This window comes from Momordica charantia (genome assembly GCF_013281855.1).
Source record: "Momordica charantia cultivar OHB3-1 chromosome 5 unlocalized genomic scaffold, Mcharantia_2.0 BLBB01000005.1, whole genome shotgun sequence".
NCBI classification, from domain to species: domain Eukaryota; kingdom Viridiplantae; phylum Streptophyta; class Magnoliopsida; order Cucurbitales; family Cucurbitaceae; genus Momordica; species Momordica charantia.
This window is the reverse complement of record NW_028275163.1, coordinates 11,148,038-11,220,126: the sequence shown is the minus strand read 5'-3', so window position 1 is coordinate 11,220,126 and position 72,089 is coordinate 11,148,038. Positions and strand designations below refer to the sequence as shown.

The window sequence follows — 72,089 nt, the reverse complement described above, 5'->3', positions numbered from 1 at the left end:
AGGAATATTGAGTTGGCGACTCGGGCCACTCTCACCCATACAGATCAAAGGACGAGCCCTCACGGGCAGGAGTCCATAACTCACTCAGGATTGAGAATGAGTTGCCTGGTCATTCTAAGAAATAGCAATCTATTAGTTAACGGTGTTACACCTAAAGATTGCCTATTTCGCGGTCCAGTCTTATACAAACTCATTGTACAGGATACCCCCACTCGCATGTCTCCACACGAACGACCTGGATCGAGTTGTCTGTAACTTTTACAGAGTGGGCCGTATCCATAGTGTTGCCAGGATAAGGTACCCAGCCTTATCCATATACTATAGACCCTTTAGGTTATTCACGGGATATTATCCATTCATATATCAGGGGTATATCAAATATATACCCCGTATATCAACTATATACCCAGTATATATACTGTCTTGATTACATTAAAAATAACCTTCGATGTTTAGTTTATTGGATTTTGGACAATACAAAGCTATGATTCAACAACAAATTTATTGAATAAAACTTTATTAAATAGACATTTGTTTTTACAAAATACAAACTACGAGTTTAGGGCAACACACCCAACATAAAACTCATGAGAATTTAGATTGGGTACTTGACTCAGGGTGCTCTTTTCATATGGCACCTACGAAATCTTGGTTTCGAACTTACAGAGAATATGATGATGGATCAGTTTATATGGGAAATAATGATGTATGTAAGGTTGTTGGTATAGGTACTGTTTCCTTGAAAATGAAAGATGGTTCACTAAAGTTACTTCAAAATGTAAGACATGTTCCTAATCTCAAAAGAAATCTTATCTCACTCGGAATGCTAGACTCAATTGGATGCGAATACAGCGGTCAGGGAGGCACTCTTGAGGTAAGAAAAAGATACAAAAATAGTACTAGTTAGAGAAAAGAAAAATGGGCTTTATGTAATCAAAGACATTGAATCATCAGGGGAGGCTCTACTTGTCACTGAAGGCAGTCTGACTATGGGAGATCCTTGGCACAAACGTCTTTCACACATTAGTGCAAAAGGTCTCCAAGAACTAGCTAAACAGGGCATACTATCAAAGGGGATAAGTGAAGAACTTAATTTCTGTGAACACTGTGTACTTGGGAAAGCTAAAAGACAAAGCTTCCAGAAAGGTGAACATGTCACTAAGGGGATACTTGATTATGTACATTCAGACTTATGGGGACCAGCTCAAACTCCATCTCTAAGTGGGTCAAGGTACTTTCTCACCATAACTGATGATTTCTCTAGAAAAACATGGATTTATTTCCTAAAAACTAAGGATCAAACACTAGAGAAATTCAAAGATTGGAGGAAACAAGTAGAAAATCAAACCTCAAGATCTATAAAATACCTCATAACTGATAATGGCCTTGAATATTGTGGGGAAGAATTTAATAGGTTCTGTAAAGAAAATGGTATAACCCATCATAAAACAGTTAGACATACTCCCCAACAGAATGGTGTGGCTGAGCAGCTAAATAGGACAATAACAGAGAGAATAAGATGCTTACCGTCAGAGGCAAATCTTCCAGAGAAATTTTGGGCAGAAGCAGGATCCTATGCAGTCTATACCATAAACAGAAGTCCTCACACTGCCAATGAGTTTATCACACCTGAAGAAAAATGGACAAAACACCCTCCAAAGTTAGATAATCTTAAAGTCTTTGGATGTATTTGATTAGTCCATGTAAATCAGGGAAAATCGAAACCTAGAGCAGTAAGATGCATGTTCGTTGGGTTTACAGAAGGAGTTAAAGGATATAGACTATGGCATCCTACCGATAGAAAATGCATAAATTGCAGAGATGTGGTTTTTAAGGAGCAAGATATGTTCATGTATCAAGAATTGTTGAATTCAGACACAAACAGATTTGATAAAGCAATAATTGAGGTGGAGACATCCAGTACATTAGAAAATGAAAGAAATCAAACAATTACTGATGCCACAGAAGAAGAACCAGAAATACAAGAAGAAATAGAAGAACCCGTTGATTTCGCAGATTATTCTCTTGCTAGGGACAGACAAAGAAGAAGGATAGTTCCACCTAAAAGATATGCAGAAACGAATGTCATTGCAGCAGCTTTAAATGTAGCTCATACACTAAATGATGATGAGCCTAAAAATTTCCAAGAGGCAATAAATGGCCCAAATGCAATCAACTGGATTGATGCCATGAACGAGGAAATGCAATCTCTTGAGGTTAATGAAACCTGGACTCTAGTACCATTACCAAAAGGATACAAACCAATAGTATCAAAATGGATATACAAATATAAAGAAGGGATTCCCGGAGTGCAACAACCGAGATATAAAGCAAGGTTGGTTGCAAAAGGATATACACAAAGAGAAGGCATAGATTACACAGAAGTTTTTTCTCCTGTGGTTAAGCATACATCCATAAGAATGCTTTTATCATTGGTGACTCAAGAAGAGTTAGAACTTGAACAACTAGATGTAAAAACTGCACTCCTACATGGGCACTTGACACAGACTATATTCATGAAGCAACCTGAAGGATACGTTGAAAAGGGCCAAAAAAAACAGGTATGTTTACTAAACAAAGCTATTTATGGATTAAAATAATCACCAAGGTGTTGGTACTACAGGTTTGATGAATTTGTAACAAAAATTGGTTTCAACCGAAGTGCATACGACAGTTGTTTTTATGTTAAATCAACCTCAAAACAAGAAGCAATCTTCCTTCTACTATATGTAGACGATATGTTGTTGGCTGGTAAAAGAAAGGAAGATTTGAAGTATGTTAAAGAAAGCCTAAAAACCGAATTTGATATGAAGGATTTAGGGGAAGCAAGAAAAATCTTAGGAATGGAGATAACTAGGAAGAAAAGAGAATGCCTTCTTATAATAAATCAGCGTCCTTATATCAGAAGAATCTTATCAAAATTTGGCATGAATGAGGTTAAAGCAGTAAAAATCCCTATAGCACAACATTTCAAACTGTCATCAGGAAACTACCCTGTAGAAAATGACTATGAGCATATCAAGTATATGAATTCTGTCCCATATTCCAATGTTGTAGGGAGCCTAATGTACCTAATGATATGCACAAGACCAGATTTGGCCTATTCATTTAGTATAATAAGCAGATACATGTCGAACCCTGGAAAAGACATTGGGAAGCAGCAAAATATGTCCTAAGATACCTCAAAGGGACTGAAAACCTAGGTCTTACTTATAAAAAGGCCACTGAACAAAAACTACAGCTCTATGGATACGTAGATTCAGATTATGCTGGATACCTAGATAAAAGAAGGTCACTTTTAGGCTACTTATTTCTAGTGGGTGAAAATGTGATCAGTTGGAAGGCTACATTACAATCCGTAGTAGCTCTTTCAACAACAGAAGCAGAGTTCATAGCACTTTTCAGAAGCAGTAAAAGAAGCATTATGGCTGAAGGGACTTTTAAAGAACTTTGGTTTTGATCAGTCAAAGGTAAAAATCTACTGTGATAACCAAAGTACTATTCACTTGTCCAAAAACCAACAATTTCACAGCTGAACAAAGCATATAGACATCAAGTATCATTTTGTCAGAGAACAAATTGACAACGGCATGATTGTAGTAAAAGTGCATACCTCTGATAATGCTGCTGATATGCTGCTGATATGCTAACAAAGGTAGTAAATCAAGCCAAATTTGAATATTGCCTGAAATTGGCCGACATGCAGCCATATGAAAAAGGTTAGATTGCAAATTAGTGTAGATGGTCTTTCTCTTACAGTTTGTTTTAAGGTGGAGAATTGTAAAATGCTTTATAGTAGTAAAACCAACCGTAAGTTGGGTAATCTCAAAACATTCTATTTTGTAAAAAGAAAGCATAAAGAGAGATCATCTATAAATACCTCTCTCTAGGATAGAATGGTTGTGGTTTGTATCTCTGTTTTTCACCCGCAAGATAATAGAGAAAGAAAGCTGCCTCATAGTGGATGTAAGCCAATTTGGCTAAACCACTCTAATTTGGTTTTGTGAGTGTGAGGTTCCTCGATCCCTAACAATGTTGGTAAAAATGTTTATAAGATATCTACAAAATTAATGACAAACTACTCGTAAAGCTATGAAATTTGATAATGAAAATAGTTTTAACTTTTAAAATAAAATAGAATTTCATATTATTAGTATTTATGTTAACAACAATCATATTTTGTACTTTTTTTTAGATAATATTTCGTAGACAATTTTTATAATTTATAACCTAATTAAGTTAATTGATAGTTCAATTATTAATTCAAACAAATTTTTTTCAATCAATATCCATGTTCCATGATTTCTTTCGAGATTTGCATGATCGATATTTTTCATATAAAAATTACTATTTTGTTCAATTATGTAACTAAGGACTATATTTCATTACAAATTATCAATAAGATATAATTAAACAATATTGAAATTTAACTTACTAATTCAAATAATTTCCATCAATTCTTTCATTTCCATTGATGTTGACATTTCTATTAGTAAGCTACTCATATTTTTACATAAGCTAGTTAAAACGGATCCATTATAGTCTAATTAAGTTACAATTAAAGTTTCACTTACTAATTCAAACAATCTTAATCCATTTTCACAATTTTAATGATTTTTCCCAAAATATCTATCGATATTGACATATCCATCGACATTACCTACAATTGAAAGTTGACATTTTTGTCGACATGAACATTTCAAATCTTGATTATAACTCCAACCTTTCTTATCATACTTCATATATTCAATATGTTTAGTTATGAGAACAAGGTTTTAAATATGACAAGTGAGTAAATAATTGCATTGAATGACAATACCAGCTTAACCTAAAATTCGAGCTTTCGTTTTTATTTGTCTCGGGGAAAAGTTCAGTTTCTCAATCTATATAAAAAAATAAAAATAAATAAAAAAACAGCATAACCTAAGATAGCTCTCCCATATGTAAAAATAGCACGGTTCAACAAGTTACTTCACGATCGACATCCTATGTTTATTTTAGGCAATAGAAGAAGCAAGTTATACAACCCACATAATCTATCACTATGAGGAGTGCAAATCAAATTTACAAGTCAATAAGGAAAATATTTTAATTCACCAATAAAACAAATGGATTCATACAATAGACAAGCAAATAGGTCCCCTCAATGCCTACGGCTAAACTGCAGACCTCTTTACTAGCTAGTTCTGCAAGATAATTATGAGGTATATTACAATATTGTGTTATAAGAAATTTGTAAGATATTTCAATATATTAGATAAATGACCAAAGATTTAAATTCATATATCACATTAATGTCAAATATCAATAAGAGAGAGTAAAGCAAATAAATAACCTCACCTCTAAATAGAAAGTAATTGTAGATTAAGAGTCTTGAGAGTCTCATGAATGGGCAAATTGAAGAGATCTGGTTGCAATAAGACTTTGTCAAGTTGGTGATTCATAGTATAAACAATTATTTAATACCCTAAACCATTAAAAAGTACATGTTCGAGTTGCATGTGATTTCATGAAAAAATGCAAAAACCCGATAAGTTGAAAATTACCTCAAATTGATTATAGCATTTATTAATCAACACAAATGAATTGTGGGTGAAGACTAACCGGTTCCCAATGCACATTTTCTAGACCCAATTTCTAAACTTAAAAAGGCACAAATTTTGTTGGGGAGGGACGATGCTCTTGGTTTTATGGATCTAAATTGAGGTGAATCTATAACCTGTTTCCACGTTGCATGGAGTCTGACTTTATAAGTGATTACTGTATGTATAGTTTCATGTGTATCAGGATTTTCTGCATCACCAATAAAAGAATTCAGCAACTTTGACAAGGCAGCAAGTATTAGTTCACAGCAAAAATACCAGTAAGTGGGAGAATAGCAGCACGTGCTGCCGATTGCTCTGCCTCCTTACTCCAACAACCAACGTGGATTGGCAAAATGAAATTGAGGCCATGTGTTGCTTTGTTCTGTAAACAGGTAACTCCAACTTCATTTGATTCGTATATTCGAACAAAATCCTTCACAAGGAACTAAAATGAACATAATTTGTATATTGGACAATAAAATGATAAAAAATTTAAATACTTCAACAAAAAAATATATATGTGTTTTCTTTTCAACATATCAATAATTAGTACATTAACAAAGTTAGTAGCACTTTGATATCATAATGTAGCTTAAATGAAGTTACAAAACAGTAAACAGACAATAAAATCATATGTAAATGCATCATTAAGATTATAAGGGCACAAACTTATTACCTTGATCCTATTGAATTATAAAGAAAATGATCACCTAAGTAAGTACATTATTAAGGACTCCCAAGAGGTTTTTGTTCAACGTAGGAAAAAAAAAACCACATATGCCAAATGAGAAAAATTCGAATCCAAGTCCAACAGCCCCAAATAAGTTTCAATCTAACTATATAAGTCATACCTCCCGATGAAGAAGAAGAAAGCCATCGTGCTTTGTTCTTTGTGATATGTACTCAAGGGCAATTCTTGCAGCATCCTGATCAGCTCCCCCTTCGATTAGGAAACGTATTTGGAGACGTGAAACGTACCCTATTGACATTCACAACTGACCTATACTTTGGTAGGTGTGAAGATCCTTTATTAAATGTCTGATAAACTGGTAATGGAATGATTGCTTTTAGAGCATATTCATTCAATTCGCTCTTGTATGTGAGATGTTGCTTATTTTCTACATTTTATTAACAAAACCAAGATCTAGTAAAGAACAAACTTATACATAATAGAATTGTATGGAACTCCATCCTTAAAACAAAATCACAAAATTACAAGTAAGTAGAATGAAACAGAAGAAGACTCTAAACCTACATGTGGAGGATATTAAAATTCCGTTAACCCTACATTAGAGAAATATCCAAACAAGACCAACTAGAAATTGCAAAACTCTCCAATTCACTAAACACTCAGTCTCTCACTCCCTCTCTCTCTCTTTTTAAACTATGATAGGCAACAACATCACAGACTTACGAGTCGAATCGGAGGGAATGGGAGATGAAACCGGCAGAGACGTTGATCTGTTTGCGGTAGGGAACGAAGAAGCGACATTTCAAAAATCAAAGGTGGAAAAAGAGGAACGGGAGATTTGGGAAAAGTCTAAAACGAGTGGTTTCAAAATCGAAGGGGAAGAGAGAGGGATGGAAGGAAAATCCTTTCTAATTTCTCCCTTCTTTTAGGTGTATTGTACCTGTAGGCTTCCATAGTTGGTCTGTCTTTGTTTCCTTATTCTGGATAACAGGATCTTTACGTACACCACCTGCTGTGAACTACGAGTTGATTATAGAAAATGGAAAAAAACAAGTTCCAAAAATATGATAAATTTGTTGTAAAATTGAGGAAAGAAACGAGACACCACGAGTATACGAATAACCAGACAAAAACGAAAATAGACAAATTATAAAATTGAAATCATAAATAAATAACATGTAAATTAAGAAATACCCAAATTGCCTAAGAAATTCCTTCAACTTTTCTATATATTTGAAAACCATGAATTGCCTACATTTGTAGGCAATTTAAATAACCATGATGTGTACTACTTGGACACTAAGCATGAATGAGAGGATGACAAATGGAAAACATAATCCACAAACATGTGGCCATGTGGCCTTTGAATGGGCATCTACAATATTAGTTTTATAATAAATTTGATTTTTTTTTGTTTCAAGGTAAAGGCACTCGATTTGAGGTAAATTCATTTTGTTCTGTTATGGAGAACAAAAACGACCCGAAACGGAACAAAGAGTTGAAGTATGCGATCATTGATTGGGAGAGACCGGCCCGTGACGTAACGGGCCGGCCCAAAGAATGACCTAACGTCGGGGCAGAGAACGAGGAAAGCGACTGGCGGAGAACTAACCGGGTCGAGAGGGCTCGGTCCCGACCCTGCTCGGTCTCGACCACTTCTCGGTCCCGACCCCTGCTAGGCCCATGGCCCAGCCCATGAATATCCCGCCTACGATCTACGATTCCTCGGGCACTGCAAAGCCGAATTAGGGTTTGTCTAGAAGGTTCTGGAATCATCTTCACGGCTATAAGTAGCAGTGAGATCCAACCATGAAGGGGAGGTGACTAATCCTTAGCTAATTATTTTCTCAACTCTCCCTCGCTAACTTAAGCATCGAAACCTGTGTGACTAAGGTCACACCAGTTTAGATCGATTTGATTTTGCAAGTATCGGTTCCCTTATCATCGAGTTAGGTGTGTGCGAGAAGAAGAACCGGAGGGTCAAAATCCATGCATCAACAATTGGCGTCGTCTGTGGGGACGATACAGTGAAGCAAGCTTCGTTGAAACGAAATCCCGATCCGAGCGAAATTCTGATCCGAGGCGTGTAGAGTGAAACGGCCGATCACTCGGGTGAGGTAAGACAGAGCCCTGATCATCACCTTAATCCGAACACCCTTGACAGGGGAGAACCAGCGTCGGGCCTGAATGAAGCGACAGACCTCTCGGGTGAGGCAAGGCCGAGCCCTGGTCATCGACTTAATCCGACCACCCTTGACAGGGGAGAACCAGTGACGAGCCTGAATTAAGCGACCGACCTCTCGGATGAGGTAACGCTGAGCCCTGGTCATTGACTTAATTCGACCACCCTTGACAAGGGGGAACCGGTTGAGGCGGTAGAATCTGTCCCTCTGACAGCCGAAGATTGACGGGCCAACATCGGAACCAGGTTGGGGGATGAGGAAAGAGAAAGCCTTATAAACTTCCTCAGAAGCAACGCCGACGTGTTCGCATGGTCGTCGGAGGACGTGCCGGGAATCGAGCGAGGAGTCATGGTACATCGACTCAATGTCGACGAGAGCTGTAAGCCAGTGAAACAGAAGCGTCACGCGTTCAACCAAGAAAGGAACGAGATTGTAGCTGAACATGTGGAGGAGCTACTAAAAGCAGGCTTCATTCGGGAAGTACATTATCCCCAGTAGATATCCAACGTAGTGCCACTGGTAAAGAAGCCAAACGACAAATGGAGAATGTGCATCGACTTCACGGACCTAAATAAGGCCTGTCCAAAGGATTCTTTTCCTTTGCCTCAAATAGATCAATTGGTTGATGCCACTGTAGAACATGAAAGATTGAGTTTCATGGATGTCCAACTCCCTTCAATATCCATTAACTTGGTTCCCTACCAACTCTGTTTTCTAAATCCAAAGTTGGATGCCAAGCGACTTTGATAAAACACCTTACCTCGTCTACAAACATACTCTCAAAAGATATCGACAATACACTACCTCGAGAGTAGGGGGCAATAGGTCATGATCGACTCAACGACGCAAACTTGGTAGAACCAGCCCGAGCCGAGCAGGCAGAGCAGGGCTCGGGTCCGACCCATCCGAGCACATCTCTGCTCGGATCCGACCACTGCTCGGCGCCGACCAGGTGCAATGAGGCACAAATCTACATTAATCGACATATTTTGAAAGTAGAATCTACATTAATCGACAAATTTGGAAAGAACAATTAAACAATCTCAACATGGCCAAACCAGAAGCGGGTCGATTGACCTAGCACAGTTACAACATGAGATGGAGTAAAAACGGCAGCGGGTATAAAACCAGTGGCTATGGCCAAAGGGTTAGAAACCTATGAAAATGAAAGCAACAAAGTCAACTCCATCAACGAAACCGAATATGAAGCTCTACTAGTAGGACTAAAAGTGGCCACGTATGTTGGGGTCGGGAACATACTGATACTAAGTGATTTACAGCTGGTTGTAGGTCAGGTGAAAGAGGAGTTCCAGGCTAGAGAACCGTGAATGGCGAAATACCTTTCACAAGTAAAAAACCAGCTCGACCAATTCTCAAAATATGAGATTCGACAAATTCCACGTGCTCAAAACGTCAACGTCGATGCGTTAGCTCGACTAGCTGCAGCTTATGAAACCGACCTAGGCAGAATTGTACCGATCGAGATTCTACCTGAGCTAAGCATAGAAGCTCAGGAAGCAATGGATATCGATAAGCAAGGGCAACCAGAAGAAAACTGGAAGAGCCCTTTGATCAAATATTTGAGAGACGGGATCCTGCCTATTGAAAAGATAGAGGCCCAGCAACTACAACGACGAGCAGCCAAATATGTGCTTAAAGATGACAATCTGTACAAAAGAGGCTACTCGTTGCCGTTTTTAAAATGTCTAACGCCCGACGAAGCTGACTACGTCATGAGAGAGATACATGAGGGTGTTTGTGGGAGTCATTCTGAAGCGCGATCCCTAAGTCACAAAATAGTTCGACAAGGGTACTACTGGCCGACCATGTTGAACGACGCGAAGCGATTCACCAAAAAAATGCGACAAATGTCAACGGTTTGCAATAGTACTTAGACAACCACCAGTGCCTCTAACAAGCATAATGAGTCCTTGGCCCTTTGCTCAGTGGGGAATAGACCTTATAGGGCCTCTCCTACTAGGAAAGTGTCAGACCAAATTTGCAGTAGTGGCAGTCGACTATTTTACTAAATGGGCCGAAGCCAAAGCCCTAGCGAAAATTGCTGAGAAAAAGGTCACCAACTTCATCTGGAAGAACATAATTTGCCGCTTCGGAATACCCTACACAATTATTAGTGATAATGGGAAGCAGTTCGACAATGCTGCCTTTAGAGAATTTTGTAGGGAGTTGGGCATTAAGCACATCTGTTCCTCGCCAGCACATCCGCAGGCTAATGGGTAGGTTGAAGCAGTCAACAAAATCATCAAAAGAACTCTGAAGACCAGATTAGAAAAGCTCCAAGGGTTGTGGGCAGAGGAACTTCTCAACGCATTATGGGCCTACAGAACAATACCTTGTACTTCGACAAGAGAAACGTCATTTTCACTATCATTTGGCTTTGTAGCGGTAGTGCCAGTTGAAATTGGACTCCCCTCCCCAAGGGTAGAGCAGTTCAGTCTACTTGACAACAACAAATCCGTACAGCTAAACCTCGACCTATTAGAAGAACATCGAGAAACGGCACGGCTACGAACGACTGAATACAAAAATCGAATAGCTCGATACTACAACTCGAAGGTTATTGTAACTAAATCTTGGACATGACGATCCTCCTACTAATACAGTATTCGACATTCGACGTGATACTTGAGTTTTTATGTTCATTCTGAAATAAATTTCTCAAGCAGGGGGCATCATATGAATATCTACATATCTACGACCTAAATATCTACATATCTACGACCAATCAAGAAACTCAAAATTGGGACGGACCTAGAAGCAGGCCGATAAGCTAAAAGCCAATCAGTGAAACCAAGGAAAAGAATCCCGAGGTGTTGAAAAGGCATGCGTACAGGCCCAGCAAGGTTAAAACAGAAAACAGGCAAGCCTAACCGATCAAATGTGTTAGAAACCTAAGGGTGCCGACTAAACTCATATTGCAAAAGCCAAAATAGGTGAAAAACCCGAGGGTGTTGATTTAACTTGGGGTAAAAAACCGGCAGAAGCCAAATGTGTTAGAAACCTAAGGGTGCCGACTAAACTCAGGGTATAAAAGCCATTAGCAAAAGCCAAGTGGGTTAGAAACCCGAGAGTAAACTCTGAGGTATAAAACATGGGCAAAAGCCAAATAGGTTAGAAACCCAAAGGTATCGACATTAGTTCTGTTAAAGTTAGATCCCAAGGCCAAAAGTAAATGGTTTAAACTCAGATGAGAATAAAACCTGGCTCAGGGGACTTGATTATGGTCAACGAAAATTGGAAAAAACTTCCAATTCATGAATAGTATCGACAAGTTCAAGACACCAGTGGCAGGAACCAAGCACTAAAATCCAAAATTGGATCAAAAGCTTTTGGTAGAAGCCATGTGCATTAGCAACCTTCTCATTTTTAGCCACTGATATACAATGATCTCGTGGTAACGACTAGCGACAAGTACTCTCAAAACAAAGATCTTTACACAATTATTCGTCTTTTGTTTTGAGAGTGGGAGCCATTGTTATGGAGAACAAAAACGACCCGAACGGGACAAGGAGTTGAAGTATGAGATCATTGATTGGGGGAGACCGGCCCGTGACGTAACGAGCCGGCCCAAAGAACGACCTAACGTCAGGGTAGAGAACGAGGAAAGCGACTGACGGAGAACTAACCAGGTCGAGAGGGCTCGGTCCGACCCTTGCTCGGTCCCAACCCCTTCTCGGCCCCGACCACTTCTCGGTCCCGACCACTTCTCGATCCCGCCTACGATCTACGATTCCTCGGGCCCTGCAAAGCCGAATTAGGGTTTGGCTAGAAGGTTCTGGAATCATCTTCACGGCTATAAGTAGCAGTGAGATCCAACCATGAAGGGGAGGTGACTCATCCTTAGCTAATTATTTTCTCAACTCTCCCTGCTAACTTAAGCATCGGAGCCTGTGTGACTAAGGTCACACCGGTTTAGATTGGTTTGATTTTGCAGGTATTGGTTCCCTTATCATCGAGTTAGGTGTGTGCGAGAAGAAGAACCGGAGGGTCAAAATCCATGCATCAACAGTTCTGTTTCAACTTTCAAGGCACTCGATTTGAGATTTCTTGAACTATGAAAAATCTTGGACTTATAAGTAAAATCCCCTCGTGTATTTTTTTTTCTTTTATTTTTTTGGATATATGATGATGTGTTCTTCGTAATTATTATTTTTGGAACCGTAAAAATTCTCTGCAATAATAAACTTGGAATTCCATCAACTCAAAATATTTGGTTTTTGTTTTTCCCACTTGTCTATGCTTCTGGAATGGAATAGAAATAGCTTTTCTTTGAAGGAATAGAAACAGATCATGCTATTCATTGGGGTTTTGGGTTGAGTAGTCTTTTGTAAGGGTCCACTTTGAAATATATCTTCACTCCTCGAACTTATGTTTTTTAAACATGGACTAACATCACTTGAAATTACAAATGAGTCATTTTTCTCTTTCTTGCTATTTTTCATCTATTCTCTTCTCTGTCTTCAAATTTTTGATCCACACTCTTCTCAATCTTCCTCCTCCCAAATGATTTCTTTCTTTCTCTCTCTTCTCAATCTTCCTCTTCCCACTTGATTTGCATATGAAATAAAGGAAAAAGGTAAAATTTTAACGTTTAGTATTTTTCCCAACTCTCTCACCCTCTCTTCTAAAATGAAATTTTCCAGATTTCAAACAGTTTCCTCCTACCCTCCCAAAATGAAAATTTCCATATTTTTCCCCCTTTTCCCAATTTTCTTAATTCTTGGACAAAAAGAAATTGTACCGCTTTAGATTAGAGACCTAAATACTTCTATCCCGACGCGTCCTGGCTCGATCCCGACTCTTCCCTAACTCGATTCGACGTCGTTTTGACTCCATCAATCCTAACAATCTCCCACTTGGAGACAAAGCGACAATTTCCTGCCTCCCACTGCATCAACAGTGTCCTATCAACTTTTTGACACCCTCTGTCAAGGCACAGTTCTAACTCCTCTATCAATGAACTGATCAACACTGCTTGGCCTTACCCAAGCATCATCTGACTCTACCCCGAGACTGGGCAGCTCTACGTGGTCTTGTCCCCCAGACTTAGAGACATAGCCATGTACTCCCACTTGATCTAAATGGTCGCTTCCTTTCTCGATCGAACCCAACGACCTTTGAAGGAATATTCCCCTAATGACTTGGCGCTCCCACCCAAGTCTGTTGTCACACTAGAAACAGAACCTGTACCCTTCAACGCATTATTCGCCTATGCGACTTCACCAACTCGCCTGAACGTCTGACAGCTGAGGTATGAACTCGATGGCCTATCAAATTCCCATTTCCCTTTCTGTACTTCTCAAATGTTTTACTTGAGCTGTGGCAGATTCTTCTGATTTGTTCTGGTCATCAATGTTGCTGATCCTCTAAGGTCTCGCCCTGAACCATCTGCAGCTACTCTGTGCATAGTCTGTCTCAGTGAACCATCTGCAGCTCTACGTGGTCTTGTCTCTTAGACTTAGAGACATAGCCATGTACTCCCACTTGATCTAAATGGTCGCTTCCTTTCTTGATCGAACCCAACGACCTTTGAAGGAATATTCCCCTAATGACTTGACGCTCCTACCCAAGTCTGTTGCCACACTAGAAACAGAACCTGTACCCTTCAACGCATTATTCACCTATGCGACTTCACCAACTCGCCTGAACGTCTGACAGCTGAGGTATGAACTCGATGGCCTATCAAATTCTCATTTCCCTTTCTGTACTTTTCAAATGTTTTACTTGAGCTGTGGCAGATTCTTCTGATTTGTTCTGGTCATCAATGTTGCTGATCCTCTAAGGTCTCGCCCTGAACCATCTGCAGCTACTCTGTGCATAGTCTGTCTCAGTGAACCCTTTGCAACCCCAAACTCTGACACATACATAGAAGATCTTTCATGGCCTGTTGCCACCACCTTGGATTCCCTCTTGAGCTTCCAACAACCCCCCATAAACTCACTGCTGTAGCCATCGTCTTGATCAAAAATATTTCTCAACAACTCCAACATCTTGATCGATCCACTAGACAAATGAAGCATAAATTCAATCAAATGACTACTTAAGTAAAGAAATGGAGTCTTGAATCTAAAAACAACATAACTAAACTCAATTCAATGAAAATGTTGGAGTTGTGCAATTCCTATTTTAGCAACCCTATGTTGTGCAATTCAATCAACCTGTATGCAAAGACTCCATTTCTACACAATGTTGGAGTTGTCCAATTCCTTAAAACTAAACTCAATCTATTCAATACTACCATTATCATTTACAAGACAAATGAAGCGTGAATTCAATCAAAGTAAACTTCATCACATTGCAAATTCCATAAAGAAACAAATCAAAGTAAAGAACGAATCCATTACTGATCAAAATAAGTATCCATCCTCAACTCACCAACTCACATTAAAGATCGAATCTCATATGTCTGTGATTATTCCAAGTTTCCAACATCAAAACCTCACCTCCCAACAGTTCACTATCACTAACTTCGACCCCTTTACTACATGGTTTTTCTTCCTCCTATGTCTCTCTCTTCATTTTCATAAGCAAAACTATGATTACCAAAGTCACACGGACAACATAAACAACATAACTATCTCAAACTATGATTAATTTCATTTCAGATAATTAGCATAAATCACGCGAACAATATAAACACGACAATGATTATCTTAAACCGACTACCAGAACTGCAGGATAGCCACACAATTACTTAATCCATGGGCAAAACTATATATACATGTTCAAAGGACTACTTAAGGATGAGATTCCTACCTATCCAAATGATGAATCGAGTTCTGAGCTTTCTTAACTCATGATTTGTGCCATTGCACGCCTGAAGATGTTCAACTTGTTACGCATTTTTGCTTCATGCTTTTGCATTTTATTTAGAATTTCTCCATTCTTGCTCAATCGTTCATCTGAGACATTCTGTCGATCTCTCGTCTCTCTCAACTCTATTTTGTTTGCCTCATCTCCTCTTTTGTCTCTTTCAGCTCTTATGAACTATATATACATACCAATTCGTGTTGCAGGCGACCGAAAGATTTTGACCCAGCTCGATGGTTGTATGGTAGCTTCGCTTTACTTCTCTTGGCTTTTTCTGATTTTTTTTTTCTAATTGAAGTTAGCAACATGAGATTAGCATCAAATCTCACAATGGTCTAAGGTAGGAGATAGATTTACACACCTTCCAATCGGGAGTCTCCCATCTGTCGCACAACTTGTGCCAATCCTCCAACTTCGTGATTCTAGCATGAGGTTTCTCCCGAGCTACATTGAGAGGTCCATTTTCTTTGTAGTGGGTATACAATTCTGCCCTAAACTCCTTAAATGTTGTTTGTAGCATTGTGTACATACTTTCTTATTGTCGTCTGTGACATGTTCACTTTGAACAAATTCTGCAGAAATAAATGAGTGCGATGTAATTTCATGTCATTGTATTTAAACATATGAAAATAAATAACTTACCAATATGCGTTGTTTTGCTGCATCCCTAACTTCCTTCGGTACGTCCAACCAACGGGAGTAGAGTGCTGGGTCGAAATTCTCTCTAACAATGGATTCTATGGCATTTGACATGCGTGTGGCATTCTTTCATATCGGCTTCTGTGAGAACTCGTCCATTACAATAGAGATAGACCCATCTTTTCCCACCTCCTTGTCCAATGTACACACCAAGTTACTCCCCATCCCTTACAAGACTGAGTAGCACTACCTTAAATCATTACACATTTTATCAAGTATTATTGAAATCTTAACAAAAATAAAAACTTTTAACTATACTAACTGGAAAGGATGTCTTGGGAGTCGTCTCCCAAGTATTCCTTCTGTTTCCCTTCCTCGAATATATCGTCAACCTCCCCTTGTGTGTTTCAAGCCATACCTAAAAAAAATATTCAAAACATTGTCAAATAATACAATAAATAATGAAGCTTTAATTACAAACATTATCAACACGAACACATTGCAAAAGTAGGTATGTAGTAAAATTACATACTTAATCACTTTCAAATTCATTTGATTCTAAAGTCTCTGAACTGTTAGAATGAGATACTTCAACATTCTACTGTTCGTCATTTATAAAACTATCGTCTATGTTCAATGGTGGACCCGTGTTAACTCGTTCTTCAATGATTTGTAGATCAACAACAGTTGGAGTAATGTCATCTCTATAGTAAGAACTATCTACAATAGTTTGATCGATGCTAATACCACCTTCTATCTCTAACATATTAACTTCATCATTATCCACATCATCTAGTTCTGGGACATCCCACAAACGTTTATTTTGAACTATCTGCACTACCTTCCAATTTTTTCCCAATTTAGGATCGTCCGCGTAGAAAACCTGTTGGGCCTGACTAGCAAGGATAAATGGGTCATCCACATACCAGTAGTGAGACGTATCGATCGTTCTAAATCCTAAATCTACTACTGATCGTTTTTTTTTTTCACATCCGTGTCGAACCAGTTACATTTAAATGTCATGACACGTCTTCTAATACATTAGTCCAAGTCTAAAGCCTCGCTTAAGACACCATAGAAATTCTTATCATCTCCTCCAGTATCTCCTGACACCATGACTCCACTATTTTGTGTTACTCGACCTTATCCCGCTCTGTATTGTGAAAACGTGTACGATTCACAATGCAACCATTATAAGTGCGTGCGTGAGAAGCCGATCTCATAGCTAAAGAGTAGTGATCATCAAATATACTTTCATCTTTTCGTAGTTCTAAAACATGCTCATGTAATAAACATTTTTGGCAATTATTGTTTACACATAATGTAGTATGAACTTTGGGACGCTAAAAAAGCACACTTACTTGAGATTTAAACCAATCGGGAAACTGTAATTGGTGATTTCTATATAAGTCGATCGTGCTTACCGCCCGAGGTCGAAGCATTCTCAAATGTTGCCTTTTGTTAGAAGAAAAACATAAATTCAATACATTATGAAGTATGCATGCTTCATTAATAAATGCAATGGAAATGTACCTGTGATAAGACTCTATTTCTGCGCAATTGTTCAGTCTAATGGTCGTGCGCTCTATCTAAATATGTCAAACTTCCTACAAATCTCATTCTCAGGTATTGTATGATCATTCTGTTTGTCCCTATTAAGTCTAGTCTCGATGCCTGTTAGATACAATGAACAGAAAATCAACGCTTCATTCATGACAAAGGCTTCTGCTATCGAACCCTCTGGACGAGCCTTGTTTGTAACGTATTGTTTCAAAGTCCACAAGCTTCTCTCGATAGGATACATCCAGCTGTAACTAGCAGGACCAACTACTTTTGCTTCATAAGGCAAATGAACGGAAAGGTGTACCATGACGTCAAAAAATGCTGGGGGAAATATCTTCTCCAACTTACAAAGTATAAGCATTATATCAGCTTCTAAACGATCTAACATAAATCACAAAAGAATTTACATAATTCAACAATAGATGTACTCGCATCTTTTGGTACGTATGCTCGAATACCTATAGGAAGAATTCGTTGGAGTAAAACATGACAATCATGAGTTTTCAATCCCCATATTCTACCATCTTTAACGCTAACACATCGAGATATATTTGAAACAAATCCATCAGAAAATTTGACAGATTTAAGGAACTTACAAAATTCTATCTGATCCCTTCTTGTAAGAGTGTACGTAGCTTGAGGTTTCAGATACTTATTACCCTGTTTCTGTAAGTGTAACTCTTTGCGTATTTTTAAATCTTGTAAATTCAAACAAGCGTTTGATGTATCCTTAGATTTACCTTCAATACTCAACAAAGTGCCGATTAAGCTATCACACACATTTTTCTCAATGTGCATCACATCAAGCTTATGCCTTAATAAGAGTTTCGACCAATAAGGAAGTTCAAAAAATATATTCCTTTTTGTCATATTAGAATCACGCTTTCGCTTCTTTTTGGCATTTGATGGATGCTTACCAAATGGGGAAAATTTCAAATAGGTCACTTCATGAAGAATCTCATCCCCATCCATTATGGCTGGAGGAGGCCTATGTTCATTCTTTCCGTCATGACATTTACTCCTACGCCAACTATGTATTTTTGGAAGATAACGGCAATGACCCATGAATGATATTTTACCACATATTCTAAACGATGATGTATCTTCTTTACAAATAGGACATGCTTGATAGCCTTTGGTACTCCATCCAGACAAATCGTCCTGTAGCAAAGCTACATGCATTTTAAAATATTCTCCACTAAAACAATCATATGTGCGCACACCATTGGTCCATAACTCCTTCAGCTCCTCAATCAATGGTTGCAAATATACATCAATATCTTTTCCAGACGACTTAGGTCCGGGTATGAGCAAGGACATAAAAAAAATATGGTTCTTTCATGCATTTCCAAGGCCGCAAATTATACGATACAAGTATAACCAGCCACATACTATACGAATGGTTCATGTTACTTGATGGGTTGAATCCATCCGAAACTAGAGCCAATCGAATGTTTCTAGGATCTGATGCAAATTGAGGGAATTCAGCATCCAAATGCTTCCACCCGGCAACATCAGCTGGATGTTGTAGCACACCCTTTGTATCAACCCGCTTTTCCTTATGCCATCTCATTTCAGATGCTGTATGTTTTGATGAGTACAATTGCTTCAACCTGGGTATCAATGAGAAATGGTGCAATATCTTATGAGGGATCTTTTTACTACTATCACCGGTATCTTTGTATCGTGACTCACCCCATTTTGGACACACTTCGAAGTTTGCAAATTCTTTCCAAAATAATACACAATCGTACTTGCAAGCGTGGATGGACTTGTATCCTAATCCTAACACACGCAGTTTCCTTTTCGCTTCATAGAATGAACTAGATATGTTTGTACCGTCTGAAAATGCTACCTTCAAAATTCGAGTAACATATCAAATGATTTATTACTCCACTTATTTAGCACCTTGATGTGCATCAACTTAATCAAAAAATTCAACGAGTTTATTTTTGTACAACGAGGGTAAAATTCTTTAGTTGCTTCCTTCATCAAGTCCTCAAACTCGTTCGAATTGTCCCTTTCAAAACCTTGTGTTGGTATCCTAGAGGCAAAGTCTTCTTCATCTTCATCATCTTCTACCGTCGGACCTCTCAAATCATTTAGCAACTCAGACATCTCATCTTGTTCTCTGGTAACATTACACTCTCTATTTATGTTCTCTTGGGGCGGATGGGTGTCTGTTAGATATTGGTCATAGTTGGGTGGTTCTCCGTGATGTACCACGGACTGTAGTTAGAAGATATCCCATTTGTGAATAAGTGTTGTTCCACTACGTCCAACAAATGCCACATTACATTATGACATTTTTTGCATGGACATCTCGTCTTTCCCAACTCATTAGCATGACGTTTGGCCACTTCCATAAATTGTGAAGCTCCTTCTACATAGTCTCTTGAAAACCTATCTCTTAGCTTAATCCAATCTCTATTCATTTTCTAACTAAACCTTTCAAAATGACTTGCGATTAAGTTTGAAACACTTGTAAAAGAGTTTGATTGATTGAAGGAGGGAGATAAGTTAGAAACCTACGATTAAGTTCGAAACACCTGTGATTAAGTTCAAAACACTTGCGATTAAGTTCGAAATATTTGTGAAGGGAAGTGATTTTGAGAGTTCGAGAGAGTAAAAGAGAGAAATGGGATGTGAGAGTTTGATTGATGGAAGAAGCTAGGGAGATAAGTTTTCGGTAGTCAAGTAAGTTTTTAAAATTTGGGAGATTCATGTTTTACTTTTTTTTTTCCACACGCCAAAGGTACGAAGGGATGAGAATCCCGGAGCGGAAGCGGACCGTTGTTCGTGATATTTGGGAAACAAAATCAATTTGCAAAGAAGGAAAACACAGGGGAAAAATTACCTTTGAAGAACGTTTCTTCAATGATTTCCCAACGAACACCACCACCGTGTCTTCCTCACTATCCTCTTGGGTCTTGAGACCGTGCTTGTGGGAGCACCTCGTTCTGTATGAGAAGGAGTATTGGGAGAGCTTGAGAGAGATGGGAGATCCACACTTTTTCTCTCTGTGAAAATATGCAGAACCATTCTGCAACACCCTTGACAAAGAAAAAGAAGAATGACGTGGGGTAGCTCCCCACGTTATACCAACTTCCCACTCCCCTGCAATTGCAGGGGAGTGCGGGGTTTAATATTAATATAAATATAAATATTAATAACATATAATTTATATATATATATAATATATTTGTAATATATATATAATAATTAATATATAATTAATTAAATTAATCATATTAATTAATAAAATATTAATTAATTATTAATCTAATTAATAATTAATTAACATATATATATATCAAATATTTAACACTTAATTATTTATCACATAAATAGAATCATATTCTATAACATTTCTCTCGTATAACCTATAGATTTAATGTACATCTTATGTGCATTAATTTTTAACCTATAGTTTTAATATGAATCATATTCATATTAATTTTATTTGAATCGCATTCAAATAATTTCTCTCATAATATATAGTTTTAATTTATAATTAACTATATATTATAATATATTAATATACATATAATCCCTTAAGTAATTTGAACAATTCAAATTCTTCCAAAACTTGATCCTCGTTTTACCCGTTATGAGCTAGCAAGGGGACCTAATGGACCTACAGATCCAAAGCTCCAACGATACCACATTAATCGGTCAAACTCATTTACCGAGTTAATCAACATTCGTTAACTACGGGTCATTCCACTAAAGACCCGCAGTTGCACTTTCTCACTGCAGAATGTTTTCGTGTCCACGGATATACGACCATTAATGACAAGTCAATCATTCACAAGTGCTCGTAACTCAAGTTAGGTCAAATTACCGTTTTACCCCTGAGTTACATCTTACTCCTTAAATACCACTGCTCCTCTGATGAACAACCCGGTTATGGTCCGACCAATAACCAGAAGTCCCTTTCGGGCCAATGAGAGGGTGGGGCCCCTTGTTCAAGTCCCGGAGTCAGCATTTAAGAGAACACTCATCTACTCCGTTAAAGTCGGGGAGAAGTGGAGAAAAAAGACTCGTTTGTAATTTCATACAAAAAGTGATGTCAGCACATGTTTTCTTAAGTTTGGGGGGTAGGGATATATTCAGAGTGGACCCTTAAAAAAGACTACTGAGTCCAAAAACCCAATAAATAGCATGATCTGTTTCTATTCCCTCAAAGAAAAGCTATTTCTATTCCATTCCAGAAGCATAGGCTGTGAAGGTAGCTGATTAACAAGCTAATGACGTGTAAACATTGGGACTTAGTGATGTGTGATATTTTGTTGAGATTGGTTGTTGTAGACCACTAAATTTGTGGGGTATTCAATTTCATCATTCTTTTTTATTTGATTTGTAGTAGTTTTCTTGTAAAACTTTTGTTTTTATTTTATGGTGAATATTTTCCTTTTTTTTTGTATTTTATCAAAATAAATAAATAAATAATATAAAAAAAGTATTTGATTTCAATATTGATTTTCTTTTCAAAATCAAATCATTTAAATAAAATAAAAAAAGTAATAAAATCAAAAAGATTTTTTTATTAAATGTGAATTTCCATGTTTTCTCAAAATAAAATCTTTCAATAAAAATAAAATAAAATCTTACTCATATGGAAAAGTTTTAATTCTAATTTAGCATAATTTGGGTAAAAATAAAATTTGAAATAAAATCATAAGATTCGATTGATTGCATAATGAATGAAAATATATTTTCCATTTAGAGTTTTGAAACATTATAAATAGGAGCTAGGTGGCTAGGTTTAGGGAGGACGAAGAAACAAATCAAAGAAAGGTTAGTACTCCCATTTTTTGCTCTCTCCTAAGGTTTGCTTCCTTTTTCTTTTTTTATTTATTTATTTTCTCTCATCGACTCACCGTAACTTTTTCATCATCTTCCTTTCTTTTTTTTGGTTATTACTTTTGTTTTATTTTTTCCCCTCTCTTTATTCACTTTCTCTCAATTTTTGCTCTATTACTATTTTCTCCACAATTTTCTTCTTCATCGTTTGACTCGCACCACATTTGAAGGAGGAGGTAAGATTCGGAGTTTGCTTGCAAAACGGTAAGTTTCCATGTTCTTGCCGAATAAAGTAGGTTGATGTACTTCGTCACACATTTTTTATGCCTACCTATGTTCCAAGTGCAAGTTTAATTCTTTCAACATTATTTTCCAGATATGTTTCTTCCATTATTTTATTTTGTCTTGTTCTTATTTTATCTCTATTGCTAATTTCATATCATGGTTGCTTGAACTATTGGTAACATGTGATTTTATTGATTACCTTTTTAACATGTATATTTTGATTACATCTATGATATTTGGCAAATGTATATAATATTGTACAATAAATGTTATTTTTCTTAATTTTATTAAATATCTTCAACTAAAAACTTGGTAATGAAAAGCCCCAACGGTAGAACCTTGAAATGTTCGGGAGGTCGATGTTCTCGGAGTAAAGATCAATATCTCAAGAGGCCAAGATTTGATTTTTAATACGTAATTTTAATCAATATGGTTTAAAAAAACACTTATCTGAGAAAATATCTTTTTATAAATACATTACCTTCTAATAAGCCCAAGACTTTTAAAAACACTTATGATATTTCAAAAAAAATAACAAATCAAATCTTTGTCATTAATATTTTTCTTAAAAAATTCCTATGATGGAAATTGAGGAATTCGAAAGGTCGATTCCTTAATATGATGAATTTATTTTGGGAGACCGAATTAAATTCAAATAAACAAAATTTTCTTAATGGCTTTAGGCCACTCATAATTATTGTTCATTATTTACCTTATGAATAATGACCAGTAAAACATGGGACATTTAAAAATAAAAAATAAAATTCTTTTCTTTGAAGGCCATTTTTTTAGAAATAATATGAAAAATAAATTATCGTTCGTTGAACCAGTGTTGTGGGGTGCTAATACCTTCCTATACACAAAAGACCCCCGAACTCATATCATTTTCTTGCAGACCAACTTATCCATGCATTTGGGTGGCCAGTCACACCCTATAAATGAAGACTGGTGGTGACTCCATTTTCTCCTCTTCGGAAGAAAGTCGGCTGCTCCACGTCGCAAACCCGTAGCGACAGTTGTTATATTTGTTATTATCACCAATTCAATTAGCAATAGATATTGATTTTGTTATTAGGTTAAGATCTTATTTTTGTTAGTAGGTTAAGATCCTATTTTGTTAGCAAGTTAAGATATCAGTAGGAGTTTTCTTCCCTTCACCTATATATATGACTTCACTGTAATTCACAAAGGCATGAATAGAATTAAAAGGGTTTCTAGTGCATCCCTCTTTTCTGATATTTTGACATAGGCAAGAAGGGAAAAACAAAAACCAAATATTTTGAGTTGATGGAATTCCAAGTTTTATTATTGTAGAGAAATTTTACGGTTCCAAAAATAATAATTACGAAGAATAAGTCATCATATATACAAAAAAGAAAAGAGAAAAAAAAATACACAGAGGGGATTATACTTATAAGTCAAAGAGTTTCCGCAGCCCAAAAAATCTCAAATCGAGTGTCTAGAACAATATGAATTTATCTCAAATGAGAGTACCTTCACCTTCAAAAAAAAAAAATATCAAATTTATTATAAAACTAATATTGTAGAGGCCCATTCAAAGGCCACAGGCCACATGTTTGTTGATTATGTTTTCCATTTGTCATCATCTCATCCATGCTTAGTGTCCAAGTAGTACATGTCATGGTTATTTAAATTGCCTATAAATGTAGGCAATTCATGGTTTTCAAATATATAGAAAAATTGAAGGAATTTCCTATGCAATTTAGGTACTATTTATTTATAATTTGAATTTCAATATCTTTTATGTATTCAACTGGAGATTTGATAAGTAAGTAATAAGTAAATTATGCATAAAAATGTGTTGAAAGATGACGAGCTTCTTGTATCAATGGAGTCACGAACACTTCGAGAAGTGTCCCTTCAGCATATAGAATAATGCAAAATGGGAGTATACAACACCCATTTTTATCTTTGGCAAGCTCCAAAGAATTATGTGCTATTTCTTAATTTACATGTTATTTATTTATGATTTCAATTTTATAATTTGTCTATTTTTGTTTCTCTCTCATTATTCGTATACTGTGGTGTCTCGTTTCTTTCCTCAATTTTACAACAAATTTATCCCGTTTTTGAAATTTGTTTTTTCCATTTTCTATAATCAACTCTTAGTTCACAGTAGGTGGTGTACGTAAAGAACCTCTTATCCATATTAAGGAAACAAAGACAGGCCAACTATGGAAGCCTACAGGTACAATACACCTAGGAGAAGGGAGAAATAAGAAAGCCAGATTTTCCTTCCATCCCTCTTTCTTCCCCTTCGATTTTGAAACCACTCGTTTTAGACTTTTCCCAAATCTCCCGTTCCTCTCTCTCCACCTTGGATTTTTGAAATGTCGCTTCTTCGGTTCCCTACAGCAGACAGATCAATGTCTCTACCGGTTTCATCTCCCATTCCCTCTGATTCGACTCGTAAGTCTGTGATGTTGTTGCCTATCATAGTTTAAAAAGAGAGAGAGAAGGAGTGAGAGACTGAGTCGTTTAGTGCATCGGAGAGTTTTGCAAATTTCTAGTTGGTCTTGTTTGGAAATTTCTCTAATCTAGGATTAATGGAATTTTAATATCCTCCACATGTAGGCTTAGACTCTTCTTCTGTTTCATTCTATTTTGACTTTGTAATTTTGTAATTTTATTTTAAGGATGGAGTTCCATACAATTCTATTATGCATAAGTTTGTTCTTTACTGGATTGTTAATAAAATGTAGAAAATAAGCAACATCTCACATACAAGAGCAAATTTAATGAATATGCTCAAAAAGCAATCATTCCATTACCAGTTTATCGGATATTTAATAAAGGATCTTCACACCTACCAAAGTATAGGTCAGTTGTGAATGTCAATGGGGTACGTTTCATTTCTCCAAATACGTTTCCTAATCGAAGGGGGAATTGATTAGGATGCTGCAAGAATTGCTCTTGAGTACATATCAGAAATAACAAAGCACGATGGCTTTCTTCTTCTTCATCAAGAGGTATGACTTATATAGTTAGATTGAAACTTATTTGGTGGCTGTGGGACTTAGATTCGAATTTATCTCATTTGGCATATGTGGTTTTTTTTTCCTACGTTGAACAAAAGCCTCTTGGGAGTCCTTAATAATGTACTACTTAGGTGATCATTTTCTTTATAATTCAATTAGATCAAGGTAATAATTTTGTGTCCTTATAATCTTTATGATGCATTTACTTATGATTTGATAGTCTGTTTACTGTTCTGTTTACTGTCCTCCAAATAAAGCGTAACCCAGGCAAGGGGGAGGCCTCCTTCCAAACAGACTGACGCCGGCATCGTCTACTCCTCCTGCGCCCCTCCAGCACGGCACACCATCCTCCTCTCCAAGCGCCTGACCCTGCAGAAGAGTAACTGGTAAACCTGCTCTATCTCTTCCATCCCCTGTAGGACTTCTCGAATCGTCTACACAGCAAAACGAATACCGTTCTCGTCATCAACATACTCCTCTCGCATCTTGCCTAGGTCTCGTTCTAGTTCGCAAACTCGCGCAATGAGTTCATCCTTACTTAGTTGCACAATGTTCGGAGGAGCTGAGGAAGGTGCGACCCCAGATGCAAAAGGGCGCTACTTTTGAAGGTCCGCCCTCCTCGCCTCCGCCAGGCCCATCCTCTGCCACTTTTTCGTCTGCGTCGTCCTCTTCCTCGGAAGGTTACCCACCATTGGAGACAAGGTAATCCTTTTCCTTTGAGGATGCCTCCTCTCTATTCGAGAGAAGGTAGTCCTCATTCCCATCAAGAGGGTGTCCCTTCGAGAAAGCAAAATCGTTATCCGAAAGAGTTTCCACTTCGATAGGGTTGCTGTTGGAAGGCCAAACATTTTTCCTAAAGGAGGGTGAAAAGAGAATGGCGATGACGACAGAAGTGGGGGCGAACCTCCAATTTAAAGGGAAAGGGTCGATCCCTAGTCGTTGGATCAAGAATCCAGGTGTCGCTTCGGCGAAGGCGCATCGGTCCGTATTCCTAGACAAACGACGCGACGTGCCTCACACTCAGCAGGGACGTCTCGAAGCGCACGCGATATAATGACAAAATACCGAAATGGTGACGGTTGAGAGAACGCAGCCCAAGGACGATCCCCAATGCCTCCAGATAAGGTAATAAGTACACTGACATGTACGAAATCGATATGGAGCACCGTGCCACCGCCAGCCTTTCAGAACATTCAAAGTTCCAAGACTGCCCTCGGTTCGGATAGCCCACCTGGCACCGCCGCAAGCAAGGTTCTGGAGAACTGATGTTACAAAGTATTTCCCCAAGTGGAGGACCCGAATAGGGCTCCCACTCGGACGTTTTCCTACCTTAATAAGAACACTCAAAGTTCCAAGGCTGCCCCCGAGTCCGAATAGCCCACATGGCACCACTCGACCGCATGCAACCCTCTAGAGAACTGATGTTCCAAGACATTTTCCTGAGTGGAGGACCCGAATAGAGCTCCTACTTGGACATATTACTATCTTAACAGGAATATTCAAAGTTCCAAGGCTGCTCTTGAGTCCATAGCCCACGTGGCACCACTCGGCCACGCACAACCCTATGGAGAACTAATGTTCCAAGGCATTTCCCTAGTAGAATACCCGAATAAGGCTCCCACTTGGACGTATTCCTACCTTAACAGGAACACTCAATGTTTCAAGGCTGCCCTCGAGTACGGATAGCTCATGTGGCACCACTCATTCGCGCGTAAGTTTATTGAGAATTGATGTTCCAAGGCATTTCCCTGAGTGGAGGGCCCGAATATGGCTCATGTTGGATGGGTATGACAACCCTAGAGGGGGGTGAATAGGGTTTAATGAAACTTTTTTGAACTTTTTACGACGGTGGACCCAATTTAAACAATTATGTAAACTTTTTACAAATAAATAATTTTATCATAACTTCGAAATAACTTAGAAATAACATTTCAAGCACCCTAATTAATTTTAGTGTAAATATTGCACATAAACATGAATAACAAATTCTAGCGATTAATTTCATGCAATTTATAATAAAGAAAATTAATTGCAAAAATTAAATAGAGAAGGGTTAGAGAAAATGACACCGGAAATTTATAGTGGTTTGGCAACAATCGACCTACTCCACTTCCCAAGCTCCTCTTGGATGTTCAATTGAAGAACTTGACTCTTTCCACTGCTTAGAGTCCAACCGGTACAATGTTCTTTTTTCGGGAGCAAGAACAAATCTGATCCTTTCCATTGTCTAAAATCAAACCATTGCAATGCTATTTCCGAGACTCAAGAGCAACCCTCACAATAGATTTGAATTTTGAGTACAATCTCACAAACTTTCTCAAAGAGTAGATACACAAATTTTTGCTCACAAATTTGTAAGAAAAAATCTTACCAATAAAAACCCTCAATTTGGCTAAGAGAAATAAAATTGGAAGCTCAAATATCTCTCAAATAAAATCTCCCTCAAGAATATAGAATAAAAATTGAAGTTTTGAAGAGAGATTAACAATGTAAAAATTAGAGAGAAAATTGGGAGAGAATAAGTATATAAATTTGGGAGAAGAAGGATGTTTAAATAGAAGGTAGAAGAGGTTCGAAATTGGTTTGAAATCCAATTTAATTTGGGTCATTGGATTGAAAAGAAATTGAATCAAATGTTGAGATTTTATTTGAAAAGAAATAATAATAATAATAATAATAATAATAATAATATATTAATAATAATATATCAACAAAAACTCCAACGGTAACTTTAGAAGTTTTTTTTTTAATAAAACGTGTCAACACCTCTGATAGGATTTTTTATTTTTGATTTTTTTTTTAATTTTATTCAAGTTACCAACGGTAACTTTTGTTTTGTTTTTTTTTTCAATTTCTTTTTCTCTTTTCTTTGTCCTTTCTTTCTTCACTATGTTCTTTTTTTTTCTTTCATTTTTTTAAGAATACAAATTACATCACATGTCGCTTCCTCAATGGCCGTTGCAATGACTCAACTGCCACGTCATCCACTTTGTGTATTTTTCCTTCCGACTTCTTTCTACCATAATTTCTTCGTTTGAGCTCCAATTTGGGTAATTCAAAAGATGTTGGAATCCTTATTTGGAGCTCTATGTTGTGGACACTTCAAAATACTAAAATTGTCAAATAACAAAATTAAGTTTGTTATCATCAAAACATTAATTAATTAATTAATTAATTAAAATTAATTAATCTGAGATTAAGGGCCAAAAAGCCAACAATCTCCCCCTTTTTATTTATGATGACAAACTACTGATGAAAAATGTATAGACAATAAATAATAATAACATTAAGTCCAACAAATCACCATAATGTTCATACTTGAAATTCATTCAAAAATTAATTTCTCATAAATTCATTCATTTTTTCTTATTACCTCTCACCCTTTTGGAATCAACCAAAAACGATATTTAGAAAAATAAATAAAGACATGAAAGCTAAACATTTCTAAAGCAATTTAACACTCCCTTTAAAAAGGGACAAAAAGACATTTAGCACGAATTTTTATAAAAAAAAAAATTTCCCCTATCAAGATGCTTTCTAAATAAAAATTAACAAGAAAATCAAGAGGCATCAATTATAAGCAATTCTAAACTAAATTTTACTTCGAAGAGAATTGCTCCCCTAAATAGATAAACATTATGCATAAGAGGGACAAAGTTTCAACATACCTCAATAAGCTTTAACGTCAACACATTAGCATTTAATCTTTGTCAAACTTAATAGAGGTGCTTATGAGAGTTTTTGCAATTTTAGATTAATTGACTTTAAACATTTTGAGCAAATTCTCCCAGCATACTCAATGTCAATATCACTATGTATACTCTTTAAAAAACACATAAACAATAAAAAACAATATGTAGAAACAATTTCATCAAATTCACAAATGAAGTATTATAACTCCCCCTAAAGATATGCATTCTCCTCTTAAAAAGACATATCAATAAATATCCAAAGGAGAAAAATAATACAAGCAAAATTATCCCAACAACTTGCACAAGATATATATATTAAAAACAAATCATGATATATCAATCTATCGTAAACAAATTATCAAAATATTCCACAAAATTTTCATTCAATAAAATATGTCACAAAGACAAGTATAATTTTAAGAGAGCAATTTTAATTCTCACGATTAGGCACAAAAATATTCATATACATAAAAGCTACTCTCAATTAAATTTATCAACTTATCTACAAAATAAACATCTAGAATTAAAACACCATCAATATGCCAAAAATATCATCAAGATACCAAAAATATCAAATGCAAAAAAAAAAAAAAACACAATCTATAAAGAACAATCAATATTGAGATCAATTAACAACAAAACAACAATATCATCATTTATGTCACCTAAAAAGTATTACAAATTAAATATAAATAAATGACATCATAAAAAGATTAATCAAACAAACATTGATACCAATTGTTTATGGTCATAGGTATACTTAGATTTATGTCACCACAAGAGAGTTAATGAAATATAGACAAATAAAATCAAAAAATCAATTAAACACTTATGAGCAACAATGCTAACGAAATTATAGAATATAAACCAATTTTTAGCTACTCCCCTGTGACAAAGAATTCAACAACTCTTTTTAAACAACATTTCAAAACAAACAATTTTCAACATGAGAAAAATTTTGAATTTAATTTTCGTAGAGAACACATAGTTTATGGCCAAAAAAACATTTAAACAAATTCTTCAAAGAGAGTAAACAATAACCCTTAATAAAAATATTTCTCAAAACTCACTATTCTCAATATTTTTCAAGAAAGCACTAGGATATAACAAGCCTCTAATTGAACAAAAAATCAAAACTTTAAATTTATTTAAGAATCAAGAAATTTGGATAAATTTACAAATCAATGATTTGATCTAAAGAGCAAAACAAAACACAATTTTTTTTCAAGACAAATAGACAATATATCTCAACTATTAAGAACAATATTTCCCAAAACTCAATATCCACAATGTCATGCTAAACTAGATATTCAATAATTTCTCAAGACATATAACATGATATTTTAAACAATGAGCAATAAGGATTATGGATAAATCTCAAAATAATTTACAGCATTGTTTTTCAAGAGAATTTATTCACTAATCTATAAATAATCAATAGAGATTAATGTCAAAAATATTCTCGATATACTCAAAAACATTTAATCTAAAAAACAATAAAATAGAAGAAATCATTTTAATTTATCTAACCTATAAAAGAGATCAAATTTATTTAAAGAGTAAATCAATATTATAGTAATCTCAATAAAAAAAATACCGAATATGTCATTTTACTTGATATGTTCAAGCAAGCCGCTATATTGCTTCAAAGAAATTAATTTCCAAATTGTAAGTCCAAAGCAATCATTTGCTTCTTGAAACATACCTACAAGAATAAAACTCAACCAAAAGATCTTGATACTCATTTCTTGGGTCCTTCATTGTTAGTGAGCATAGATTTTCGAACTCATTTCAAATTAGTTCCAACATTTTTAATATTCATTTTTGGCAAATAACAAGTATTGAATGTATAATCAATTTTGCCACAATCATTAGACAATAATTTATTCTTAACAAAATTATTTTGCACAATATTTTTCTTAAAGAAATTCTTCTTTGGAGAATTTTTCAATTTGAAACAATTTGGTCTAATATGACCTTTAACTCCACAAAAATGACATGTAGGCACAAATTGTATGCATATAATTTTATTTTTCGTGAACATGCTTAGACATAAGTTTAGCACTATGCATATAATTAGTTATAGCATGAGCATGTTTAGGCACAAAATTCAATTTTGAATGCATATTTCTACTATTTCCATGTTTAGGCATAAATTTAGCATTTGCATTCACGTTTAAAACATTGGATTTAGACAAGTAACAAGAATAAGGTTTATGTCCATACTTGTCACATGAAGAACAAACAACATCATACGAAGACTTATCTTTTTCAATAAATTTATGCACCATACTTTTCTTTGGGAAATTTTCTTTTGGAGCATTGTGATACTTTTCTCTTTGAGAAAATTTTCTTCTAGAAGAAGTAGTTTGAGCATATTTCAATTTAAAACACTTAAGTCTAATATGACCTTCAATACCATAATGATGACAAATAGATATAAAACTACATTTAGCATTCTTAGACACAACATTAGACATATTAGGCTTAGGCACAATAGGTGATGCTTTAACAAATATAGTTTTAGAACTTGAAGGAGTAGAGCATTCATCTATGTAGCCTAAACCTCTTTTATCACCATAAGGTTTGCCTACTTCAATTATTTTTATCTAACCTTTGAGTACCTATTGTCAACTTCTTAATAGACTATTTTGCACTTTCAAGCTCTTTGCTAGCAATCTTTTTTTTTTCTTTAAGCATATGCAAAAGATCATTTTTCTCACAATTATCAAATTCAAGAAATTTAATTTTATCAGTAAAAGAAAATTTTTCTTTTTTTAAAGATTTATTGCTAGTTTCCAAAATAATAATTTCATTTTTCAAACTATCAATTTTGTCTTTTAATTCCAATGAAAAAGATTCAATTTTCTCATTTTTATTTCTCAAATCATTTAATTCACATGCTAAATATTTGAAATCTTCATTCTCCTTTTCAAGAAATTTAATCCTATCATTCAAGGCATATTTTTAATCACAAGAATTATCTACTTTCTCATGCAACAACATATCATTAGCTCTACTTTTCAAATAAATATTTTCATCTATCAAATATTTATTTTCTATAGACAATGTCTTATACTTCTTTGATAGTTTCACATACTTAGAGCTAACCTTTTCTAAATCACATTGCATGCTTTCAAATGCTTCAAATAATTCATCATATAAAGGGGTTTATGAATTACCTCATCGTCATCACTTTCAAGATCGCTCCCATTGTCCGAATGAGCCATCAAACACAAGGAGGATCCATCACGCTTTTCTTTTTCAAGTTCATGAAATTTTCTTGATTTTGAGAATTATAATTCTCTTTCACATCAAATAAATCATTAGTAGTACAAGGATAATTTTCAACACTATACATATTATCAAGAAAATTTCAAATATCATATGCACATGTAAAATGTGAAACTTTATCATATGTTTTTCTATCTAAAGCACAACATATGATATTTATAACTTGGGTATTAAAAGAAACCATTTCATTATTCAATTTTGATTTTGAAATATTATTTTCACAAACATACAAAATGTCAAAGTCAATAGATAACAAAAACGTTTTCATTCTATGTCTCCAAATATCATACTTTTTACCATCAAACAATGGAGGTCTATCAATGCAATAACTTTCAAGAAAATATAAAGTTGTCATAGCTCTAGCAATTTAAGCTTTTCAAAAATTAACAAGACACTTAGTATCGAGATAAAATTTGAAAAATAATTTTTGTAGAAGAGCGAAACCGAGCTCTGATACCAATTGTTGGATCGGTATGAAACTTTTTGAACTTTTTACTACGGTGGGCTCAATTTACAATTATGTAAACTTTTTACAAATAAATAATTTTAACATAGATTAGAAATAACTTAGAAATAACATTTCAAGCACCCTAATTAATTTCAGTGTAAATATTGCACATAAACATGAATAACAAATTCTAGCAATTAATTTCATGCAATTTATAATAAAGAAAATTAATTGCAAAAATTAAATAGAGAAAGGTTAGAGAAAATGACATCGAAAATTTATAGTGGTTCGGCAACAATCGGCCTACTCCACTTCCCAAGCTCCTCTTGGGTGTTCAATTGAAGAACTTGACTCTTTCCACGCCTTAGTCCAACCGGTACAATGTTCTTTTTTCGAGAGTTAGAATAAACCCAATCCTTTTCACAGTTTAGGATCAAACCATTACAATGCTCTTTTCGGGACTCAAGAGCAACCCTTACAATAGATTTGAATTTTGAGTACAATCTCACAAACTCTCTCAAAGAGTAGATACATAAATTTTTGCTCACAAATTTGTAAGAAAAATCTTACCAATAAAAACCCTCAATTTGGCTAAGAAAAATAAAATTGGAAGTTCAAATATCTCTCAAATAAAATTTCCCTCAAGAATATAGAACAAAAATTGAAGCTTTGAAGAGAGATTAACAATGTAGAAATTAGAGAGAAAGTTGGAAGAGAATAAGTATATAAATTTGGGAGAAGAAGGATGTTTAAATAGAAGGGAGAAGTGGTTTAAAATTGGTTTGAAATCCAATTTAATTTGGGTCATTGGATTGAAAAGAAATGGAATCAAAGGTTGAGATTTGATTTGAAAAGAAATAATAATAATAATAATACTATAATAATAAAATATAAACAAAAACTCCAACGGTAACTTTAGAAGTTTTTTTTTTTTAAATAAAACGTGTCAGCGCCTCTAACAGGATTTTTGATTTTTTGTTTTTAAATTTTATTCAAGTTACCAACAGTAACTTTTGTTTTGTTTTTTATTTTTTATTTTTTATTTCTTTTTCTCTTTTCTTTGTCCTTTCTTTCTTCACTATATTTTTTTTCTTTTTTTTCCTTTAATTTTTTTAAGAATACAAATTACACCACATGTCACTTCCTCAATGGCGGTTGCAAAGACTCAACTGCCACGTCATCTACTTTGTGTATTTTTCCTTTTGATTTCTTTCTACTATAATTTCTTCGTTTGAGCTCCAATTTGGGTAATTCAAAAGACATTGGAATCCTTATTTCGAGCTCTATGTTGTGGACACTTCAAAACACTAAAATTGTCAAATAACAAAATTAGTTTGTTATCATCAAAACATTAATTAATTAATTAATTAGAGATTAAAGGGCCAAAAATCCAACAGCTCCCACTCTGAGTTGGAATGTATTAGGCGGGACACCACACCGACGTTGAGTTTTCTAGTTGTAGGCTCATTTGCTCCTTGGCAAAGCTACTCATCTAACGGACATGTAGACCTCCAAAATTTGTCGTCAACAAAATCATTTATGCTCTTTGGGGTGAAAAGAAAATGAAGAGAAAATGAAGGAATTTGAAATCAGTTCCAAATAGGTCGAATTTGAAGAATTTTAAATTTAAACGTAAGAAATTTCAAATTTACCCTATTTTATTGGATAAAAAGAATATTCCACTTTTTTTTAATTATTCACCTCAATCAACCTTGCACCCATATAATTATTTTCTAACTTTTTTTTTACTCAAATTATTTAGCATACTAATATTGTTTTCCCAATTCCCATTCTATATACATGATCACACCATGCAATCAAAATCCATGTTGATTTTCTATTTAGCTTGGTGCGCCTCGATTAGCTTTCTTTCTTTTTATTTCAATTTTGATAACAATGGGTCAAAAAAAATTTTGTTTCAAATAAAATATTTGCAAAGAGATCGGTAGTTTGATATATTTAAAATTTCTTTGACATATTTAAAATTTCTCTTTCGTTTTTTAACTATCTTTATTTTTTTACGAAGGCAAGCATAACTCAACAGAAATTGACATATATCTCCAACCAAGAAGTTGTTAGTTCGATTCCCTATATCTGCATGTTGTACTAACAAACAAGAATGAAAAAAAAACTATGTTTGTTTTTTATATATTTTTTTATATGAGCTAGCCAGGGGACCTTATGGACCTACAGATCATGCGCTCCAACGATCCAAAATTAACCGGTTAAACTCTTTAATCTAGTTAACCAACATTCGTTAACTACCGGGTCACTCCACTAAAGCCTGTAGCTGTACTCTCCTCACTGTAGATATATTATGTTCATTTGATATAACCATGATTGATAAGTCGACCCTTCACAGGTTGTTCGTAATTACAGCTAGGTCAAAATACCGTTTTACCCCTGTAATTACCTCTTTTTCCTTAAGTCCTACTGATCCTCTAATGAACAATGATTTGTAGTCCAACTATCAAATCAAAAAATCCTCTTAAACCTTTTGATGGGGTGGCGCCAATTATTCAAGACCTGGATTCAGCCCTTAAGAGAACAGCCTCTTTACTATCCCAAAATTGGGTAGAAGTGAATTCCTTCTTGCACCATATGTCCCTCCCTAGCTATCTACCTAGTCTTACCCCTGAAATGGGAGGTTTATTGAGCCAGCACTGTTGATCTGCTCTCACCCATGCAGATCTAAGGATAATCCCGAGTAAACATTCATAGTTAGCTCAGGATTAAGATCGAGTTACCTAGGCCATCAAAGTCGAGATGGTCAGTTTCAGACAGTAAACGGTGTTAAAAAGTAAAAGTGACTATCTCATGGTCCGGTCTTATGCAAACTCTTTACACAAGACGCCCCCACTCGCATATCTCCACATGAAAGAATTAGGATCACATCATTTGTATTAGCTACAAAGTGGGCCGCATCCATAGTGTCCCCAGAATAAGGCGCCCAACCTTATTCCTATACTATAGACCATTTAGATTGTTTACTCAAACTTGATCCATATTTATGTCTCTACATAAAGTTTGAGTCTCATGTAATAGTATAGGATCCTTAGTTTATTGGATTTAGATCTAGTAAGAACATTTTATTGGATTAATAAGTACTTATTATTATAACCTTCAATGACAACTTTATTGAATGATAAAAGTATATCTGGCATTTACAAACTATGAGTTTTTGGACATAAAACCCAACAGTTTCTAAATCTGATTTTGTTTATTTACTTCTATATGTTGATGATATGTTGATTGCTTGTAAATCTATGCATGAGATTAAAAAGTTGAAGGATCTTTTAAGTAGAGAGTTTGAAATGAAAGATTTAGGGCAAACGAAAAGAATTTTAGGGATGGATATAACTAGAGATTGTGCAAATAATAAGTTGTGTTTGTCTCCAAAGAACTAAATAGAAAGACTAGTCAAAAGATTAGGTTTGCAAGATAGTAGGAAGGCTAATACTCCTTTTGGGAAACATTTAAAATTGTCTTCTAATGATTCCCCTAAGACCCTCAATGATATTGATGATATGCTTGATATTTCTTATGCTAGTACTATTAGGAGTCTTATGTATGCTATGTTATGTACTAGACCTGACCTTGCTCATCCATTAAGTGTTGTGAGTAGATTTCTAGCTAATCCTGGAAAACAACACTGGAATGTTGTAAAATGGATTTTAAGATATCTTGCATCTCATTCACATTTATGCCTTGTTTATGGTGGAGTAATTGCAACTGTTAATGATAATATAGACATAGAGATAGAATGATATGTGGATGCTGATTATGCTGCCGATATTGATAAGCGAAGGTCTTTGATTGGTTTTGTGTTTAAAATTTTTAATTGCACTTTTAGTTGGAAAGCATGTTTACAACCTATAGTTGCTTTATCTACTACTGAGTAAGAATACATTGCATTAACTGAAGCTATTAAAGAGTTTATTTGGCTTAAGGGAATAGTCTCTGAATTGTGTGACTGCATTGTTAATGTTACCGTATTTTGTGATAGTGAAAGTGTCATTCACTTGTCTAAAAATCATTCTCACCATGAAAGAACTAAACATATTGATGTTAGATACCACTTTATTAGAGATATTATCAATGATGATTTAGTTTCTGTTAAAACGATATCAACTGATTTAAATGCAGCTGATATGTTTACTAAGGCATTGCCTTGTGATAAATTTAACATATGTGTGAGAATGTTGCAGCTTGATACAGGGTGAAGATTTTGGTTGTTTATGGCAGCGAGCTCCCTTTTGGTTTCATGAAATTATGAAATCAAGGTGAAGATTGTTAATATTTTTAATAATGTTTTTTTATTGCTGCCATTTATCCTTTTGATTTTGGGCCTCTTTTACTTGTTATATTTTTATGGCCCATTCTTCTTTAAGTTAACCAAACACATCTAAAGTTCTAGGTCTTGGTTTTGGAAGGCTTATATAAGCATCCTTATCCCTCTTTGTTGATAACCCTAAGAGAGGAGAAGAATAGAGATAGAGGAGAGCCATCACCTTGAGAGAGAGAGTTCAAGCAACCACCTCCAACCACCTTCAATTCTGTCGCTGTCGCCGCCCACCGTGCCGTCGGGATTGGGTAGAAATCAATGTTGCTGCCCGATTGAACGGAAAATGACACTGCTGTCGGAGTGGTCGTGCAACCGTAAGGTTCTTTGGCGATTTTTTTCAAATCCGGACTTGGATTCTGCATAGATCTAAGCGTTGAGGTTGTATCTTTCTATCTTAGTTGGTTCTTAACTATTCTTGAAGAGATTTACATGTGTTTGAGATTGCTCCTCAAATCTCTTCAAGATTTTGATTAGAAACTTTCTTGAATCGTAGATCTTGACTCTCTGTTTTAGGTTTTTCAATTCAGTTTTGGTGTATATGCCTATTGTGTATTTGTATTTCGATCTTTGTAGTTAATAATAAAGACTCGCAGGGATATTATCTTTGCAAAATGGATGTAGGTCATATTTTAGGACTAAACCACTATAAATCTTGTGTCAATTCTCTATTTTACATTACTCTTAGTTGCTGGAAATTATCTAAAGAATATTTGAAACGTTTATGTGATTATTCGCCTCTTATTTAACATTTGTAAATACTCTTTTAGGCTATAAAAAACTAGAAGAAAATTGATTCTAGAATTTTATGTAAAATTGTAACAAAATATATATATTACCTTTTATATTTGAATATACACATATATTATATGTAAAGTGGGTTGATACATTAATGGTGATGCGAGAGGATGACACAAAAAGACAAAAAAAGAGTGGAGTGGTGTACCTGATTTAAAAGATGGTGGTGTCAGATGTGAATCTTCTTTTTTTATTATTATTATTTTCTTCTTCTTGTAACTTGTAAGTCTCTTCTACTAACAAGGGTTCAAACTGTTGAGAGACATGTCGACATGTAGACATGCTCAATATCGACATAGGAGGAAAAAGTCGATTTTCTCCTATGTCATTGACTCAAATGTCGACATGTCTTTTTTTTTTCCTTTTGCCTTATCTTCTTTTAAGGTTATTTTATTTTCATAATCTTTCTACTATGCTACTACAGTCTATAATTTCTCACAACCTCGATGTAGTCTGTTCAATGAAACATTCTCATTTTAATACTGTATAAAGTATAACTAATAAGATTTGGAATTTGCTTTATTGATAATTTCTAATACCATCTAGTTCTTAGTTACACAATTGAACAATATATGTGAAATATTGACATATATAAAGATTGAACTAATATTAGAATTTTTAAAAAATAAAATATTATTATATACAAATAGTGGTGAAACATGAGGTAGAATAGGTAACTTAATTAATACCAAAAAAATGATCTCGGAGGTATAGTGCACTATCTTGATAACTTTGATATAAATTACAATAGTTCTCCCAAGTCATCCTAGACTGAAAGTTTTGAAGGTAGTTGCTCAAGTGAGTAGAATATGAAGCACATATGGATCTCATTGGTAGATAATTTGGATTAATGACACAATCACGAGGTTGAGGTGTTTGGAAATTGTGTAAATTTGATTGGAAAGTTGGATTAATTTGAAAATGTATTTGAAAAATGTGTAAATTAAAATTTGAAAAGAGTAGGTAAAAAGTAAATAGATACACGAGTTAATTAAAATTGAGAAATGTGTTTGAAAACCAAGTCGGTCATTATCTCATTTCCAAATGAATCTTATCATGAAAAATACTAAATTAGTCAAAAGTTTAGAGTTAAAGTTTACTGTACATATTCAAATAATTTACATCAATCTTCATTAAAGGAAAAAATCTTTTTTTTTATATATTTCCATCGACATCGACATTTTCATAAGTAAAATGGTCATATTCTTACATTTAATGTTTAAAGGTGATCAATTATAGGCTAATTAAGCTACAATTCAAGTTTTATTTTCTAATTCAAAAAATTTCCATCAATTTTCATTATTTTTTTCCGAAATATCTATCGACATCGACATGTCCATAAAATCGAGACCTCAACATTTTCATCGACATCGACATTTTGAACATTGCTACTAACTACCCATTCTTTTATTTAATTTTTTTTCATCAAAATATCTCATGAATCTCTTCCTCTCCCCAAGACCTGTTAATTTCTTTCTTTCTTTTTCTCTCTTATTCAAAATAGCCACGGTTCCTTCTTCTCAACCTTCACAAATTTCTTTCTCTCTTTTTTTCTTTCTTCAAAAGAGTTCACGAGTCTCTTCTATTTCTCAAGACCTAACAAATTTCTCTCTTTTTTTTTTCTTTCTCCAAACGAGTTCACGAGTCTCTTCTACTTCTCAAGAGCCACAAATTTCTTTCTTTTTTTCTTTCTTCAAAATAGCTTATAAATTTCTCTTCTATTCAAGATACACGAATCTCGTCTTCTTCCCTATCTAAAGAAAACTCACAACACAGCAACTCCCGCGACATCAACATATCCACAATACGATTCCTCTACTCCAACAAGATCTGCAGACTTGCGTCTACAAAAATGACAGTTCACCTTCACCCGCTAAACCGAACTGCCAAATCATCGGTTTTCGGTTCGGTTTCATTCAGTTTATTTTTTATTTGCGGTTCGACACCGTTTCGTATTTTTTTGTTGGGTTTGTAAGGTGATTGCAAACAAAGTCCCACATTGGCTAGGGAAGGGAATGATCATGGGCATATAAGAGAGAACAATTATCTCCATTGTCTTTTGGGTGAAACTTAAAGCAAAGCGGAGATACGTGGGGTACTTGGAGTACCGTTGTCCTTAACTTATATAAATGTAATCGGCTCAGTTCAGTTTTGAAAGCGTATTTACTACGGCATTAAGGAAAACAAGCTAGATCCATTTTTTTTTTTAATTTTTACCGAGTGCAATTTTCTTACTTTTGAAATAAGGATTTAATTTTTACTACTGAAACTTTAGGGATCTAATCTTTTCATTTATGGAAGTTTGAAAGTTTAGTTTTTACGATTAAAAGATTAATAGTGCAATTGCAACAATTAAGGTGATTTGTGTAATTTGTCATTTTATTTATTTACTGATAATAAGAAATTTTTATTGATGAGACAAATCTATTTCTTCCAAGTAGCACGTTGGTTAAATGAAAAAATAATTTAATGACAATCAAATCCACTTTTAATTCAAAAAATTTAACAAATATTTCTATAGAATAGCTTAATTAAGAATTTTTAAAACATTAAGGAAAAATTGAGGATTATTAAAAGGATTGGGAGAACCTTTCATATATTTAGCCTAAAATAAAGGTTTGAATTTTATTTTAGTCCCTAAATTTTTAAAATATTTATTTTAATCTCTCAACTAAAAAAATAAATAAGCATTTCGTCTTTAGTTTCTAAACTTTTTATTATTAAAAAATCATTTATTCCTTCAAAATGCTATATTTAAAACTAAAAATAAATAAATTTCCATTTTGTTCCTAGTATTTTTTGAAGCTTACAACAACTCGTACTTCTGTTGGAGGTGACTTTCAACTCACATGTAGCATGTATTGATTCAATAATGAAAGGTATACATGGCTTTGATTGATAAAGCCTCAAGTCTTATTGACTCGTCCTCGTCTCCCATGATCGAGCCGATCCCTTGCCCGATCGAGTCAAACAAGCTCACTTGAAATCCCGTTCTCTTTTATTCGTTGAACTGATCAACTTAACTTTAGATTAGCCTCAGTCTCCGACAGACTCCACGACAGCACGCCATTATTCACGTTTACCTTAAAGAGCTTTTGAGGCCTTGTCGAGAATATTGTCGGAGAAGTTGCCTATAAATAGAACTCCTTTGCTTCATTTCAAGGTACGTGAATACTAAATTCTCTCTCGAGTTTAGTTCGGTCAGTTACTGACTTCAGCATCAGAGTGTGTTTTGTTTTGCAGCTCACCCACCTGGTTCATCTTTAGCTTGTCGGTCGAGTCACTCTCAATCCTAGTCGAGGTTTGCAATGTTGGTCAATTTTCTGATCAAACTTTACTTATGTATTTCTTAGTTTTGTTATCAATTTTTTAAAACGTTTCTCAAATAGCCTGAATTTGAAAACCAAAAAAAGTTGTTTACAAAAATTTATTTTTATTTTTAAAATGTAGCTGGAAATTCAACGTGCGTATGAACAAAGGTGAAAAACACATTAAAGAAACTATTAGAAAGCAAGCATAATTTTTACAAACAAAAGACTAACAACAAAATCTTATCAAACGTAGCCTAACTATTTTTATTATTAGTTTTTACTATTCTTTATCCCACGTAATAATATCCACTCATGGCATAGGATATACTAATCAAGAAAAGATTGTATGAAAAGTAAAATATTAAAAGAATAATGATCAAAGAAATGGAAAAGCAAAAATCATGATGGATAGAAATGAAGGAAAATCATCTTCAGAAGAATAAATTTTAAAAGTAAGCTCATTTATTTATTTTGTTTAAAAAAATACAAATGGTTAGAAAACGAGTAGGTTTCAACTGAAGGTACTAATATTGTAATATTGTAACGATAGAATAATTCTCAAAATATAATATAAATCTAACAAATAATAAAGACATCAATTTTATTTTATGTTAATACTTTTGTAACTTTGTCCAGATATATTTGAAATAAAATGAGATACTCTTTGTTGATTTTTGTAATTTCCAGCGCATTGATCTTGATTATTATAAAGTGGTTGTATATATATATATACATTAATATAACACATAAGAATGTAGTCGAACTCACAAACTCTTAGTTGGATATATGTGTCAATTACTGTTGAACTATGCTCACTTTAGCCGTTGTATTTATGTTAAATACTCAGGAAAATAAGTTAAATGCTATTAATTAACATATTATGTGGAACTTTTATATATATATATATATTAACCATCATATTTTTTTCATTCTCTTACCTTTCTTTATTAATTTGTTTTTATATTAATATATTAAAAGAAAATAAATATAATTTTAAAAATAATAAAATAAAATTTTTTTAAAAAAAAAATAAAATAACTTATTGTGATATAACACAATTGATCGATAACTTTTTAAAAAATCAATAAAAATTATGCAAAAAATAATAAGTAAAAATTAAAAATTAAAAAAAAACTTGGCTTAAAAAAATATTTTGAAAAAATAGTTTTCTTAATTAGAAAATAATTAATTATATGAAGTCATTCGTAAAGGTTTATTTGGAAATGATTTTACCAGACAAAATCACTTTTGTCATTTCTAATGAAACTTGGGAAATAGATGGAGAAAATTAGAAAAGATTGAAGCTTGGAACGCTAAGGGCTCGTTTGGTAACGATTTCGTTTCCTGTTCCTCGTTTCTTGTTTCCTGTTTCCTGTTTCTTATTTCTATTTTTTTAAATTAGAAACAGGAATATGTTTGGTAATCATTTTTGTTTCTTGTTTCTTGAAAAAAAGAAATAAAAACAAAAATATGTTTGATAACTATTTTATGTTTCTTGTTTCTATATATTTTTTTTTACAACAACTTGTAGGGGTGGAATTCAAACCTACTAACCGAGAATTTATACCTTACTCATGTTAGCGAATTTTTAGTTTTAATTAAAAAAAATTGAGTAAATATAATATAAAAATATATAACATAGACTCGAAGAATAATATTTCTTAAAGAAAATATAATTTAGAATATAAATTTATTTGATATAAACGTATCCATTATTAGCTTAAATAAAGAATAAAGTTTCAAAATATTTTTAATTTAAAAAATAGAAATTTTTTTGTTTAATAAAATATAATAGACTTTAATAAAGAATAAATTATCAAAATATTTTAAGTAAAAAAATATAAAACAAATTTATAGTTTATTAAAAATATATAATTTACAATATAAACTTATATAAAAGTATAAATTATTAGTTTAAATAAAGAATAGAATTTTAAAATATTTTTAATTTAAAAAATAGAAATTTTTTTGTTTAAGAAAATACAATAGTTTTAAATCAAAATAAAATCTAAAAACGTTTTAGATTAAAAAAATATAAAATATAAAAAAAGAAACAAAAAATAAATTTTAAAAAAATTTTAGATTAAAAAATAAAATATAAAAAAAGAAACAAAAAAATAAAATTTGAAAACATTTTAGATTAAAAAGATATAAAATATAAAAAAGAGAAACTACTTTTTTAAAAAATATATTATTTAACCTCAGATAACGCCTAGACACAAAATAAAGAAATAGAAACAGCAAAAACGAAACTACTTTTCATAGTTTCCAAAAATTGGTCCCTTTTTTTGGAAACATTTCTCAAAATTGAGAAACGAGAAACGGGATTGGTTACCAAACATGTTTGTTTTTCAAAAAATGAGAAACAGGAACAAGAAATAGGAAATGAGAACCTTACCAAACGAGATCTAAATTTTTTGAAACTTACAAAATAGACGGAGAAAATCAGAAAAGATTGATGTTTGGTGAACCTTAAATTATAACTAAACCCTAAATCAATGGGAAGAAAAATAGGAAAAGACCCTAGAGAAAAAAAAAACGAAGGAAAGTAAAATAAATGAGTTATTAAAAAAATATAATTAATGGGATGCAAATTACGAGAAAGTATGTAATTTACAAGAAAAAAGGCTACAAACGTGTCAGCGAAGCACATATCCGGAGGTTTACGTGGGTAAGGTAAAAAAGTTTTATTAAAATAAAATATAACTAAATAAAAAAGTAAGTGATATATATATATATATTAAAGGATAAAAGATAAGTGGTTCGGTTCCATTTGAAGTTCGATTTTTGAACTTGTTAGTTAACTCAAATTGCAACTTTGAATTGTAGTTTTTGAATTTGTGTAGTTCAAGTCCTAGTTTCTAGGTAGTTGTTAGTGTTATTTATTTATTTATTTATTTTTTTTGTTATAGTCAAGTCAATTAGGTTGCTATTCTTATGGCTAGTGGAGTGAGTTGCCTTTTATGTGGAATTAGTTGAGTCTATTTTTAGACTTAGAATGTGTATTTATATGTAGCATTATTGAATGAAATTCACACTTTCCTATTTTCTCATTTATTTCTCAATAATAAGAACTACAGTGATATTAGAGCATTAAATTTTTAAGGGATATGTGAGTGACGATTAGTGAAATATCCTGAGAGAAACCGAGTGATACACTTGTGAGAGTTGTGTCCAATGAAGTTAGGATCAAACAATCATTCTTCACTGGCTCTACCTGTGTTTGATGGTGAAAACTACCAAGCATGGGCAATAAGAATACAAGCCTACATGGAGGGTTGTGATTATTGGGAAGCAATTGAGCAAGATTATGAAATTGCTACACTTCCTGATAATCCAATAATGCATCAGATCAAGACTCACAAGGAGAAGGTCACCAGGAAGGCAAATGCTCGAGCTTGCCTATATGCAGCTGTGTCTCCCGCCATATTCAGCAGAATTATGGCCTTGAAGTCAGCAAAGGAGATCTGGGAGTTCCTTAAAAGTGTGTATGAAGGTGATGAGAGGATTAAAGGCATGAAGGTGTTCAACTTGGTGAGAGACTTCGAGAGAATACAGATGAAGGATTCTTAGTCCATTAAAAAGTACTCAGACAAGTTGATCGGGATTGCTAACAGGCAAGAACATTAGAAACTGATCTATCTGACAATAGATTGGTTCATAAGATTCTGGTTTCAGTACCTGAGAGATATGAAGCAACCATTACTTCCTTATAGAATACTAAAGATTTCTCCAAACTCAAGGTGATAGAAGTTGTTAGTGCTTTGCAAGCACAGAAGCAGGGGAGGTTGATGAGGCAAAAAGGAAGCATTGAGGGGGAATTGAAAGCTAGAATGTAGCAGGGAGCTAGAATGTGGAAGAAAGAAGAAGTGGAAAGGGAAGAAGGTGAGTGGCAGCAATAGCTCAGAATCTGCTGCAAAGGATGTTGGTAGTGCATGCAAGCACTGCAGGAAGCACAATCATCCACACTTCAGATGTTGGAGAAGACCAGATGTGAAGTGTAGAAGGTATCATTTATTGGGGCACATTGAGCAATTTTGTAAAGAAACCAAGACTCAACAATAAGGAGGAGCACATGCTGCAGTACAGCAAGAAGAAGATCAACTCTTTGTGGCTACCTGTTTCTCATAAACCACTCAATGTGATGGTTGGTTGGTTGATAGTGGGTGTACCAATCATGTGACAAGTGACAAAGAGTTGTTCAAGGACCTTGACAAGTCATTCAAGTCAAGGGTGAAGATAGGGAATGTTGAGTATCTAGAAGTGAAGGGGAAGGGCGCAGTGTCAATAAAGAGCTGTGCTGGAACCAAATTAATTAGTGAAGTGTTGTTTGTTCCTGAAATTGATCAAAACCTGTTAAGTGTTGGTCAACTAGTAGATAATGGATCTAAAGTTTTATTTGAAGACGGGAAGTGCCTCATTTCTGATTCCAGTGGGAATGAGTTGTTCAAAATAAAGATGCATCACAAGAGCTTCTCATTGGACCTACTCGAGAAGGAGCAGATAGCCTTCAAGTGTCAAGTGAATGACACTAAGCTGTGGCGCAAGCAGTTGAGACATTTTCATCGGAAGGGGTAACAGTATCTAGAAATGAGATGGTAGTAAGGGTACCAGTTTTGGAGGAGCTAAAAACATATTACAGAGCTTGTTTAACAGGGAAGCAAACAAAGCTGCCATTCAAGAAGTCGGTCTAGAAAGCAATTGAGAAAGTGCAACTCATACACACCGACTTGTGTGGACCTCAACCAACTTTCTCACTCAATGGTAGCAAGTATTTCATTATCTTTATTGATGATTATACCCGAATGTGTTAAATATATTTCATGAATCAAAAATCTAAAGTAGCTGAAGTATTTCTAAAGTTTAAATGACGGGTTGAGAATTAAAGTGGCTGTAAGATTCAGGTGGTGAGAACCGACAATGGGACTGAAAATACATCACAAAGGTTTAATTCCTTCTGTGAAGAAGCTGGGATAGAACATCAGTTCACTGCTCCATATTCTCCACAACAAAATGGAGTTAGTGAAAGGATGTATGAGAAGAATTTGCCAAAGGAGTTTTGGGTTGAAGCAGTAAACAAAGCAGTGTTTCTATTGAATAAACTACCTACAAAGGTCTTAGAGAAGAAGACACCCTATGAAGCTTGGTTTGATACTAAATCAAAACTGACAAATTTGAAGGTGTTCGGTTGTTTGTGTTTCTTTCATGTTCCACAGGTGAAGAGAGACAAGTTGAGTAAGAAGGCAAAACTTGGAATCTTTGTAGGTTGTAGCATGGTGTCGAAAACCTACAAGATCCATCAACCCCACACAAAGAAGATGGTGATTAGTAGAGACGTTCAGTTTTTGGAGGATGAGGAGTGAAATTGGACAGAAGAAGCAGAGGTGAAGTAACAAGAAGTCTCTCTGGATCCTGATGAACTAGTTGATGATGCACCAGTTAGAGGTTCTAGATTATTGGCTGAGGTGCATGAAAGAAACAGCATAGCTGTGTTGGAACCTACAGGGTTTGAAGAAGCTAAAAGAGATCAAAAGTGGATTGAGGCAATGAAGGAGGAGCTGAGAATGATAGAGAAGAACAAGACATAGGAGATAGTGAAGAAGCCTGATGATAGAAAGGTGATTGGAGTCAAATGCATTTTCAAGACTAAATTAAATCTAGATGGCTCTGTGAACAAGCTCAATGCCAGGTTAGTGGTGAAAGAGTATGCACAAGTATGGGGAGTTGATTTCTCTGAGACTTTTGCACCGGTTTCAAGAATGGACACAATTAGGATGCTACTGGCTGTGTCAGCTCAACATGGATGAAAACTGTATCAGCTAGATGTGAAGTCAGCATTCCTAAATGGAGTGTTAGAAGAAGAGATCTATATTGAGCAATCAGATGGGGTCATCACACCAGGACAAGAGCAGAAGGTTGATTTATTGAAAAAGGCTCTCTATGGGTTGAAGCACGCTCCTAGGGCATGGCACAGCAAGATGGATAATCACTTGCTAAGCTTGGGTTTTGTGAAGAGTCTGAGTGAATCCACACTCTATGTGAGAAAATCAGGTACTGTTGTTGTAAGTGTATCTCTCTATGTAGATGACTTGTTGGTAACAGGAAGTGATAGTGTTCAAATAGAGGTGTTCAAGCAAGAAATGATGCAGGTGTTTGAGATGACTGATCTAGGTCTGATTCATTACTTCCTAGGTATGGAGATTCAGCAAGGGCATAATGAAGTATTTTTCTATCATAAGAAGTACATGAGAGAGATATTGAAAATGTTCTATGTGGAGGAGTGTAAGAGTGTGAACACTCCAATTATTCAGAAGGAGAAGTTGCAAAAAGACGATGGAGAGGAACTTGCAGATGAGAATGTGTACATAAGTCTAGTTAGATGCCTCATGTATCTCATATCCACTAGGTCTGACATCATGTACATTGTATGTGTCTTATCTAGATTTCTTCACTGTGCAAGCAATAATCATATGGTGGCTGGAAAAGGGTTTTGGGATATCTCAAATGCATATTGTCTTTTAGGATCAAATTGAGTAAAGTTGAAAATTTTGAGTTGCAAGGTTACTCAGATAGTGATTGGGCTGGGTTGTTGGATGATATGAAAAGCACATGATCTGGCTATTGTTTCACTTTTGGCTCAAGGTGTTTCTCATGGTGTTCAAAAAAGTAAGATATAGTGGCTCAATAAACTGTAGAAGCTGAATTCATTGCAACAACGACATCAGTCATCCAAGTTGTTTGGTAAAAAGAAGTAGATGCATGACTTTGCATCTAAAGCAAGAAGAGAGTGTGAATGTGTTTGTGGATAATCAACTACTTTAGCTATTTCACTGAATCCGTTTTTTCATGGAAGGACCAAACATTTTAATATCAAATATTATGTTCTTAGAGAGATACAGAAAAAAGAAGAAGTTCAACTGGTGCATTGCAGCTCAGAGGAGCAAATAACATATATCTTTATTAAGTCCTTTTGGAGCTGTTTGGTTAGGAGATTTTCTAGGTGAGAATGGGCATAGGCAAATAAAGCCCTTGATTTAAAATCTTTTCCTAGGAATAGTTTATTCCCAAGCATTCCTTATTCCCATGGATAAGGGCTTTCTTTCCCCTCCCATATTCATGGGTTTGTCCATGGGTTTTGTGACAAACTCTTATCTCTCTTCTTTAAAATAAAATTCTTTTAATGTAATTATTTAGTTTATTTTATTTAATTAACTAAAATTAGTTAAAATATTTAAATTAAATTAATAATTAATAAAACAACATTAAAATTTTACCACTAATGTACTAAATTAATTATTCTATTGTAATAAATTAATTTATTAAAGTGTATATTCAATTTTTTTTTATAAAAAACGTAATTAATTGATGCAATTAATAAGATGAAAATGGTTAATTTTGAACCCATGAAAGGATAATTAGGATAATTATTAAGATTGATTACTAAATAAAATCAACAACATAAATTTAGATGTATTATTTATAAATAAAGAGTGAAACTTAAATTAAAACATAATTGCTTAAAATAATGTTTATTTTAACTTAATAAAGATAAATTAATTATTGAGAATTAATTTGGATTGATTTTAAAGATTTAGACAAATATATTATTTTGCTATATATATATATATACACACACTGAATTTTAGTTAAATAACATGTAATACTAATTATTCAATTGATTATTATGCTAAATTGTCAATATAGCTAAATTGTTAACTTAAATTTAGAATGCTAATATAAAATATTTTATTTTATTTTATTTATTTTTTATTTAAATTTGATTTGTTATTAATCAATGTTTACAATGACATAAAATGCATATTTCTAGAGTAATCAAAACAAAATAAACATATATATAATTTATTTTTAGGCATCTTAATCTCAGACAGCTTGATCTCGGACATATATACAACAAAATACAGTTATCTTTGTTTCTCAGGCATCTTATTTGAAACCTTGAACAAAACGTCCCCTTAGTGTGGGTTGTTTTCAAGCTCTTAGGAGCAAGCTGGGTGTTTGTAGTATTTGAATTAGGAGGAGAATGTTAGTTAACTCAAATTGCAACTTTGAATTGTAGTTTTTGAATTTGTCTAGTCCAAGTCGTAGTTTCTAGGAAGTTGTTAGTGTTATTTTTTGTTATAGTAAGTATTAGGTTGCTATTCTTATGGCTAGTGGAGTGAGTTGCTATGGAATTAGTTGAGTCTATTTTTAGACTTAGAATGTGTATTTATATGTAGCATTATTGAATGAAATTCACACTTCTGTACTTTCTAATTTCTTTCTCAATAATAAGAACTACATAACTTCAACCGAAACTGAACCAAATATTTTGGCTTAAAAAATGGGTTTGGTTTAGTTGGACTTTTCCGAATTTTTCAATTCTTTCGGTTTGATAGTGCATCTCTAACCAAGAGAGGTTTTAAACCCAAGACCTCATAGTAGTTGATACCAGAAGACTTAGCTCTTGCCATTACCTCATCCTCTAAGGAACTTCAAAATGTTTTAATTCTTCACTGTCTTTCTAGTCATAGTTATTAATGTGTTAACTAAATAATAGTGTGACATGTTTTTTTAGATAAATATTAGTTATTTTGGCACTTAGTAGAAAAAAGTAGTCAATTGCATAAAATAAAGTGGTATCGATAACATATATCTTTTTGTAGCAACATATCAAAAGCCTTTTATATACCGCACTACTTTACTTTTTCAATTATATGACTTCTTCTACTATTTTCCTATCGTGTTATGTCAAATTTAATACAAATCATTGTTTAGTTACTAGTGTTAATAGGAAGAACTACTAGTACTGTAGAAGATTTAGAGAGATAAGTAAAAAGTTTTTTAAAGTTTAAACACTAAATACATGTACATAATCATGAACCAAACAAGTATATTTTTTTACCTCCTAGATTCATAACAAGAAAATAGTTTTGTAAGAGAGCTACAAGAAATTCCAACACATGTTCTACAAAAGAGATTTTTTCTTTGTACAATTCCACTCTCTAGACATTCATAGAGTATCTATTAGAATACTATTGATGTTGATTTTTGGAATGTCCGAGATCTGCGACGAGCTAACCGACAAAATTGTATGGAGCTAGCTATGCAAGGAGACTTGCACGCAAAGAATAAACACTCCGACACTCAAGTCAATATAAAGCATGAGTTAGTAGGCCATTTCCATACAGAATCATGAACATGTGAGTTGGAATGATGACGTATTTATAGGAGTCAAGGGGAGATCATTTTGTTGCAACTGTTGAGAGTCTGCGGTGTGTAGCGAGCAACGATAAGGGCGAAAGAAAATAGATTGTGGTACAGAGTAATTAAAGAAAAAAAATCAAACAGAAGGAGATGAAAAGGAGGGAAGGTGAGAGACAAGGGAGACGAAGGGGAAGGGTCGGAGGGAAAGGGAGAAATACGGTGGGGGAGGCGGAGAAGGGAAGGAGAAGAGGAAACGGATGAGGGAAGGAAGATAGGGGAGAGCACGGAGGAGGGAGACAAAGGGATGGGGGGAGAGAAGGAGATGAGCGTGACGGAGGTGGGGGAGAGAAGGAGATGAGGGTGCCTTGTGCACCAGAAACCCTAAAAGAAGCATATATATATATATATATATATATATATATATTTAATTTAACGTTGGTTCAGGTTTGGTCGGTTTGACCCAACCTTTTTATACTCAAACTCGCACATCGAACCGACCCGCTCGATTCAAAAAAATAACAACCCAACCCAAACCGAGCATTTATCTAACCCAACCCAACCCTTACGTTTGGGTCGGGTTGCTCAGGTTCTTCGGGTTTTCGATTTTTTTGAACACCCCTGCTATTTCGTTGTTGTGCATTATGAACTTCAAGTAACGACCACCCGTAGCTCAGTATGAGTAGGTCGGGTACGATGCTAATACAGTCCAGTACGTGGTAGACTATATTTTATGGTCCAACATTGGCCCCCCATTTGTAGGTGCATGGGCCGATCTATCAAATAGCGATATTGTTTCAAATGAGATTGACGTGGCGCAGACTAATTTTACAGACAAGGGAGTTATTGAGAAGTTCAAATGTCGAATTCATGGGAAATGGCACACTTGAGTACTTAAACTCTTCATTTCCAAGTGATCTATGTCGTTGGCTGAAGGTGACGTGTATAGCTTGAGATGAATCCATCTCCCTTTATATATAAGCAAAACTCGGATATTCCAAACTTAACGTTTTATTATTTTTCTTTTTTCCCAAACAGATCTTAAATCTTAGGGTTCCTTCTCAAGCCGAGGTTAGTAACTTGTCTTCCCTATGAAATTTTTGTAGCTTCAGTCATGTTTGATAAGAGCAATAGTAGTTCAAGGGGAAGTGATAGGTTTTTTGGTAGATCGTTTGGGAGTGATAGGTCGTCTCATAGTATTGCATCTTCCTGAAGTAGTTCTAGCTCAAAAATGATAATCTTAGGAGTTCCCAACCTATCGAAATACAGGCTTACAAAGAGCGACCTTCCACTTCTGAGCGAGGTGATTGATATCACGCTTTGTGAGCTACATTATTTCAAAAAAAAAATTATATGAATTATATGAAATTTATTTGTTAGTTTTCGTTTACCATGATTGATTTATGGACATAAGACATATTTTGTATGAATGAAGTATGGAGAGGAAATGAGACATAATTGGATTAAATTGAGAGAAAAATCAGAATCAAAGTTACTAAGGAGAAATAAACAAGGATTGGAGCCTAAAACTCGAGGAGATAGTGTTGAGATGCTGTCCACAGCGTCTCAACACTACAAACTTAAAGCATTCTTGAAAAATCTGTTGTAGCATCTCAACCCTGTTTACAACATCTCAGCCTTGTGTAGCATCTCAATGTTGTGAAGAGTGTCTCAACGTTGTAGTCTATAGCATCTCAACTCTATTTATAATTTCATGACTTTTTTTTTATAATAATATGGTTTTCCAGTGTCGAGGAAGGTGGATTTTGGAGAGGGTTTTTAGCAATTTGCCGTTTTTGGCCAATTTGGAGGGTAAGATAACCATTGAAGAGTTGAGGAAAGAGATTTTCAAGGCTTGGAATCGTGGAAGTCACTTCGAGGATGGCGATTGACACTTTGAATTTAGTTCCTTCTCCTTTCCCTTGATTCTTCTAGTTTTGTTATAGAATTCTCATTGATATTTTATTGTTTTCCACTGAATATGAGTAGCTAAACCTCTTATCTTAGGGATCGATGTAGTCATTGAACTTTATGGATTGATTGTTTGATTATCTTGATTGAATGTATTTTGAATATTTGATTTGCGTTTCTCTTTATATATATATTATGTCGGCTCCACATATTTAGAAGCAATCTTTATTCCATGTCAACCTCATCATCGGGCTCACAGCCCAAAGGTCGGCCCAAGCCTGATCCAAGCCCAGTCGAAAGTCAACGTTTGACCAGCCCGACCCAGCCTAGTCCATCCATAATTTGGATTGGATATGGATTCCAAAGATTCAATTCAATATTTATTAATATTTATATTATATAATATTAATATATTATTTTATTCTTTATTTATTATAAAAAAAATAAATAATACACAGGTATGGTAGGCGGACATGCTAACAACTTTGATTTCCATCCTATTAAATAGGAACATCTTACGAAACTTTTTACCTTCCCAATATCTTATTAAAATTTCTGTTTTGAAACATCTTACAAAAAAAACTCTCTAGCTTCCCAATATCTAATTTAAATCTTTATTTTATAAAGTACAAAAGACTTGAAAGGTTACAACTTCATGATATTTTAAAATTCAAAATTTAAAATTATTTTAAACATATTAATATATTATTTTATTATTTATTTATTATAAAAAATAAATAACACATAAGTATAGTAAGCTGATATGCAAATTTCCACCCTATTTACAAACTTTACAACTTCTCAATATCTCATTTAAATGTTTGTTTTGAAAGAATAAACTCTCCAACTTCTCAATATCTTATTTAAATCTTTGTTTTGAAAAGTACAAAAGATCGGGAAATTACAACTCAATGATATTTTAAAATTCAAAATTATTTTAAACATATCTAATATTTAGGTTGTAATTTTTTAAATTTTTTAATACAAGATTTTCTTATAAATATCAACCTTTTTTTCCTTTTTCTTCACTCGAATTCTAATTCTCGATCTCAAATTCTTTCAAGCTCCAATTCAAAGTGTTTAAGTTTCAATTCTTCTGGTATTTAACCTCTAATCGTCTCAAATTTTAATCCGATCAAGTTTTAAAAAAAAAACAAAAAAATGTACCAAAATTTATATAAAAATACATATTCTAGAATTAAAAAAAAACTTAGTTTGGAAATTATTTAAATTTTAAAATTTAATAATTAAAACTATATTAATATACGGGCCGATCTAAGCCTGATCCAAAAGGGGATCCAAACCCAATCCGTGGCTCATCAACTTAGGCCCATGGATTGGGTTATGAGCCTAAGTTTGAGTGGTTGGGTCGGCCCAAGCCCAGCCCAAACAATACTCGAGGTCCGTAGAGTTTGGGCCTAGGCCAAGTTTGGGCCATTACTTCTTTAGGCTGGGTCAGCCCAGCTCGGACCAATGATGAGGCTAAATTCTAATAAAACATAGAGATATTATCTTGGGAGGGTTATTTTGAAATCTTAATTACATGAATGTCTTTAGATTTCAAAATTTACACTTTTAGATATTTACGGTTAGGATTTTATTTTAATACCGTTTCTACCCTTATTTATTGCTTTTTATTTTATTATAATTTTTAAATTTTAAAGATTTGAATCCTTAATTTGTAATTATATCCATTTAATTCTTGTGGGCCCCATTCAAAATTTCAACCTTAATTCCTCAAATCTCTCCTCCAAAAAAGATTTTTTTTTCTCTCACGAATTAACTTCCAATTTTGTTAAATGAATTAAATGCTGTCGATTCTTTTTCCTCGTTTGCTGTCGATTTTCTCCAACCACCGGCCGATTTTCTTCGCCGCTGTATTCGTTTCCAAGGTGCAAAGACGTCAGCTGCCAGACCTTCATTTTCCATCTTCAGGGCTTTTATGAACAAGGTATTTATTTCTTTTGCACGTTTCCAACGCCGTTCATTCCCGTCGACATCTTTGCAGGTTTCCAACGTCGTTCATTGTACACCAAATCAACGAGGTATTGATTTCTTCTTCTCCCAAACACGTCCAACCCTTCAATTTTCGTTGCTGAATAAACTTTCTGTCGACGTCTTTGGACGTTTTCGACGTCGTGCAGCGTGTTCCTCGTCTCCTGTCCCCTTCTGTTTATACCATGGGTAATTAATAGTCTTCCGTTGAGATTGGTATATATGGGGATATATTTTATGTATGTGTACAGAAAATGGAAGTTCTAAACGTCTCACAGTGTTAGTATTCCTGATTATATTCGTATATATCGGTATATATTGTATATGTGAATATATCTGATATGTGTATACATATATCTTATAGTTCTGTAGAAATGGTCCTCCATACCATTTGTAATTATTAGTTTTCCGTTAAGATTGGTATATATGGGGATATATTTTGTTTATGTGTATAGAAAATTGAATTTCTAAATGTCTCATATTCTTAGTATTCCCGATTATATTCGTATATATAGGTATATATTGTATATGTGTATATATCTTATATGTATATATATCTTATAGTTGTATACAAGATATAAACGCATATATCCTATAGTAATGTAGAAAGGGTCCTCCAAAACTGAAGTTTTAAATGTGTCATGGATGAAGCGAAAAAAGTTCTTAGATTTCGAATTTGGGAGATTTTTGGACGGGATTTGGAGATATTTTGGGAGGTTATGATTTCAATTTTGGGGATTTAGGGATTTGTTTTTAATATTTTGGTGTTTTAATTTGTTTTGGAAAGTATCATTAACCTAAAATTATGGGATCTAAATTATAACCTTCCAATTAATTAATTTTGCATATTAAAATGAATTTAAAATTAATTTGTAAATACAAGAGGCTATTTAAGTAATTTATATGATGGGTACCCTCTTAAATAAGGTTGATACATGACAAATGTGTAAATTCTATACATTCCATCCTTTTATGTAATTAAGATCTTTAAATAATCCATCAATGTACTAATCCCTAAAACATATGTATGCATTCAAATTTATGACTTTTTGATCAGGATATATATTTTAATCAGTTAAGTCATGCTAAGTTTTGATTTTGTAAATTTACTTTTCTTAATGTAACTACTATTATTTCACTTTCTTCTCTTTCTTCAAACCAATAAAATTTGTATTTGAGTAGTTTTATATCTTATTTTCTATTGTCATTTCTAGATTTCTAAAATAAGAAAGAAGGTTTGTTTATTTTATTTTGATATTTTCATTTTGTTTGTAATTATATTTTCAAATAGTTAAATAATTGTTTTGTATCATTTAATCAATATTATAATTAGATTTTATTTGTTGCCTATTTTGATACGTTGTTTTTTATTTGCAACTTTCCTTTTCAAATAAAAACAAAAATTTTAAAAGTAGATACTTAAAAATACTTAAAAAGTAAATACACCATATTTTATTTGTTACCTATTTTGTTATCCAACTTTTTTTAAAATACGTATAAATATCGAATAAAAAAATATGATTAATTAATTAACATATTATAAAAATATGTCATGAACTTATTTGAAAATTCTATTTTTTGAATTATATGTTATGTACTAGCCATTTATTTCCATGTTATTATGTTATGGGTTAGCCATTTATTTGAAAAAAAAAATTCGGTTAAACTAAAGCTCAACAATGACAACAAAAATAAGTGTATTTTAATCAAATAATAAAATTCATAAAAATGATGAATTTAAAAAATGAAAAAAATTAAACATAACATACTTGGAGATTCATTTCTTCAGGTGGGGATGAATACATTAAAATATTCTATGCATTCAAGAAAAATGAAAAAGAAATAAAATGATTAGAATGGAATGGATAAAAAATAATAATAAAGAACCATAAAAATTAAAAATAGATTGAAAAGTCATACATAATTTAAATGGTGAAGTACAAATAGTTGAAGTTCCAACATTCAAGAAAAATGAAAAATTTAAGTTTTAAGAGAGAAAATTAAGGAAATGAAAATTGAGAATAAGAGAAGCAATTGATGATGTAAATAACACTAAAATGAGAAATAGATTAAAAATAAAATACAAATAAATAATCATATATAATAGTAATAAATAGGGGAGAGAATGTACAGTTAAATTAAGAAGTGAAATGCGTGGAATAAATATTGCTTCTAAATATGTGGACCTACATAAAATATATATTTTTTATTTTTAAAAATAAAGATACTTTACATGTGGCAACTTTTAAATAGAAGGAGTATGGAAGTATGGAGGCCCGTATTGCATACTACAATAAAAGTTTTGATGACATTTTCTCTAACCCTCCTCTATTTAATTTTTACAATTAATTTTCTTTATTATAAATTGTATGAAATTAATTGCTAGAATTTGTTATTCATGTTTATAGTCAATATTTACATTTGAATTAGTTATAGTGCTTGAAATGTATTTCTAATTTATTGATTGTGTGTTAAAATTATTTATTTATAAAAAGTCTACATAATTGTTTAAATTTGACACATCGTGTTAATTAAACCTTATTCACCCCTCTAGAGTTGTCATACCATTCCAACACTAGAAACCTAATCCAGAAGATGACATCGGTATAAACTAATCACTTTTATTAAAATTTGACCCGTACACTTGCAGTAAGCAATTTCTGCTACATTGAGAACTGTCCATTTGAGCTAGCGGATGGGACCTTAGCTTATATAGGATAGGTACGAGGTGCCCATGTACATAGGAATGAGATTCCAGTCGAGGGAGAGACCATTGAAAATCTACTTGACGTCCATGTAGCATTTCATCTAAAATTGTTAGAGTAAGAAGGTTTTGATCAAGTATTTTGTAGCGGCATCGATCACTCGCTTCTTGTTGTTCTCACTTTAAAATATATAATATGGTAAAATAATAATTCAATAAAAAAAAATTAGTGCAACAAATTGGTGATATAGGCGTTCGATTCTTCGATCTCATGGGGATGAATAGATGTCATATTACTGAGCTATGCTCATGTTAGTAATCATTAAACAATTCTTATAACATATATGTTAATAAAGAAATTAATATTATTTTAGATTGAACTACATATTTGGTTGGTAACTATCGCTAGTTTACAAATATATTAGTAAACATTCGGAACAAATTTTTAAATTAAGATTCAATTTCCAAATATGTTACCAAACACATATAAAAAATATTAAAAACATAGAATACCAACTCTTTTTTTTTCTTTATTGAATCTCTTGTTTTCAAATTTCTATTTTTGGATCATCTAACGAAATGCACCCGGAAATTCCCTATTCAATTCACTATTTTTAATAAGTTCTCCATAAACCTCTAAACGCAAAGATTCTAAAGTCTTCTAACCAAAATAACTATATCATACATTTAAGAGACTTGCGCCTAAATGTTTTTTTTTTTGTTAAAATACTATTTTGGTCCTGTACTTTTAGCTTTAGTTCATTTTAGTCTCTGTACTTTGGAGATGTTATCTCTATACTTTTAACTTTTGTTCATTTTAGTTCCTGTACTTTGAAAATGTTCATTTTGATCCCTGTACTTTTAAAAAGTGATCATTTTATTCCCTCTTTGCAAGATTTTAACACAAATTTTACATCTAACGAAAACAATTTAGTATAAAGTAATGTTTACATTGTAAGAAATATATTGATTATAATGTGGTGTTGAAATTGTGATAGGAAAAAAGAAATTTAAAACAAAATAAAATGACCAAGATGATCACTGTTTAAAAGTACAAGAACCAAAATGAACATTTTCAAAATATAGGATCCAAAATGAACCAAAGTAGAAAGTACACGAACCAAAACGAACATTTTAAAAATAGAAGGATTAAAATGAACCAGAGTTCAAAGTAGAGGGATCAAACTAGTATTTTAACCTTTTTTTTTTTCTTTTGATATCTATCTTTCAATGTTGTTTTCATGAGGTCTTTCACAACTAAAACAACATAAACAAGACGTTGAATATCTAACATTCCTAAACTTTCAAGTTTATAGGCTCCTGAACTTTTAATTTTGTGTTTGATAAGTCTTTGGCTTATTCGCTATTTTTAAAAATTCATGGACCGATACAAATTTCAATTTTATGTCTAATAAATCCATTAATCTTTTAAAAAAAATGTTGAATAGGTCAGTAACTATAGACATAAACTTATAAGTCATAGACCTACTAAACACTTTTTAAAATTTTGGAAACTTTATATAAACTTGAAAATTTTGGGGCTAAACTTGTAACTTGATCTTTTATTTTTTACTAAGTTATTTATATTAAATATTTATTTTCTTCCACCGTCAAATTGAGATTAGATTTTAGTCCGACACCACTAAAGACAACATTAGAAAAGTGGTGACCACGTACCACTTTCAGAATTTACGAAAACGAGGAAGATGAACAAAATTCAACCCACGAAACAAGTCACAAAATTTTAGAATGTAATATTTTAACCATTTGATACTAAATTAATTCAAATTGGTTATTTTTATTTATTTACTTAATCACATCACATGTAAAGATAATTTTCTAATGAGCATGGTTCAACTTTTTATTTTTATTTATTTATTTATTATTATTATTATTATTATTATAATTATTATTATATATATATATATATTAGGATAACATAACCAAGGTTTTAAACGTCGATGGAAATATCGAGGTCTCAATTTCATGGAATAATCAATAAAATGTCGTTACCAATGAATATTTCTGTAAAAGTTAGAAAAATTAAAAAATCGTAAAAAATATTTAAATTAACAAATAAACATTTTTTCAATTCTAAATTATTTTAAAATAATTAATATTAATATTATATATATATATATATATATATATATATGAATGACATTTTGTTGATATTTTTCATATTTTGTCGATTTTCTTGTACTATGATGAAAATATCGATTCACCTCTCATATCGATGTTAAACCTATGGAAACATGAATATGTCAATGAAAATGTCGACGTGTCAACGAATATTTAGAACCATTAGCATAATAAGCCACGAAGTAAATCAATTCTTAAGCTCTAAAATTTTTATCTTTAAACATTCACGTTCATACAAATAATAAGCCATATGTATGAAAATAGAGCATTAACTTTAGTAATTGTGTGACATACGATATGCCCAAAATTTGCTCATATTACTATTAGAGTCGTATGCATTAATGGAAAACTAAAATATAAAGTCATAATTCATAATTGAAACTTGAATGTTCTTAAAATGGATTCATAAATATATATAGTGTTAAATGAGAGTCGTAATACAAAATAGCATGAAGTGTTAGAAATCTCAGCACAGCACCTGGTCATAGAGGTTGCTCGAAGAGACGCATAACAAGACTCTAGTTAGTACTTTCTTCTTACTTCCTCTGTAGGATGTCCCCATTGCTCTATGCCTGCTTGTAGTCGTTGTTGTCAGTGTCGGTGTTTGTCTCGTCCCCTCCTACAAAATTGTCTACTAGTAAGTATGTGACATAGGACTCGATGAATTCAGACTATACGTCCTGCTCAATATCTCAATCTACAGCATATATCATGCCAGCAGGTATCTCTACTCCAACTTTTTTGTTCGAGATCATGACTAGATCGTCGAACTGGTGTAAGGGGTTCGTACTGCAACCTTCCCGCATTAGAGTGACTCTGCATGTTAGAAATACAATTGTTAGAAATCAAGGACACCGCTGTACAACTTATAAAACAGATCCTGTTCAAGTAAGGTCGTAACTAAAAATACAATTGTTATTTCACTTCCAACACACTCAGCTTAGTTAAAAGTTAATAAATACATTCACAACCATGAAAGTTAAACGACTAAACTTGTAGTTTTGACTTTTTTTTTACTCCCCCATTCCCTTCTACGATTCAACTTCTGATCAGTGATTGTTCTGATTTTGCCTTATGTACGGGCTACTTTCGAGTAATTTGGAGGGTTCGCAGAGAGAGTACTTGAAGAGAGAAACAGTTCTTGGTTCAGTCTTCGACAATCTTCAAGTTTTTCCGAAGTTGATTCCTTTAATTACGTGCATTGTATGGCCTTTTTGGGCTTGAGTTTCGGCTTTGTTTTTCCTGAAATGTCTTCAATAGGCCACACTCTATGTAATAACATGACTACAATATGTTGTTTGTTGCACAATTAATTGTGTCCTTCGTGTGTTTGAAAAATTGCACCAAAAGATAAAACAAATCTTTTCCAAATTGGGTCACATCACCACACTCTATAACTAGCAAATATCCCTGTTAAGCAAGTTAGATTTCAGAACAACGAAGGATGTCCCAAAATAAGAACATCCCAGATGAAGCTATGGCGAACAGAGTTTCTACAGAATAAAACTATGTTGAAATCTTCAATAAAATTAAGTAAAAATCTCATTTTATGCGAATGTGTCAAAATCGTATACCAAACTCCACGTCTTTTAATGTGTGAAGAGTGAGAGATTCATCAGAATAGAGCGTACCTGGGCCTGTGTCTAGATTTGAAATGTTAACCTCCCTCATGACTTTGGCGGCATCCTCTGGAAAAACAGGGTTGATGTAGCAACCAGTTCCAAGTTCAAACCCCCCAACTCCAGACAGCTGAGGCACAATCTGCAAAAACCAGTGGCTGAAAGCCAACTCTGAATCTGAAGCCTGCAATGGAGAAGTGTGAATCATGAAGTTGAATGGTGGTTTGTCCAACTGCACAGACATCTTTTTGAGTGTAACTTTCAATAGCCCGCCAAGATCAACAGCCTGCACTGCAAATAAGTCACACAGCATCATATTTTGTTGTGGCCATCAAATGAAAGTACAATAACTTGGTTTTGGTTAAATTATATGTTTACTACAAAACTTTAAAGTGATGTATATTTAAACCTTGTAATTTAAAAAGTGGTCTGTAAATCTTTATATGACCCTTCCACTTTAAACTGATTCTAATAGATTCCTACAATTCTAATTTTGAATCTAACAAATCTCTATCTGTATTGTTTAAGAATTACATGGTGGACTAGTTTCGATAGTGTAATTACAGTATAGGAAACTAAATACACGCTATCCTAAAACTTCAAAGTTTAAATAGACACAAGTAAGAAGTTTGATTTACCTTCTCTTGGTCTAGCTGATGGAAATGAGAAACATGGTCACGGGGGACGATCCAAATCTCAAAAGGAAACAAAGCTGCATAAGGAACGACTGAAATGAAATGGGTTGATTCATCAACCAAGAGGTCCTTTGTGGGAACATGGCAGATGCTACATTTCGCTGTCTTATTGAAATACTCCTTCATACTATCAATTCGAGTAGAAACAGAGGGAGGAATGACTGGAAGAGCCACCATCTGACTATGGGAGTGTGTCATCGATGCCCCAGCCGACGCACCATGGTTCTTAAACACCTTTTGAAGCAATACAATGGAAAAAAATCAAACCCAACCGACAGTAGCTACTTGAAATTCTAATGAACCCCACATGTTCGATGAAATGCAAATGAGACACAGCAGAAGAATTCATATGCAGAATCATCAGAATACAAAAACTGGATCCCCAAAACGAGATAAAAAGCACCTGCACATATTTGATGCTGCCATCGCCGGCGAGCTGCTCAATCCGCTGCTTGTAAGCAAGAAGAACCTGAGCGACCTCCTCCGGCGTCAAATCAGAGAGATGAACCGAGTGGAGGGGGGACTCAATAACCACGTCGTGGAATCCATGGCCGTCCAAAAGGGAACCCCAGGAGAGAGAATCAGATGTGGGAGAAACCGAAGAATCGAGACCCTTGTCGCGGCTGAGCGCAGGGTAGAGATTCTGAATGACGCGCAGTTTCCAGTGAGGGGATTGGGGAGGAAAACGGAAGATCTCAGGAGCGCACTGGTGCTCGCGGCCAATACAGAAGGGGCATGTCTGGGGAGGATCGGAAGAAGAAGGAGCAGGAGACTTGGATTTGAAATCGAAGGGTCTCTTGGATCGGGCGGGTGAGAATACGACCCAGCGATTGGTTATGGAGTCCTTCCGGAGTTCGGGACGGCGAGATTGCGGCGGCGACGACGCCATTTCTCCGCCGCGAGACGTTGGGTTCTGTGCTGAATCGCCAGAATCTTGGTGAGTGGAGGCTGGGCTGATTTGACTCGCAACAAGTTTTAATTTGCTCAAATACCCATTCCATTCAAAATTTCTTGTTCTAAACTATTTTATTATTTTAATTTGTTAAAAAAAATTAAAATTATATTTATGTCCGTGATGATAAATTATGGGACGTGGAACCTTTGATTTTTTTTTTCTTTTTTTTTTTTACTTTCTTTCAAAGTTTTTGAGTTTTTGTTTATAACAATGAATTATTATTTGAAACTGGTGTGATGAGGAGGTAGGATTCAGTTGAAATTAAAATATAAATAAATCTAGAATTTCAATCCATATTGCATAAATCTGGAGAAATTTGAATATAGGATCCATCCCATTAATTACTTTAGATTTATGATCCATTTTTTTAAAAAAAATGAATATGTGACTCTACTTCCCTTATTTCTTTCACCCCTTTCATAATTTTTAAATTGTAAAATGGCAACCAGATGCCCAACCCCACGTCCTCCTAATACAAATACTATCCCAAAGCCGCTAAATCCTCCATGAGTAGCAATGTTCCGAACAGGGTTTCACTTTCACAGTTCGAATTGTCACAACATTATTGTTAATTTTATTCTCCACTTCAAAATAGAGGTCTATTTTGTTATTTTCAAAACATGTTAGATATTTTAGGTTAAATATTTTAATCTACTGTCATAACTCGAATATAATTGACAATTTGAATATAACTCAACTACTTAAACATACATATTCAATAAAAAAAAAAATTGTGAGTTCGAATTGTCACCCAACATATTGTATTAAAAAAGTCTAAAACAAAAAATGAACTCACTCACAACCTTAAGGTTGGAGGTATATGTCAATTACTGCTGAACTATGCTCGTTTTGGCACAATACTCACCTCATTTTTATACTTAACCAAAAAGAATTTATCTCGCATATACCCATTTGGTCGTCCTAAAGTTTGATTTTTAGACACTTTTTGAGGATATGATTGAAACCCTAATTCATAATTTAAGAACAATATATGGGAGAAAATATAATTGTTTGGATACATGTAACATAGGCCAATAAACAAAAACGACTAGAAATAACTTTTTAGGGTTCTCATTAGAAAGAAACCTACCAATGGAAATAAGATATTGGATTGACATTTACATTACTATTTTTTTTATTACTCAGGAGTCGGTCAAATCTAATACATAGGGTGATAATGATCCATACGACAAGAAATTTTTTTCTGGGGGTGACATTTTCCTAATAAACTCCATGATCGTGATTTGTTTATCTCACTGGTAATCGTAACCCAATTTTTTAATAATCTCCTACTGTAGAGTGAAATACAATTACTTCTTGCTTTCAAATTGTCATAAACTTTGAGTTGTCCTTTCCTTTTTGTTCCTCATTTATGTCGTGTTAATAGTGAAGAACAAGTAATAGCTGCATGATTCACCTTATTTCAAGACAAAGCTAGCCGGATGGCTCCTTTGTCATTATAGGAGACCTATATATACAGGAATGCAAATTGAAATCGAAAGAATTAGACGAAACTGGTTGAACCGAGTCATCGAAGTGCAACGATCGCAAGATCCTTGCAGTTGGGGTGGATTTAGTTTAGAAAAAAGTTTTGCTGAAGTCAGCTTGCTCATTCAATAATGTCAAGCTCCCAATTCATTTTATATTGGCTAGAACATAACAAACTACATCGCTATGCCAAAAACGCCACCACCCACAACCAGCCCACCAAACAACAAACAGAAAACAGTCAAAGCATCAGTTGACCTAATAGAACGGTCGAAACTGAGATGCATCGGCATGTCGAGCAGGATGGGGGAGGGGGGGACGGAGGGAACAAAGGGAAACAAAGGAGCAGAAATGTGATATAACAAAGTAACAGTGATTCTTAATAGAAATGAAGTTCATAAAGATCTAGCAATGTCTTCTATTAGAAACTTGGAAAATTCTGCGCTTGTTTATGTGCTACATATAGAAAACAAACGAGTAATAGTACAACACACTGCCTGTTCTTACAGATTCGATTCAAGCTTCAAAAGCTCCAAAAATTAATTATGGTCGATAATTAGCACAGTGATTGGGGTCCGGGGGGACTAGGGACCGGACCACAGTCTTCTCCCTCATCATGGAGCTTAACAAGTATTGTTTGTTGAGGCAGAGGGATCTCTATGACCCCTTTTCTCTACAAGATTCAACTTTCAGGAATTCCTCTAATCGGTGAAAAATCAGTGAGAACATGCCTGCAAGGAGTTGTATATACCATCGTAATATTGCCTATTCCATTGGATCGTACATATTCAACAAATACAAAATCCCGTTTAGATTCTTGGCAATTGGGGGAGAAGGGTTTTCTCCTGTAAACTTTTGAGAATATAATAGGGAGATTCTAAACTCACATGATTCATACGTTCGGCCTGTGCCTCATATTCGAGTTCACACGTAAAGGAGAGTATTATATATGGAAACTTGAGTACCTGCAGAAGCACTACTTGAATGATGCAAGGAGCCTTTCGCAAGGAGCGTGCCCGGGATCTGCTGAAAGACCTACAACAAAGAAAATTACTATAGTCAAGAATGGACTAAGCACAAGTGATTAAGTTCCACAATCGAAAAATGGCGAGGCAAATACCGAAACTCGGAAACACAGATTATTTGAGGGTTGAGACTCTGATTCTTTCACAGTTACACAACCAGCACCTTTGTCCACCTGGTCGGCCCCATTCTTGAGAATTGCTTGGCAATGATCCTCAGATGCTGTAATCTACTGAAACATTTGTTGTTAGCATGATATCAATCTATCATCACTTGTAAAGATATAAAAGAGGCCAAGTGAACAACCATACATCTACAGTAAATGAAGAAGTGCTCAGTTTACAAGAAGCTCCACCGGTACTAAGAAAATGTTCAATTGATTGCAGTATACTCATGGCATTAACTTGTGGCAAGAGACCCTGTGCCACAGAAGAATGGCAAAACTGAATTACATATCTACAGTAAAGGATTAATATCTGATCTATACTTTGATCTACAAATCTAAGAGGGATAACATGTGCAAGCGCAGTATAAAGTTTGAAAAAGCTCTGATCAACTACTGACCTCGAGCATGAAAGACAAGACACTCTTGTTAGTGAAATGAGTGGAAATAATCTTCCGTGCTGCGGGCATAAAAGACCAAGCGAGTCCCCACCGGCTAGTTTGGCCTTGGACAAATTCTGTAGTCTTGACAGCTGTCACTCCAACTTTCCATAGTTTAGATATCAGGAAGCTGAGGTTTGATTTCTTTCCAATCATTGAAGTATACCACCTGTACAGATCAATAAGGATAAGAAGAACAAGATTCCTAAAAGATATATAGAAAACTCGGAGGTGATTTTACAGTTGAACGAGCAATGAATACCGAAAAGTCTGCTTCAAAGACGGTGCTATCTTCAATCATACGACTGATAAATGCCCTCTCCCCACCAGGACAAACCATCTCCTGAGGAGTCCCATCACAAGAAGTCTTTGGATTCAATCCTGCTTCATCCATGCTTGCAAAAAATGGAGGATTGCACATGCAAAAGTCGAATTTCACACCATCTTTGACAACGTCAAAAACTATGGGAGGACCATGATATCTCTTCTCCAAGTAGACTGTCTCCTTTAATGAGGATGAGGGTGAGGGTGGCCCTACCGCCCTACCATCCATATCATCTGAATTCTTGGATTCACTATCGACTGCTACACCGTCATGTAATTCTGTAGACAAAGTATTCGAGGTACTATCTACCTTTTGAATTTCAACAAGTTCAGAAACATGTGGATTACTTTTAACATTTGTTTCAGCCCACTCTACTGAACCAATCCCGGTGGAATACAAAACCTGATCATTGTTAAACAACATACAAATCAATGGGTAATATAAAAATTTGAGAACAAGACAAACTATATGGCAAGGGAGTCACCTGTCCCGACGAAACTCTACCCGAGAAGAGAGGCTCCAAAAAGTGGATAGATGCAATTTGCACCAGTTCCTATATCAAAACCTCTTACACAACCTCTATCACTATTCGTATTTGCAATGATATCGGATGACAGAAGATCTTCAAGCCAATGGATATAATTTGATCTATTAGGTACTGTTGGGCAGAGCTGTCCATCAGGAATCCACCTAAGATATCAAAATGACATTTACCCCAAACTCAGAACATTCATTTAGAGATGAAATCTAATTTGACAATCAAAGAACTTTCAAATTGCCAACAAGCCAACAAGTGAAACACAATGAAAGGAGTCCCTAAACAAGTTAAAACATCGAATGTAAAGATAAAAAAGTAAACCCACATAGAGTTCCCCCCACCCTTCTAGTTCCTATTAGAGTTTTGCTACCATGGAGGTTCAAACAGCAGAAACTCTCAACATTTTGATTTGGGGAAGATAAAGTAAGGAAACATCAAGTGGGATACAGTAATCAACCGCAAGGAAATGGAATAGCAGAGAAGTATGGGGGAGAATGATACCAATTAAGGCCATGGTCGTGGAGAAGCAAGACCTGGGTGAGCTCTCGGGTGGCATTGAAGTCGGTCCAGTCGATTCTGGGTCGAGGATGGAGGAAGACGAAGAGTTGAAAGGAAGGATAGAGAGAGGCTAAGAGAGCGAAATCTGGGGGATTTTCGGCGTATTTGTTTCTAGAGTGGATCGGGGGTGCCTCTCTCATCTTCCTCTTCTTTCTCGTCATCGCCAAATTTCTGAGTCACCGTCTTCTCAGTTCTCGAGGGCTCTGGGGCTCTGTTGGGTGTTTGCTTCCACAACAAGAAAATATATTTTCAGAGACTGACAAAAACCATCACTGAAAGCTCCTAATCGTCGCTGAAAATATTAACGACGCAACTGCAGTCGTCGCTAATAACGCGTCATCATAACATTTAGCAATATTACATCCGCGTCCTTAAAAATGATAATCAGCGACTTCTTGGGATGTCCCTGATAATGGTTTTTAGCGACAAACAAGAGTGTCGCTGATAATTATTTTTAGTGACATCCTTGTGATGTCTCTGAAAGTAATTATTAGCGAAAAAAAAAATAATGAGATTTAATTTCATAGGCAACTTGCAAAATAGTTTAGAAAACAATAGCTCATGCAACCCTAGCTATTACAAACAAAAATTGAAAGGGGAAATAAGTACAAGCATTTGAAATACTATGAAAGTAAAAGATATAGAGAACAAGTTTATAGATTAATGAAATGTACTAAAGAAGCCTTTGGAATTAGAAAGATGATCTCCAATTGGCAATAATCCCAAGTAAAAATGACTAAAAAGGTTTTGATGAAGAAGATAAAAAGAAGAAGAAAAACAATGTGATCCGCGCATCCTATTTACTCGCATTCTTTTTAAGTCCAAACATTACAAACAACCTCAAATTTGACCAACCTAAACATTATCAATTACGTTTTATATGATACAGAAGCAATGAGCTACTTTTTAGCCTCAACTACAGTTTTTAATCAATTTAGAGACACTACAAGAATTAGAATTTTCCCAAAGTTATAAAACGTCGGGAAAAGAGTAAAAAAATGTTGGGAGTAGTTTCTCCCGACGTTAAATATTCGTCGGTAAAAAAGTTTGCAAAAGTGCATTGGGAAAGCACATTGCTAACGTTTTTTAAAAAACGTTGGCAGAACCATACTTTTGCCAACCTTCAAAAAACGTTGATAGAGCTGACTTTCTGCCAACTTTTTCTAAATGTCGGCAGATCTACCAGCATTTTAAAGAAACGTTGGTAGAAGTTTTAGAAAAATATTAGCAAAGTTGCCAAAGTTATGAAAACGTGCCAACGTTTTCCAAAATGTTGGCAAAAGTTTCAATCTGCCAACATTTTCCAAAATGTTGGCACATCTACTATTCTGCCAACGTTTTGAAAAACGTCAGTAGATCTACTATTCTGTCAACGTTTTTCAAAAATCGGTATATTTATAGTTTTATCGACGTTTTATAAAAAATGTTGGGCAATATATATTTTATTTTTTTTCTAAAATAAAATGCCTAATTTAAATCTCGACATTCTTGGGATACCTTATTTGAAGGTCAAATACCACAATATTAAATACCAAAATATCAAATACCAAAATATAAAATACCAAAATATATTAAATACCAACATATCAGGTTCACATATTTCAAAAGTTTTTGGATTTACACGTTCAATATGTTTCGAAAGCTACATAGACCTAAGTAGAAGTTTCATGCATTTCAAAAGCTCTACATGACACTTCATATCCGAAGAACCTGAAAAATATAGTTTATGTAAGCACAAAGTACTTATAAGCCAAAATGATCACTACTATATATACGTGAAAATAAAAGCTTGATGAAAACATAAAACATGGCTAAGAGAGAGAAATTCTGCACCCACCAACATAAAACATAAAACATGATTAAGAGAGAGAAATTCGGTACCCACCAACATAAAACATAGCTAAGAAAAACAAATTTCGCACCTACAAACATATAACATAAAACATAGCTAACAAAGTTACATTTCTCACCACAACCCCAAACAAAATAAAATTAAATTAAAAATAATTAACCCCATAAAAAGCCTCCCCTAAAACACAATAATTACAATGCTTAATAGAGGCTACAATAAGTACACAAACCCCCTCCCCTCGATGCTTGTAGCTTGCGGACGCTGCAATAACTTTGTAGGGTGTTCACCAAACAATCAAAAGCTTTAGAAAAGATATATAACACCATATAAAAGAAACTAAAATATAACACAAAACCAAAAATAGAAATCATAAGCACACAAACATAGGAAAATGTCATTCTCAAATTCATGTGAGATTCTATAATTGATGGTACTAAGAGAGTAAGAATCATTCATTTTCATTCTATTTTTCAATAAAATCATGAATGCCACCTCTTTGTTTGTTGTTGCCTTCAATTTTTCTATACAAAATGATAGCGGCAAATGAACTGATAGTGTTTGGGGATAAAAATACCAGGGGCACGTGGAGGACACTTACTGGAGTTTGAAGAATTGAATAAAAGGAATTGCCTAGGTCCACCTCGGTCTTGGCGAGGAGACTAGGTTCGCCCATTATAGAAGGCTAAGTATAGACGCCAATGTTCGACCTGGTTGTGGTTCGATCTGCTCGGAACCCGACAGGTTCGATATGAGAAAAGACATATAACCACCGGTCGTGTGCACTGTCGGATCCACCACCTATAAATAGAGGGCTTCATTTCACGCTTAGGGATGGAATCTCACCTCGAACTAAATACGGAGTCCGACCTATACTGACTCGAGCGCGTCGGAGTGTTTACCCTCTTGTGCAGTCCACACTAAGTATTCAGATCGAGACCGGAGACCGGGTTCGAGCTTGATTCGTGAAGAACCGTTGTACAAACTCCTGCATAAACAGATAGAGCTTTCAAAGCATTTTTTCTTCAACACCCCATTACTCAACAACCATCTCTCTCAAACTACAGGTCTTATAATTTTCCTAAATCCTCCTTCAGTCTATGTTATCTCTCTCTTTCTCTCCATACTTTTGTCTCTATTTATCTCTTTTATCATGTCGGTCTTCCCCAGAAGCTTTATCTGGCGGTAGTGTCTATGACCATAAGGGGGGTTGGGTTGTCGTTGATTGGAGAGGAACTGAAGCAATGGAATATAAGGAATATTTTATTACTTTATATGCGGACTGTGAAATGGAGGAAAGTAAATAATTGGCAGAATATTTGATGCTTGTTATAATTAATGCTGTTAAACACTTCTATCCATAAGCTGCTAGTGACATCAAGTGAATTTGTTCCTTTACCAAAATTTTCTATGATAGTAACTACCTTCAAAGTAAATTTTCTACCGGTTCCGTTTTTGTTTCTGTTGTCTTTCCTCTCTTTCTTATTCTAGTGATGATGTGCAGAGAGGTTGAGCTACTCTACTTTATGTTGAGTTCCATGTTAATAATCTTTTGATGAACATTTATGGTTGACTTGCAGAAAAGCAGGCACAAGAATGTTGTACAGTTTATAGGTGCATGTACTAAGCCCCCAAGTATGTGCACTGTAACAGGTGAATCAAGCAAAGAGTTCATTATTATCTATTGTAAACCTATTGGACAAAATAAATGAATACACATTATCTCTTTGGATTAATTTGGAAGTCATTTTTCTATTTCTTTACTTCATAATTTATGTCTGGCAGTGGTGTCTATGACCATAGTACCCTTGAAAACTTTGTTTTTCTAATAGATATCAGTTTCCTATAAAGGAAAGTCATTCTAAAATTTATAAAATCTCAGGACATCAAGCGGCCCTTTTGCTTTTAGTTATACTTTTTGGGAAATTGTTTAGTGAAAATAGAATTCTTAATTAATGTCTAAATATTAAATTATTTTTTGATGTTGAGCGTCATTCATGTAGCATTAACTTTAGAATCAATTAATTTCATATATTCCTTATTGGAATATGTTCAACAAAAGCCTTGTCTGCTTCTATCGTAGCTTTATTTCATTGTGCTTGTCTTGCATTATATTGCACGCAAATACACTTCACTTCCATCAGTAAAGACAAAATATCAGAATGACAAAACCAGAAAGTGATTTTTTTATTAACCACTTACTAACATGAATTCCCAATTCCCAATTTCCAATACTGATCACTAACTAACGGAATCCAAATTCACGAATTCGAACAATAATGAATTCCAATTCACTAATATCAATTTGGAGAATTTCAATTGGGGAACTCAAACTAATTTTCAGTAGAAATTTCAATAAGCACCATCTATCTAGGATTTAAATCCCGAATACAATTTACCATTTCAATGCATAAAAGAAAGGTAAACTGATGTGCTAGGGTTAACACCACTTCCAATTCATAAATGCACCATAGAATAGCCAAGCAGAAGAAATACAGAAGAAAAGTTTCAATGTCGAATCCAAAAACTCACATATTTCACCACCAAAATTGACATTTACACATAATTTCTAACTTCAACATGGAAATTGAGCAACCAGTGAAGCAAACATTTTGAAGAATTAAAAGAAAATTATAAGAGATTGGAAAGAGCAGAGTGTTTGCCATACCTTGGAGGAAGGAAAAGAAGTTCGAAGAGGCTGAAGACGGTGAGCAACGTTGCAGAGACTCTGAAACCTCCAGAAACGATGCGAGGGCGATGGCGGTTGGAGTAGGATGCGGCGGCGGCAATGGCTTCAGCGAGATGCGGCGACGGCAATGGCTTCAGCGAGATGTGACGACGGCGGCGACTTTGGTGGGGAGCGACAGCAGCGGGACAGTTGAAGTTCTCAGTGACAGAGGAAACCAGAGACTTGCTCAGTGTGCTTTATTAGCCAAGTTGATTACCGAAAATAATACAGAGATTAAATAGACTTAGGAAAGATAATAAAGATCTAACAAGAGTAGTCCAACTACCC

The 72,089-nt window shown here is 34.2% G+C and overlaps 3 protein-coding genes and 2 pseudogenes across 14 annotated transcripts; 1 reads left to right on the top strand and 4 right to left on the bottom strand.

The window, feature by feature from the left end:
- Positions 1-4,971: 4,971 nt before the first annotated feature.
- LOC111022951 (uncharacterized) lies at positions 4,972-7,497 on the bottom strand. Of its 10 annotated transcripts, none has more exons than XM_088123733.1 (7): positions 7,217-7,497; positions 7,000-7,046; positions 6,437-6,590; positions 5,862-6,030; positions 5,720-5,793; positions 5,341-5,407; positions 4,972-5,186 (listed from the first exon to the last, which is right to left on the bottom strand). In XM_088123733.1, the coding sequence occupies exons 3-7, from the start codon at positions 6,572-6,574 to the stop codon at positions 5,089-5,091; spliced, it is 546 nt and encodes a 181-aa protein (XP_087979859.1). In that variant the 5' UTR covers positions 6,575-6,590; positions 7,000-7,046; positions 7,217-7,497; the 3' UTR covers positions 4,972-5,088. The 10 variants fall into 10 exon arrangements, 8 of the variants coding, with proteins under 8 accessions (XP_087979859.1, XP_022155964.1, XP_087979858.1 ...); XM_022300272.2 differs by having other exon boundaries at positions 6,437-6,585; XM_088123732.1 differs by having other exon boundaries at positions 6,437-6,585; positions 7,000-7,497.
- A 9,030-nt stretch (positions 7,498-16,527) lies between these two features.
- LOC148211301 (uncharacterized) lies at positions 16,528-19,927 on the bottom strand (annotated as a pseudogene).
- Positions 19,928-44,644: 24,717 nt separating this feature from the next.
- On the top strand, positions 44,645-48,000 carry LOC148211300 (uncharacterized). The gene is made up of 7 exons (XM_088124369.1): positions 44,645-45,001; positions 45,146-45,210; positions 45,310-45,474; positions 45,631-46,041; positions 46,356-46,581; positions 46,684-46,788; positions 47,287-48,000. The coding sequence occupies exons 1-7, from the start codon at positions 44,645-44,647 to the stop codon at positions 47,998-48,000; spliced, it is 2,043 nt and encodes a 680-aa protein (XP_087980495.1).
- Positions 48,001-59,762: 11,762 nt separating this feature from the next.
- LOC111022958 (putative galactose-1-phosphate uridyltransferase) lies at positions 59,763-62,726 on the bottom strand. Of its 2 annotated transcripts, XR_002603047.2 has the most exons (5): positions 62,138-62,726; positions 61,678-61,968; positions 61,052-61,325; positions 60,414-60,671; positions 59,763-60,236 (listed from the first exon to the last, which is right to left on the bottom strand). XR_002603047.2 is itself a non-coding variant. In XM_022300283.2 (4 exons), the coding sequence occupies exons 1-4, from the start codon at positions 62,621-62,623 to the stop codon at positions 60,226-60,228; spliced, it is 1,062 nt and encodes a 353-aa protein (XP_022155975.1). In that variant the 5' UTR covers positions 62,624-62,724; the 3' UTR covers positions 59,763-60,225. The 2 variants fall into 2 exon arrangements, 1 of the variants encoding a protein (XP_022155975.1); XM_022300283.2 differs by lacking the exon at positions 60,414-60,671 and having other exon boundaries at positions 62,138-62,724.
- A 1,810-nt stretch (positions 62,727-64,536) lies between these two features.
- Positions 64,537-67,724, bottom strand: LOC111022944 (psilocybin synthase-like; annotated as a pseudogene). The gene is made up of 8 exons (XR_015791046.1): positions 67,168-67,724; positions 66,613-66,818; positions 66,066-66,502; positions 65,765-65,972; positions 65,512-65,619; positions 65,298-65,429; positions 65,143-65,212; positions 64,537-64,908 (listed from the first exon to the last, which is right to left on the bottom strand). The product of XR_015791046.1 is annotated as a psilocybin synthase-like (transcript).
- Between the last annotated feature and the right edge of the window lie 4,365 nt (positions 67,725-72,089).

Bases quoted from the DNA above. Each gene is read 5' to 3' on its own strand.
- LOC148211300 (XM_088124369.1), top strand. From the start codon at position 44,645: ATGAAGTTAGGATCAAACAATCATTCTTCACTGGCTCTACCTGTGTTT. The intron at 45,002-45,145 runs GTGAGAGACTTC...TTCTGGTTTCAG, and splicing joins GCATGAAGGTGTTCAACTTG to TACCTGAGAGATATGAAGCA. The intron at 46,042-46,355 runs GTAACAGTATCT...TGAGAATTAAAG, and splicing joins AGACATTTTCATCGGAAGGG to TGGCTGTAAGATTCAGGTGG.
- LOC111022958 (XM_022300283.2), bottom strand. From the start codon at position 62,623: ATGGCGTCGTCGCCGCCGCAATCTCGCCGTCCCGAACTCCGGAAGGAC. The intron at 61,969-62,137 runs GTGCTTTTTATC...TTGCTTCAAAAG, and splicing joins GCAGCATCAAATATGTGCAG to GTGTTTAAGAACCATGGTGC. The intron at 61,326-61,677 runs GTAAATCAAACT...TTTGCAGTGCAG, and splicing joins ATCAGCTAGACCAAGAGAAG to GCTGTTGATCTTGGCGGGCT.
- LOC111022951 (XM_088123732.1), bottom strand. From the start codon at position 6,574: ATGTCAATAGGGTACGTTTCACGTCTCCAAATACGTTTCCTAATCGAA. The intron at 6,031-6,436 runs GTATGACTTATA...TGTTCATTTTAG, and splicing joins TTCTTCTTCTTCATCGGGAG to TTCCTTGTGAAGGATTTTGT. The intron at 5,408-5,719 runs GTTATAGATTCA...TATTGCAACCAG, and splicing joins TCCATGCAACGTGGAAACAG to ATCTCTTCAATTTGCCCATT.